Source organism: Salvelinus alpinus, chromosome 21, assembly GCF_045679555.1.
Source record: "Salvelinus alpinus chromosome 21, SLU_Salpinus.1, whole genome shotgun sequence".
Classification (NCBI taxonomy): domain Eukaryota; kingdom Metazoa; phylum Chordata; class Actinopteri; order Salmoniformes; family Salmonidae; genus Salvelinus; species Salvelinus alpinus.
In genome coordinates this window covers 51,546,206-51,618,294 of record NC_092106.1, presented here as the reverse complement: position 1 = coordinate 51,618,294, position 72,089 = coordinate 51,546,206, and the positions used below count along the sequence as shown (strand labels likewise).

General features: G+C 43.0%; 4 protein-coding genes across 4 annotated transcripts in view; 1 reads left to right on the top strand and 3 right to left on the bottom strand.

Annotated features, from left to right (window-relative positions):
• prcp (prolylcarboxypeptidase (angiotensinase C)) overlaps positions 1 to 15,501 on the bottom strand; it is a 24,499-nt gene extending 8,998 nt beyond the window's left edge. Inside the window, exons 1-6 of the mRNA XM_071358158.1 lie at positions 15,201 to 15,501; positions 4,107 to 4,247; positions 2,259 to 2,360; positions 1,742 to 1,923; positions 996 to 1,153; positions 542 to 711 (exon numbers count right to left, since the gene is read on the bottom strand). Of these exons, the coding sequence (XP_071214259.1) occupies positions 542 to 711; positions 996 to 1,153; positions 1,742 to 1,923; positions 2,259 to 2,360; positions 4,107 to 4,247; positions 15,201 to 15,386 (939 nt within the window). The 5' untranslated portion in view covers positions 15,387 to 15,501. The remainder of the gene's footprint in view (positions 1 to 541; positions 712 to 995; positions 1,154 to 1,741; positions 1,924 to 2,258; positions 2,361 to 4,106; positions 4,248 to 15,200) is intronic.
• A 25,013-nt stretch (positions 15,502 to 40,514) lies between these two features.
• Positions 40,515 to 58,389, bottom strand: rab30 (RAB30, member RAS oncogene family). Its single transcript, XM_071358157.1, has 5 exons — positions 58,255 to 58,389; positions 56,421 to 56,519; positions 44,594 to 44,677; positions 42,659 to 42,842; positions 40,515 to 40,852 (listed from the first exon to the last, which is right to left on the bottom strand). The coding sequence occupies exons 2-5, from the start codon at positions 56,511 to 56,513 to the stop codon at positions 40,599 to 40,601; spliced, it is 615 nt and encodes a 204-aa protein (XP_071214258.1). The 5' UTR covers positions 56,514 to 56,519; positions 58,255 to 58,389; the 3' UTR covers positions 40,515 to 40,598.
• Positions 58,390 to 60,874: 2,485 nt separating this feature from the next.
• Positions 60,875 to 63,271, top strand: ndufc2 (NADH:ubiquinone oxidoreductase subunit C2). Its single transcript, XM_071358156.1, has 3 exons — positions 60,875 to 61,187; positions 62,563 to 62,706; positions 63,082 to 63,271. Exons 1-3 carry the CDS (start codon positions 61,052 to 61,054, stop codon positions 63,129 to 63,131), a joined length of 330 nt encoding a protein of 109 aa, XP_071214257.1. The 5' UTR covers positions 60,875 to 61,051; the 3' UTR covers positions 63,132 to 63,271.
• A 477-nt stretch (positions 63,272 to 63,748) lies between these two features.
• On the bottom strand, positions 63,749 to 64,444 carry thrsp (thyroid hormone responsive). Its single transcript, XM_071358155.1, has one exon. It carries the CDS (start codon positions 64,347 to 64,349, stop codon positions 63,903 to 63,905), a length of 447 nt encoding a protein of 148 aa, XP_071214256.1. The 5' UTR covers positions 64,350 to 64,444; the 3' UTR covers positions 63,749 to 63,902.
• Between the last annotated feature and the right edge of the window lie 7,645 nt (positions 64,445 to 72,089).

Here is a 72,089-nt window from a genome sequence, read left to right as displayed (position 1 = left end):
TGTGGCAGGACAGCTAGAGGAAGCAGAGCCAGAGAGGATGTGGCAGGGCAGCTAGAGGAAGCAGATCCAGAGAGGATGTGGCAGGGCAGCTAGAGGAAGCAGAGCCAGAGAGGATGTGGCAGGGCAGCTAGAGGAAGCAGAGCCAGAGAGGCTGTGGCAGGGCAGCTAGAGGAAGCAGGGCCAGAGAGGATGTGGCAGGGCAGCTAGAGGAAGCAGAGCCAGAGAGGCTGTGGCAGGGCAGCTAGAGGAAGCAGAGCCAGAGAGGTTGTGGCAGGGCAGCTAGAGGAAGCAGAGCCAGCTAATTGTAAACAGTACATTCATTGGGTAGTACAGGTTGAATGGATTCAGTGAGGTAGAAAGACAATAATTGTTGCTAATGTAATTTTTCACTTCCCTTGTTTTAAAGTAAAACGAAATATGAACTATTCAATTATTAACAATTGGGTTACTATGTAAAATACTAGGAGATTTCTTATTCTACTCGTGTCATACAATTGAATAAATTATTATGAAAGATATACAAAATGTGATATATATGTACCTGTATTGGCCAGCGTGGGAGAGGTTGGAGGAAGTTAGCTTCGTAAGGATAGTCAACCATGGCCAGATTCACCCAGGTTTCTTGGAGCCAGGCCTTAAAACCATCCAAGTCCGTCTTCTTGAGCGGGGAACATAAACTGAACTCACCGGACAGCCACCGGAGACCGTCATCTGAGATTTAGGAAAATAGTCCTCGTGAGTTAACTATGCTTTAAACTAGCTTTGTGTGTGTGTGTGTGTGTGTGTGTGTGTGTGTGTGTGTGTGTGTGTCTGTCCTACCAGTTGCTATGATGTTGTCATTCAGACAGGCTAATTCATCCTACCAGTTGCTATGATGTTGTCATTCAGACAGGCTAATTCATCCTACCAGTTGCTATGATGTTGTCATTCAGACAGGCTAATTCATCCTACCAGTTGCTATGATGTTGTCATTCAGACAGGCTAATTCATCCTACCAGTTGCTGTGACGTTGTCGATGGCCTTCCAGGACCTCCTGATGTTAACGTCACAGTTCAGTCCACTCCTGGCGAAGTCCTGGGTGACTATCTTATAGAAGTCTCCACATGGAACCATGTCAGGGAACTGCCATATAGGAGCAGAGGCAGCCAGCGCTCTGGAATACACAGAGAGAGACAGTCAGAACCCATTATTAACCACACAGAGACAGTCAGAGCTCTGGAATACACAGAGAGACAGTCAGAACCCATTATTAACCACACAGAGACAGTCAGAGCTCTGGAATACACAGAGAGACAGTCAGAACCCATTATTAACCACACAGAGACAGCCAGAGCTCTGGAATACACAGAGAGACAGTCAGAACCCATTATTAACCACACAGAGAGACAGTCAGAACCCATTATTAACCACACAGAGAGACAGTCAGAACCCATTATTAACCACACAGAGAGACAGTCAGAACCCATTATTAACCACACAGACGCTAAAATACATATCTGCACTTTACAGCAACATTTAGGGGGTATATTTAGGCCTGAACACTTTAAAACTCCTTATAGCACCTTCTTAAAATAGTGACATTTCAGTCTGAGTCTGAGGTTTTCATCAGGTCAAATAGCACCCTATTCCCTATAAAGCACACTACTTTTGACCACAGCCCTATGAGCCCTGGTCAAAAGTAGTTCACTATATTAAAAATAAAATAGGGCCCCCATGAAGACCTGCACACAGTCTCTCTTACCCAACAACAACATTAGGGTATTTCATTCTCAACCAGGCGGAGAGCATCCCTCCGTAGGACCCTCCGACGGCGATCACAGGACTTTCCTGAGCTCCAAGCACCGTCCTCTTCAGTTCTCTGATCAGCACAGAGAAGTCAGCCAGCGCCTGCTCTGACGTCAGGTAGTTCAGGTGCTTTGTGTCCTGTTTGGGAAGACAATGTTGTTTTCTAAACGTGGAATAAACCAACACCTCATTTTTAAAACCTTATATACCGCGCGTGTGTGTGAACAGTGTGTGTGTGAACAGTGTGTGTGTGTGTGTGTGCGCGTGTCTGTGTGTCTGTGTGTGTGTGTGTGTGTGTGTGTGTGTGTGTGTGTGTGTGTGTCTATGTGTCTGTGTGTGTGTCTATGTGTGTGTGTGTGTGTGTGTGTGTGTGTGTGTGTGTGTGTGTGTGTGTGTGTGTGTGTGTGTGTGTGTGTGTGTGTGTGTGTGTGTGTGTGTGTGTGTGTGTGTGCGCGCGCGTGCGGTTCATTTACACTGTAAGAGTCGTGTCCAAACGGCAGGGATTCTCCATAGTAACGATGTTCTCCAAACACCAACATGGCTCCCAGGTCCTCTGCAACGTCCCACATGAAACCCTACAGACAAAAGTACAAGTCAGGAAAAATATTCTAACAAATGACGCAAGGCATGCTGTGTAGATGAATACATTACAGAACAGAGAAGATCAATACATTACAGAACAGAGAAGACGAAAACATTACAGAACAGATCAATACATTACAGAACAGAGAAGATCAATACATTACAGAACAGAGAAGATCAATACATTACAGAACAGAGAAGACGAAAACATTACAGAGCAGATCAATACATTACAGAACAGATAAGATCAATACATTACAGAACAGAGAAGATCAATACATTACAGAACAGAGAAGATCAATACATTACAGAACAGAGAAAATCAATACATTACAGAACAGAGAAGATCAATACATTACAGAACAGAGAAGATCCATACATTACAGAACAGAGAAGATCCATACATTACAGAACAGAGAAGATCCATACATTACAGAACAGAGAAGATCAATACATTACAGAACGGAGAAGATCAATACATTACAGAGAAGATCAATACATTACGGAACAGAGAAGATCAATACATTACAGAACAGAGAAGACGAAAACATTACAGAACAGATCAATACATTACAGAACAGAGAAGATCAATACATTACAGAACAGAGAAGATCAATACATTACAGAACAGAGAAGATCAATACATTACAGAACAGAGAAGATCAATACATTACAGAACAGAGAAGATCAATACATTACGGAACAGAGAAAATCAATACATTACAGAACAGAGAAGACGAAAACATTACAGAACAGATCAATACATTACAGAACAGATAAGATCAATACATTACAGAACAGAGAAGATCAATACATTACAGAACAGAGAAGACGAAAACATTACAGAACAGATCAATACATTACAGAACAGATAAGATCAATACATTACAGAACAGAGAAGATCAATACATTACAGAACAGAGAAGACGAATACATTACAGAACAGAGAAGACGAATACATTACAGAACAGAGAAGACGAATACATTACAGAACAGAGAAGATCAATACATTACAGAACAGAGAAGACGAATACATTACAGAACAGAGAAGATCAATACATTACAGAACAGAGAAGATCAATACATTACAGAACAGAGAAGACGAAAACATTACAGAACAGAGAAGACGAATACATTACAGAACAGAGAGGATCAATACATTACAGAACAGAGAGGATCAATACATTACGGAACAGAGAAGATCAATACATTACAGAACAGAGAAGATCAATACATTACAGAACAGAGAAGATCAATACATTACAGAACAGAGAAGATCAATACATAACAGAACAGAGAAGATCAATACATTACAGAACAGAGAAGACGAAAACATTACAGAACAGAGAAAATCAATACATTACAGAACAGAGAATATCAATACATTACAGAACAGAGAAGATCAATACATAACAGAACAGAGAAGACTAAAACATTACAGAACAGAGAAGACGAATACATAACAGAACAGAGAAGATCAATGCATTACAGAACAGAGAAGATCAATACATTACAGAACAGATAAAATCAATACATTACAGAACAGATAAGATCAATACATAACAGAACAGAGAAGACTAAAACATTACAGAACAGAGAAGATCAATACATTACAGAACAGATAAGATCAATACATTACAGAACAGATAAGATCAATACATAACAGAACAGAGAAGACTAAAACATTACAGAACAGAGAAGACGAATACAGAACAGAACAGAGAAGGGATAATTATTACAGTGTTATTGCAGAACCAGGTAATGTCTCCTTCATTGCCGGTGTAGAACAGGATAGGCCCTCCCTTCTGATCCCAGTGTTCCTTATTAACCAGGTATCTCTGCTTAAAGGTGCCATCCTCCAGGAAACCAAAGTGATCAATCTGTAAGGACAGAGAAATACATCAGGAAAAAAAACATGACCGACGCCAAAAAACATGAAGAAATCAGGAGGATGGCTAAAATATGACATGCTGCTACTTTAAACCCAACCTAGTGTCACGTATCCCTCCGGAACGTTCATCACGCACACCTGGCACCTATTGCGCAGATGATTACGGGTCTCGTCCCGTGTGTTCACCATCGTGCGCTTGTGTATTTATTCGAGGTACTCCTCGCTCTTTTGTTTGGGTCTCTACCCTGTGGTTTTGTTACGTGTTTGTTGGGTCTTCGTCCCAGTGCCTTTTTTGGGCGCAATAAAAAATCCTATTACGCATTCCTGTCTCTCGAATCATTTATACCGACGTGACAGAATAATCGACCATTGAGGGAGACAGCGGGAATGGCCTATCCGACGCCGCCACAACCGGTCCATCCGACGCCACCACAACCGGTCCGTCCGACAACGCTGCAACTTTGGCAGCTGCATCGGGTCCTGATCGACCCGCACTGCGATCCTGTGATCGTCCTCGAGACCTGCCAGTGCAGCGCGTCGGGGGGTGAACTGTCACGGATCCCTCCGGAACGTTCATCACGCACACCTGTCCCCTATTCCCATTGATTAGTACTTGTATAAGCGTGCCCTTTGGTGTCCATTGGGCTGTCCATTATTGTTACAATGTCCGGTGGTAAGTGTGAGTACCTGTGCTGTGTGTTTTGGGCTTTCGTGCCCTTGTGGATTGCGCAGGTTATTACAGGTCTCGTCCCGTGTGTTCACCATCGTGCGCTTGTGTATTTATTCGAGGTACTACTCGCTCTTTTGTTTGGGTTTCTACCCTGTGGTTTTGTTACGTGTTTGTTTGGTCTTCGTCCCCGTGCCTTTACACGGCACACCGTCATTTGGGTAAATTAAAATCCCTATTACCCATTCCTGCGCCTGTCTCTCTCCGAATAATTTATACCAGCATGACACCTAGTCTTTAAGAACATTCATATTTAGCTTGAGATGAGATGAAGGCTCAAGAGAAGAAATCGAATCAATGTGTTACGAATCCATTTCAAAGTCTCTGGAATTAACTCTAAATCGAGCCAGTTAAAATGTGGCCCTGACTTCCAGTGGAATGGAACTGCGATTCAGCAGGCTGTCAAGCCTAGAACCAACGGTTTTCCTCTGACAGACACCTTGTAAAGGTTCCAGTTCCCCTCTGACAGACACCTTGTAAAGGTTCCAGTTCCCCTCTGACAGACACCTTGTAAAGGTTCCAGTTCCCCTCTGACAGACACCTTGTAAAGGTTCCAGTTCCCCTCTGACAGACACCTTGTAAAGGTACCAGTTCCCCTCTGACAGACACCTTGTAAAGGTACCAGTTCCCCTCTGACAGACACCTTGTAAAGGTACCAGTTCCCCTCTGACAGACACCTTGTAAAGGTTCCAGTTCCCCTCTGACAGACACCTTGTAAAGGTTCCAATTCCCCTCTGACAGACACCTTGTAAAGGTTCCAGTTCCCCTCTGACAGACACCTTGTAAAGGTTCCAGTTCCCCTCTGACAGACACCTTGTAAAGGTACCAGTTCCCCTCTGACAGACACCTTGTAAAGGTTCCAGTTCCCCTCTGACAGACACCTTGTAAAGGTTCCAGTTCCCCTCTGACAGACACCTTGTAAAGGTTCCAGTTCCCCTCTGACAGACACCTTGTAAAGGTTCCAGTTCCCCTCTGACAGACACCTTGTAAAGGTTCCAGTTCCCCTCTGACAGACACCTTGTAAAGGTACCAGTTCCCCTCTGACAGACACCTTGTAAAGGTTCCAGTTCCCCTCTGATAGACACCTTGTAAAGGTTCCAGTTCCCCTCTGACAGACACCTTGTAAAGGTTCCAGTTCCTCTCTGACAGACACCTTGTAAAGGTTCCAGTTCCCCTCTGACAGACACCTTGTAAAGGTTCCAGTTCCTCTCTGACAGACACCTTGTAAAGGTTCCAGTTCCCCTCTGACAGACACCTTGTAAAGGTTCCAGTTCCCCTCTGACAGACACCTTGTAAAGGTTCCAGTTCCCCTCTGACAGACACCTTGTAAAGGTTCCAGTTCCCCTCTGACAGACACCTTGTAAAGGTTCCAGTTCCTCTCTGACAGACACCTTGTAAAGGTTCCAGTTCCCCTCTGACAGACACCTTGTAAAGGTTCCAGTTCCCCTCTGACAGACACCAGTGTAAAGGTTCCAGTTCCCCTCTGACAGACACCTTGTAAAGGTTCCAGTTCCTCTCTGACAGACACCTTGTAAAGGTTCCAGTTCCTCTCTGACAGACACCTTGTAAAGGTTCCAGTTCCTCTCTGACAGACACCTTGTAAAGGTTCCAGTTCCCCTCTGACAGACACCGTGTAAAGGTTCCAGTTCCCCTCTGACAGACACCTTGTAAAGGTTCCAGTTCCCCTCTGACAGACACCTTGTAAAGGTTCCAGTTCCCCTCTGACAGACACCTTGTAAAGGTACCAGTTCCCCTCTGACAGACACCTTGTAAAGGTACCAGTTCCCCTCTGACAGACACCTTGTAAAGGTTCCAGTTCCCCTCAGACAGACACCTTGTAAAGGTTCCAGTTCCCCTCTGACAGACACCTTGTAAAGGTTCCAGTTCCCCTCTGACAAACACCTTGTAAAGGTTCCAGTTCCTCTCTGACAGACACCTTGTAAAGGTACCAGTTCCCCTCTGACAGACACCTTGTAAAGGTACCAGTTCCCCTCTGACAGACACCTTGTAAAGGTTCCAGTTCCCCTCTGACAGACACCTTGTAAAGGTACCAGTTCCCCTCTGACAGACACCTTGTAAAGGTACCAGTTCCCCTCTGACAGACACCTTGTAAAGGTACCAGTTCCCCTCTGACAGACACCTTGTAAAGGTACCAGTTCCCCTCTGACAGACACCTTGTAAAGGTACCAGTTCCCCTCTGACAGACACCTTGTAAAGGTACCAGTTCCCCTCTGACAGACACCTTGTAAAGGTTCCAGTTCCCCTCTGACAGACACCTTGTAAAGGTTCCAGTTCCCCTCTGACAGACACCTTGTAAAGGTTCCAGTTCCCCTCTGACAGACACCTTGTAAAGGTTCCAGTTCCCCTCTGACAGACACCTTGTAAAGGTTCCAGTTCCCCTCTGACAGACACCTTGTAAAGGTTCCAGTTCCCCTCTGACAGACACCTTGTAAAGGTACCAGTTCCCCTCTGACAGACACCTTGTAAAGGTTCCAGTTCCCCTCTGACAGACACCTTGTAAAGGTTCCAGTTCCCCTCTGACAGACACCTTGTAAAGGTTCCAGTTCCCCTCTGACAGACACCTTGTAAAGGTACCAGTTCCCCTCTGACAGACACCTTGTAAAGGTTCCAGTTCCCCTCTGACAGACACCTTGTAAAGGTTCCAGTTCCCCTCTGACAGACACCTTGTAAAGGTTCCAGTTCCCCTCAGACAGACACCTTGTAAAGGTACCAGTTCCCCTCTGACAGACACCTTGTAAAGGTTCCAGTTCCCCTCTGACAGACACCTTGTAAAGGTTCCAGTTCCCCTCTGACAGACACCTTGTAAAGGTTCCAGTTCCCCTCTGACAGACACCTTGTAAAGTTTCCAGTTCCCCTCTGACAGACACCTTGTAAAGGTTCCAGTTCCCCTCTGACAGACACCTTGTAAAGGTTCCAGTTCCCCTCTGACAGACACCTTGTAAAGGTTCCAGTTCCCCTCTGACAGACACCTTGTAAAGGTTCCAGTTCCCCTCTGACAGACACCTTGTAAAGGTTCCAGTTCCCCTCTGACAGACACCTTGTAAAGGTTCCAGTTCCCCTCAGACAGACACCTTGTAAAGGTACCAGTTCCCCTCTGACAGACACCTTGTAAAGGTTCCAGTTCCCCTCTGACAGACACCTTGTAAAGGTTCCAGTTCCCCTCTGACAGACACCTTGTAAAGGTTCCAGTTCCCCTCTGACAGACACCTTGTAAAGGTTCCAGTTCCCCTCTGACAGACACCTTGTAAAGGTTCCAGTTCCCCTCTGACAGACACCTTGTAAAGGTTCCAGTTCCCCTCTGACAGACACCTTGTAAAGGTTCCAGTTCCCCTCTGACAGACACCTTGTAAAGGTTCCAATTCCCCTCTGACAGACACCTTGTAAAGGTACCAGTTCCCCTCTGACAGACACCTTGTAAAGGTTCCAGTTCCCCTCTGACAGACACCTTGTAAAGGTTCCAGTTCCCCTCTGACAGACACCTTGTAAAGGTACCAGTTCCCCTCTGACAGACACCTTGTAAAGGTACCAGTTCCCCTCTGACAGACACCTTGTAAAGGTACCAGTTCCCCTCTGACAGACACCTTGTAAAGGTACCAGTTCCCCTCTGACAGACACCTTGTAAAGGTTCCAGTTCCCCTCTGACAGACACCAGTGTAAAGGTTCCAGTTCCCCTCTGACAGACAACTTGTAAAGGTTCCAGTTCCCCTCTGACAGACACCTTGTAAGGGTTCCAGTTCCCCTCTGACAGACACCTTGTAAAGGTTCCAGTTCCCCTCTGACAGACACCAGTGTAAATGTTCCAGTTCCCCTCTGACAGACACCAGTGTAAAGGTTCCAGTTCCCCTCTGACAGACACCAGTGTAAAGGTTCCAGTTCCCCTCTGACAGACACCAGTGTAAAGGTTCCAGTTCCCCTCTGACAGATACCTTGTAAAGGTTCCAGTTCCCCTCTGACAGACACCAGTGTAAAGGTTCCAGTTCCCCTCTGACAGACAACTTGTAAAGGTTCCAGTTCCCCTCTGACAGACACCTTGTAAGGGTTCCAGTTCCCCTCTGACAGACACCTTGTAAAGGTTCCAGTTCCCCTCTGACAGACACCAGTGTAAAGGTTCCAGTTCCCCTCTGACAGACACCGTGTAAAGGTTCCAGTGTGAGAGACAGTACAGTAGCACCTTCTCCAAGAGGGTGACCTCTCTGTCCCTCCAACGTGCCCCTGCGGTAGGGTGTGATCTTTGTGGCCCTGGCCTTCTGCCACACACTACTTTGTACTGTGCAGTGAGTCGGTGACAACCCCAATGCAGGACGCTAGGATAATTAGCCTCAATTTGTATTAAAACCCAGAGAGAGACAGTTCCAGGGATGCCACGTTAGTTCCACTAGCACATCTGCCTCCCAAATTGAACCCTATACAGTGCACTACAATATTTGGGACACATCCCTCTCTCCAGTCTAATGCCACCGCTGTGTGGCTACAGACGAGTTGTCCCCTACTTGAAACCCACCCAACACTTGATAAAGAATGTTTTTGTTGTGTTTGCACCCTCTCTCTCTCTCCCTCTCTCTCTCTTTCTCCCTTCCCAGCGCCTACAAAAGGAGCCACCAATTTTATGAGCCAATGACAGGGAAAAGATTTCAGGCCTGAATGTGTCCATTCATCCACTCCCGGAGCTTCTCTACAGCTTGGCACCGGACTAGTGTGTGAGGAAAACCACATTGAAATCCAGACTGAAATTGTTATGTCAATTTCATCTGCAAATAGTATATTCTCTGTAATAAGTCAATTACATATTAATTCCCATTCTGTTAGATGATCCCAAAATATGTTTTACATCACTCAAGAAGGTACTCTGGGAAATAGATTCAAAATCTATAACCTGATCTTCTAGCCGAGTGGTTATAACTCAGTGTTAAGCCAATCCGGGCTGGAGACTTTCCCTATGTTTGTGCTTATGGTGTCATAATGTAGCTATTGTTTCATAATATGGTTTCATAATATGGTTTCATAATATGGTTTCATAATATGGTTTCATAATATGGTTTCATAGGGGAACTAGAACCTTCATAGCGTCGATGTCCATGTCTTACTACCAAACCTAATACTGACACCTTGTGGTTGATGCTGGTAGCGTTTAGTTACAGAAAACTCATGAGGCTATTATCTGCGGAAACAACATTTTATGTCAAGTCAAACGCTGAAAAAAAATCTGTAGCTTCTGAAAAGCAGTGAGGTAAACATTACTTACAACTAAATGTTATAGTATGGAGAAAGAAAATGGCTAAAATAAATAAATAAATGACTCAAAGCCAATGTAGGAAACGAGTGATGGATGGGCTCGTGGTAATGGCTGGAGCGGACTAGGTGGAATGGTATCAAACACATCAAACACAATGGTTTTCGATGCCAATCCATTCACTCCGTTCCAGACGTTATCATGAGCAGTCACTCCCCTGAGCAGCTGCTGTACTCAGAGTAAAGGACACTAGTTAACGTACAGTTCACAAGTGATGCTACAAACAGGACTCCTTGTTCCAGGAGAAGAGAGAAGCCAAGAGGATTTCCTGGACGACTGCTAGATCACTTGATTCAGACCAGCCATCCCATCCTCCTTTTGTGTAAATGTTTTGTCATTGTTCGTAACGCACTGCCTGTAAGTCGTTGTGATATTGTCAAGTTTGCTACCCCCCCCCCCCCCCCGCCCGTTGGTTGCGCCTACCCCACCCCCCACCCCGCCCGTTGGTTGCGCCTACCCCACCCCAACCTGTACGGAGTCTGCGTGCACCTGTGTGTGTGTGCGTGCGTGTATTTGTGTGAGAGTCGGTGTGTGTGTGTGTGTGTGTGCGTGCGTGTATTTGTGTGAGAGTCGGTGTGTGTGTGTGTGTATTTGTGTGAGAGTCTGTGTGTGTGTGTGTGTGCGTGTGTGTATTTGTGTGAGAGTCGGTGTGTGTGTGTGTGTGTGTATTTGTGTGAGAGTCGGTGTGTGTTTGTGTAGCGTGGGTGTGTTTGTGTGAGAGTCGGTGTGTGTGTGTGTGTGTGTGTGTGTGTGTGTGTGTGTGTGTGTGTGTGTGTGTGTGTGTGTGTGTGTGTGTGTGTGTGCGTGTGTGTATTTGTGTGAGTCGGTGTGTGTGTGTGTAGCGTGGGTGTTGATGAGGCAGAACCATTGCCTGTGTTCCCAAATGGCACCCTACTCCCTATATATTGCACTACTTTTGACCAGAGCACTATGGGTAGTTCACTATTGTAGGGAATATCGTGCTATAAGGGATACATCCACTAGTTATGGAACAATCATTTTTTTTCTTAAAGGGTCTCTGCACTGGCTGTCAGTGAGTTTTAGAATACATTTTAAGATTCTTCTATTGGTTTTTAAATCAATCCACAATTGTTCACCACAATACATGTCAGACATATATCCAGTAGGTCCCTCAGGTCCTCTGGCGCTGGCCTTTTAACTATCCCAAAGCCTAGGACCAAGAGGCATGGAGAGACAGCCTTTTAACTATCCCAAAGCCAAGGACCAAGAGGCATGGAGAGACAGCCTTTTAACTATCCCAAAGCCTAGGACCAAGAGGCATGGAGAGACAGCCTTTTAACTATCCCAAAGCCTAGGACCAAGAGGCATGGAGAGACAGCCTTATAACGATCCCAAAGCCTAGGACCAAGAGGCATGGAGAGACAGCCTTATAACTATCCCAAAGCCCAGGACCAAGAGGCATGGAGAAACAGCCTTTTAACTATCCCAAAGCCTAGGACCAAGAGGCATGGAGAGACAGCCTTTTAACTATCCCAAAGCCTAGGACCAAGAGGCATGGAGAGACAGCCTTTTAACTATCCCAAAGCCTAGGACCAAGAGGCATGGAAAGACAGCCTTTTAACTATCCCAAAGCCCAGGACCAAGAGGCACGGAGAGGCAGCCTTCTAACTATCCCAAAGCCTAGGACCAAGAGGCACGAAGAGGCAGCCTTCTAACTATCCCAAAGCCTAGGACCAAGAGGCATGGAGAGACAGCCTTTTAACTATCCCAAAGCCCAGGACCAAGAGGCATGGAGAGACAGCCTTATAACTATCCCAAAGCCTAGGACCAAGAGGCATGGAGAGACAGCCTTTTAACTATCCCAAAGCCCAGGACCAAGAGGCATGGAGAGACAGCCTTTTAACTATCCCAAAGCCCAGGACCAAGAGACATGGAGAGACAGCCTTTTAACTATCCCAAAGCCCAGGACCAAGAGGCACGGAGAGGCAGCCTTCTAACTATCCCAAAGCCTAGGACCAAGAGGCATGGAGAGACAGCCTTTTAACTATCCCAAAGCCTAGGACCAAGAGGCATGGAGAGACAGCCTTTTAACTATCCCAAAGCCTAGGACCAAGAGGCATGGAGAGACAGCCTTTTAACTATCCCAAAGCCCAGGACCAAGAGGCACGGAGAGGCAGCCTTCTAACTATCCCAAAGCCTAGGACCAAGAGGCATGGAGAGACAGCCTTTTAACTATCCCAAAGCCTAGGACCAAGAGGCATGGAGAGACAGCCTTTTAACTATCCCAAAGCCCAGGACCAAGAGGCACGGAGAGGCAGCCTTCTAACTATCCCAAAGCCTAGGACCAAGAGGCATGGAGAGACATCCTTTAGTTACTATGCCCCCAGCCTCTGGAATAGCCTGCCAGGGAACCTGATGGGGGACGAAACTATGGACATATTTAAAAGAGATCTTTGCTTTTCCTTGGGGGCTTTTTAGTTGTTCAGTTATTATTGTTATTCTTTTGTTTTTTTATCTTATGTTTGTTGTGTAGTAAAAACTTCAGCTTTTATTGTCATTGTTTTTATTCGTTTTTTCCCTGCGAAGCACATTCCGCTGCATTCCATGTCTGAAATGTGCTGTATAAATAAAGCTTGATTTGATTTGTAATGCATCATGACATGTTTGTTGCCAATCTGAGATCACGAGTTACAAGAGAGCATTTCAACTCACATGAACCACAATTATCTACAAAGCAGTTGAAAATGCTATCTAGCCATAGCTATACTAGACAACCTAACAACATGGATATGAAGTGTTCAAATCATTTTTATTTTATTTTACCTTTATTTAACTAGGCAAGTCAGTTAAGAACAAATTCTTATTTATAATGACGGCCTATGAACAGTGGGTTAACTGTTCGAAAGACAGACTTTTACCTTGTCAGCTCGGGGATTCGATCTTGCAACCTTCCGGTCACTAGTCTAACACTCTAACCACTAGGCTACCTGCCTCCTCTAACCGCTAGGCTACCTGCCTCCTCTAACCGCTAGGCTACCTGCCTCCTCTAACCACTAGGCTAGCCTGCCTCCTCTAACCACTAGGCCAGCCTGCCTCCTCTAACCACTAGGCCAGCCTGCCTCCTCTAACCACTAGGCCAGCCTGCCTCCTCTAACCGCTAGGCCAGCCGCCTCCTCTAACCGCTAGGCTACCCGCCTCCTCTAACCACTAGGCTACCCGCCTCCTCTAACCACTAGGCTACCCGCCTCCTCTAACCACTAGGCTACCCGCCTCCTCTAACCACTAGGCTACCCGCCTCCTCTAACCACTAGGCTACCCGCCTCCTCTAACCACTAGGCTACCCGCCTCCTCTAACCACTAGGCTACCCGCCTCCTCTAACCACTAGGCTACCCGCCTCCTCTAACCACTAGGCTACCCGCCTCCTCTAACCACTAGGCCAGCCTGCCTCCTCTAACCACTAGGCCAGCCTGCCTCCTCTAACCACTAGGCCAGCCTGCCTCCTCTAACCACTAGGCTACCCGCCTCCTCTAACCACTAGGCTACCCGCCTCCTCTAACCACTAGGCTACCCGCCTCCTCTAACCACTAGGCTACCCGCCTCCTCTAACCACTAGGCTACCCGCCTCCTCTAACCACTAGGCTACCCGCCTCCTCTAACCACTAGGCTACCCGCCTCCTCTAACCACTAGGCTACCCGCCTCCTCTAACCACTAGGCTACCCGCCTCCTCTAACCACTAGGCTACCCGCCTCCTCTAACCACTAGGCTACCCGCCTCCTCTAACCACTAGGCTACCCGCCTCCTCTAACCACTAGGCTACCCGCCTCCTCTAACCACTAGGCTACCCGCCTCCTCTAACCACTAGGCTACCCGCCTCCTCTAACCACTAGGCTACCCGCCTCCTCTAACCACTAGGCTACCCGCCTCCTCTAACCACTAGGCTACCCGCCTCCTCTAACCACTAGGCTACCTGCCTCCTCTAACCACTAGGCTACCTGCCTCCTCTAACCACTAGGCTACCTGCCTCCTCTAACCACTAGGCTACCTGCCTCCTCTAACCACTAGGCTACCTGCCTCCTCTAACCACTAGGCTACCTGCCTCCTCTAACCACTAGGCTACCTGCCTCCTCTAACCACTAGGCTACCTATACCTATAGCGCATGCATTTTTGGGGGGGAAAGCTGTAACCTCCAGGATCTTTAATGTTCTTTAGTCTATAGTAGCCTACTTTAAATTCACTTTTATGGCAGTACACTGCAGTTCCTCTGGGCAGGATGCCAGCAGGGATTGAGTTGTGTTGGCAGGAAAACAGCCCAGTGTATGGATGGCTTTCCCGTCCTGCCAGGAAGCAGAGCGGATACGCTGATTGTCTGCAGACACAATACCCAGACAGTTTAGAAGTGATTTAAAGTACACAGAGAATTAAGGAAATCCTCCAAGGAAAGCCAGCGGTGCAGTTATAAATTCACCACAAACAAATAAAAACTACGGTCAATAGTAAATTAGGCAACAAGCATCAATATAAACAATGCTCATTTAATTTCAATGACTTGGTGGCCAATGGCCATAGAGGAAGGAGATAATATATTCCCTAAAAATAACTATAAAATCTAGACATTTTAGTTTGGGCTAAATAATCATTACATAAAACATAGCTACATAACTGTGAACAAATTGGTGCACAGGTAAATAAATGCATCAACTCAACCGTTATAACATTATTATTATTATATTAGCACAAACTTTTTAAAAGTTTTAAAGCTCTTTAACATATCTGTCAGACAGCCTAATCATGCAGTGTGTGGTTGGTGAGACTATAGCTTGAATGTCCTGCTAATCTACAAAGCTGATTAGTCTAGTTCCTTGTCTAGACAGTGACTGTTGACAGACATAATGACAGCCGTCAATAACTTTATTATATTATTAAACCAAAAAGAAACGTACCTTCTGGTCAAAATAGCATGTTTCATAGTTGATGACGGTGTCCTGAGCATTGAGATCTGTAACCCCGCCATGCCTCGTCAAAAGTTGCGACTTGAGTGCCAACACATGACAACAATAGAGCGTTAAAATGAGAACGATGGACGTTATGGCCTGTCTGGATACCGAAACGAATCCTCCAGACCTCATATCTGCAGTGGCCAGGACTATACTAGAGAAAAACCTATAAGGACAGTCTATTTAAAGTGATCTGTGTGGGCTGCAGTCGCATGATGCAGCGGTAAGTAGGAAGGAGGAACCTAGTTAAGATTTGTTGATGTCTCACTAAGAGGAAGTCAAGTTGCCTGTCAGCAAATCAAAAGTGCATGCAAAGACAGTACAGTATGACGAGAGGCTAAAACTGCTTCTCCAATAGAAATCCCTTATAAGGCTTTTAGGCGACGTCAGGCCGACGTTTGTTAGCTACGCTCATGTGTAAAAACACGTCATCGCGTCTAACGTTCGTGTCGCGATGAACTGCGCATGTGCAAGCCGTCAAATCAAAGGCACTCCTTCGATAATGAAGTTGTTTTTGATGAAAATGAAAACGTGTCAGTTTATCACTTTTACGACGTTGGAGTAATAACATGTTCAACGACTTAAGAAATTGTCTCGAATGTAAATTGTGCCTTTAGATTTGGAGAAAATGAACAACTAAGGACGAATGTGTCACTTCTCAAACCCCAAACACCAGCATGGTCTGTTTCACAAGCGTTCTCATAAATCTCGCGATGTTACGCTTCTGGGTTTAGAAACTCTGTGATGCGTGCTAGTCGCAAATTGATGAACAATGAAGCTATCATGTAACATTGATAAGATTCCTGCAAAATGATCTGCTTTTCATAGACAACTATTCATTGCGTGGTCGTTGTTATTTAAACATATTTTTCCTCCGCTTTAATTTGTAAGAACTGGTTCAATAATAATTTCCTGCTGGTGAGTCAACTGTTTACATTTACATTTAAGTCATTTAGCAGACGCTCTTATCCAGAGCGACTTACAAATTGGAAAGTTCATACATATTCATCCTGGTCCCCCCGTGGGGAATGAACCCACAACCCTGGCGTTGCAAGCGCCATGCTCTACCAACTGAGCTACACGGGACCATCCTTCTACATGTTTAAATGTAGAAGGATTGTTACTCAATAAGGAGGAATTTTTAACTTGTTACAATATCCCTGTAACACCTAGAGAGTTGGCCATAGTCTTTGATGCTATTCCATCTGGAAATCTCATGTTGTATAGAGGTGTAGCCAGACCTCACCTTCTTGACCTGCCCTCTCTTAATCCAGTTGACTCTCCAACAGGGAAAATATGTTTCTCCTTGCTCCCTCAGAACAACAGATCTATACGTGCTTTATTTCAAAGGGATATTGTCTCCATTCCTTATGTCACAAGTTACTGGAATACATTGGTCACTAATATCTGTTGGGGGAAAAGTCTGGTTATTACCACACAAATACCCTTGCTTGTTAACAAGGTCAGAGGTCTCTTTCAGAATGATCCATAAGTATTACCCTGCCAATCATTACCTGAAGTAACTCAAAAAAGACATTAACATTGATTGTACTTTTTGTGTTGATCATCCAGAAACAGTTTAGCATATATTTACATGGAAAGAAATTATGGAAAGATATTCATAGTTTTATAATTGTTAATATTCTTGATGACTTTTGTTTTGTTATGAGAGAATGTGCTGCTTGGTTTCCTTAACCATAATAAAGATAAAGAAAAACAATTTTACCTCATAAATCTAATTGTGATAATGGAAAAATAAATGTAAATTCACTAATAAAAAAACACTCTTCCGTGTTTTCTAGAAGGAATTCGAGGAGTACATTAAGACCGTTCAACATTCTTCTAATAAGAAAGCTGTTAGAACAATCAATATGTGTGTTTCTTTTAAGGTCTTTGTATAATCTGTCATTTGTTCTACCCCCTAGCATATGTTATCAGTGTCTATTTATGTACATTTTCAAGAACTTTGAAAGTTTCTTCAAGTGCAGTTGCAAAAACCATCAAGTCCTCTGATGAAACTGGCTCTCATGAGGACCGCCACAGGAAAGGACAGACCCAGAGTTACCTCTGCTGCAGAAGATAAGTTCATTAGAGTTACCAGCCTCAGAAATTGCAGCACAAATAAATGCTTCACAGAGTTCAAATTACAGACACATCTTAACATCAACTGTTCAGAGGGGACTGTGTGAATCAGGCCTTTATGGTCAAATTGCTGCAAAGAAACCACTACTAAAGGACACATATAATAAGAAGAGACTTGCTTGGGCCAAGAAACACAAGCAATGGACATTAGACTGGTGGAAATCTGTCATTTGGTTTGATCAGTCCAAATTTGAGATTTTTGGTGCCAACCGCCATGTGAGACGGAGAGTAGGTGAACGGATGATCTCTGCAAGTGTGGTTCCCACCGTGAAGCATGGAGGAGGAGAAGATGTGATGGTGCTTTGCTGGTGACACTGTCATTAATTTATTTAGAATTCAAGACACACTTAACCAGCAATGCTACCACAGCATTCTGCAGCGATACGCCATCCCATCTGGTTTGCACTTAGTGGGACTATCATTTGTTTTTCAACAGGACAATGACCCAACACACCTTCAGGCTGTGTAAGGGCTATTTGACCAAGAAGGAGAGTGATGGAGTGCTGCATCAGATGACCTGGCCTCCACAGTCACCCGACCTCAACCCAATTGAGATGGTTTGGGATGAGTTGGACTGCAGAGTGACAGAAAAGCAGCCAACAAGTGCTCAGCATATGTGGGAACTCCTTCAAGACTGTTGGAAAAGCATTCCAGGTGAAGCTGGTGGAGAGAATGCCAATAGTGTGCAAAGCTGTTATCAAGGCAAAGGGTGGCTACCTTGAAGAATCTAAAATAAAAAATATATTTTGATATGTTTAACACTTTTTTGGTTACTACATGATTCCATACGTGTTATTTCATAGTTTTGATGACTTCACTATTATTCTACAATGTAGAATACGTGTCAGCAAGCTCTGTACTGGTGGTGTCCTGATCCCGCAGCTGAATCAATTTTAGGAGACGGTCCTGGCGCTTGCTGGACTTTCTTGGGCGCCCTGAAGCCATCTTCACAACAATTGAACCGCTCTCCTTGAAGTTCTTGATGATCCGATAAATGGTTGATTTAGGTGCAATCTTACTGGCAGCAATATTCTTGCCTGTGAAACCCTTTTTGTGCAAAGCAATGATGACGGCACGTGTTTCCTTGCAGGTAACCATGGTTGACAGAGAAAGAACAATTATTCCAAGCACCACCCTCCTTTTGAAGCTTCCAGTCTGTTATTCGAACTCAATCAGCATGACAGAGTGATCTCCAGCCTTGTCCTCGTCAACACTGACACCTGTGTTAACGAGAGAATCACTGACATGATGTCAGCGGGTCCTTTTGTGGCAGGGCTGAAATGCAGTGGAAATGTTTTTTGGGGATTCAGTTCATTTGCATGGCAAAGAGGGACTTAATTGCAATTCATTGCAATTCATCTGATCACTCTTCATAACATTCTGGAGTATATGCAAATTGCCATCATACAAACTGAGGCAGCAGACTTTGTGAAAATTAATATTTGTGTCATTCTCAGAACTTTTGGCCACGACTGTACAGGTGAAACAACTCCAGATCACCTCTACTCCACACAGAGACTCATATAAAGCTCTCCCTCCTCCATTTGGCAAATCTGACCATAACTCTATCCTCCTGATTCCTGCTTACAAGTAAAACTCAAACAGGAAGTACCTGTGACGCGCTCAATACGGAAGTGGTCCGATGAAGCGGATGCTAAGCTACAGGACTGTTTTGCTAGCACAAACTGGAATATGTCCCGGGATTCATTCGATGGCATTGAGGACCACATCAGTCACCGGCTTAATTAGTAAGTGCATCGATGACATCATCCCCACAGTGACTGTACGTACATACCCCAACCAGAAACCATGGATTACAGGAAACATCCGCATCGAGCTAAAGGCTAGAACTGCCGCTTTCAACGAGCGGAACTCTAATACGGAAGCTTATAAGAAATCCCGCTATTCCCTCCAACCAACAATCGAACAGGCAAAGCATCAATACAAGACCAAGGCTGAATCCTACTACACCGGCTCTGACACTTGTCGGTTGTGGCATGGCTTGCAAACTATCATGGATTACATAGGGAAACCCAGCTAGGAGCTATCCAGTGACGCGAGCCTACCAGACAAGCTAAATACCTTCTATACTCGGCTTTGAGACTAGACACACTGAACCATGCATGAGAGCACCAGCTGTTCTGGACAACTGTGTGATCACCGTCTCCGTAGCCAATGTGAGTAAGACCTTTAAACAGGTTAACATTCACAAGGCCACAGGTTGGATTACCACGATGCGTACTCAGAACATGGGCTGACCAGCTGGCAAGTGTCTTTACTGACATTTTCCATTTCTCCCTGACACAGTCTGTAATACCAACATGTCTCAACATGTCTCAAGCAGACACACGAGTGCCTGTGCCCAAGAACACTATGGTAACCTGTCTAAATGAAAATCGCCCTGTAGCACTCACATCTGTAGCCATGAAATGCTTTGAAAGGCTGGTCATGGCTTACATCAACACCATAATCACAGACATCCTGGACCCACTTCAATTTGCATACTGCCCAAACAGATCCACAGATGACGCAATCTCTATTGCACTCCACACTGCCCTTTCCCACCTGGACAAAAGGAACACCTGCGTGCTGTTCATTGACTACAGCTCTGCGTTCAACACCATAGTGCTCTCGAAGCTCATCATTAAGCTAAGGACCCTGGGATTAAACACCTCCTTCTGCAACTGGTGAGGGTAGGCAACAACACATCCGTCACGCTGACCCTCAACACGGGTGCGCGCTTAGTCCCCTCCTGTACTACTCTGCAGAGTTGCAAAGAAAAAGCCATACTCAGACTGGACAATAAAAATAAAAGATTAAGATGGGCAAAAGAACACAGACACTGGACAGATGATCTCTGCCTAGAAGGCCAGCATCTTCACTGTCGCATCTACACTGTTGACGTTGAGACTGGTGTTTTGAAGGGTACTATTTAATAAAGCTGCCAGTTGAGGACTTGTGAGGCGTCTGTTTTTCAAACTAGACACTCTAATGTACTTGTCCTCTTGCTCAGTTGTGCACCAGGGCCTCCCACTCCTCTTTCTATTCTGGTTAGAGCCAGTTTGCGCTGTTTTGTGAAGGGAGTGGTACACAGCGTTGTACGAGATCTTCATTTTCTTGGCAATTTCTCGCATGGAATAGCCTTAATTTCTCAGAACAAGAATAGACTAACGAGTTTCAGAAGAAAGTTATTTGTTTCTGGCCGTTTTGAGCCTGTAATCGAACCCACAAATGCTGATGCTCCAGATACTCAACTAGTCTAAAGAAGGCCAGTTTTATTGCTTCTTATTGCTTCTTTATTGCTTCTTTAATCAGTCACAACAGTTTTCAGCTGTGCTAAAATAATTGCAAAAGGGTTTTCTAATGATCAATTAGCCTTTTAAAATGATCAACTTGGATTAGCTAACACAATTTCCCATTGGAACACAGGAGTGATGGTTGCTGATAATGGGCCTCTACGCCTATGTAGATATTCCATTAAAAATCTGCCGTTTCCACCTACAATAGTTATTTACAACATTAACAATGTCTACACTGTATTTCTGATCAATTTGATGTTATTTTAATGGACAAAAAATGTAATTTTCTTTCAAAAACAAAGACATTTCTAAGTGACCCCAAACTTTTGAACAGAAATCTATATCTTTATTAACCGCCCAACACAGAACACTCCCTCAAATAATTTGGAGAAAATATCCTCTCTATTTTATTCAGCTTTGTTCAATTCTCTTCATGCTGTAAGATAATATAAAATAATGCTGTTGAATTCTAAGCAAATCTTATCTGCTAAATGAACTAGTGTCGCCCACTGCCAAATGGCATAGCCAGATCAGGACAAAAGGGTAACTCAGAGTATGCTATTCTGTTCTTCTGAAATAGGCTACATTTTCTTCATTTCATGCTTCTTTAGACCTGTCTAAAATAAATAATGGATTTATTGTGAAATTCTAGGCTATATTAAATGGATTTATTGTGAAAGTCTAGGCTATATTAAATGGATTTATGGTGAAAGTCTAGGCTATATTAAATGGATTTATTGTGAAAGTCTAGGCTATATTAAATGGATTTATTGTGAAAGTCTAGGCTATATTAAATGGATTTATTGTGAAAGTCTAGCCTATATTAAATGGATTTATTGTGAAAGTCTAGGCTATATTAAATTGATTTATTAGACTTAATACATGTCCCAAAGGTCAGTAGATGTTCCAAAGGTCAGTAGATGTTCCACAGGTCAGTAGATGTTCCAAAGGTCAGCAGATGTTCCAAAGGTCAGCAGATGTCCCAAAGGTCAGCAGATGTCCCAAAGGTCAGCAGATGTCCCAAAGGTCAGTAGATGTTCCAAAGGTCAGTAGATGTTCCAAAGGTCAGTAGATGTTCCAAAGGTCAGCAGATGTTCCAAAGGTCAGCAGATGTCCCAAAGGTCAGTAGATGTTCCAAAGGTCAGTAGATGTTCCAAAGGTCAGTAGATGTTCCAAAGGTCAGCAGATGTTCCACAGGTCAGTAGATGTCCCAAAGGTCAGTAGATGTTCCACAGGTCAGCAGATGTTCCAAAGGTCAGTAGATGTTCCAAAGGTCAGCAGATGTTCCAAAGGTCAGCAGATGTCCCAAAGGTCAGCAGATGTTCCAAAGGTCAGTAGATGTTCCAAAGGTCAGTAGATGTTCCAAAGGTCAGCAGATGTTCCAAAGGTCAGTAGATGTTCCAAATGTCAGCATCAGTGGCTTATGGAAGCCAGGAGATGAGAAATGTGTTAATTAATGGTCAATTACAGTGAGACAGACAGTTATTTGCTTGACAATCAAGGCTGATGAAATTTTTGGACCGCCACAGCCCTAAGCCAGATCACCAACAATGATGAGACAGCCTACAGGGAGGTAAGAGATCTGGCAGGCCCTACAGAGAGTACATCACCTGGGCAGAGCTCCCTGCCATCCAGGACCTCTATACCAGGCGGTGTCAGAGGAAGGCCCTAACAATGGTCAAAGACTCCAGGCACCCAAGTCATAGACTGTTCTCTCTGCTACCACACGGCAAGCAGTACCAATGCAACATGTCTGGAACCAACAGGACCCTGAACAGCCTCTACCCCCCAAGCCATAAGACTGCTAAATAGTTAACCAATAGCTACCCGGACAATCTCCATTGACCCTTTTTGCGCTAACTCTTTTGACTGATGTTACTGTTTATTATCTATCCTGTTGCCTATTTACGTTATCCCTACCCATACAGCGCCTTCGGAAAGTATTCAGACCCCTTGACTTTTTCCACATTTTGTTACTTTACAGACTTATTCTAAAATGTTTTTAAAATTAAAAAAATCCTCATCAATCTACACACAATACCCCTTAATAACAAAGTGAAAACAGGTTTTTAGAAATGTTTGCAAATGTATTTGCAAAATATCTCATTTACATAACTATTCCGGCTCTTTGCTATGAGACTCAAAATTGAGTTCAGGTGCATCCTGTTTCCCTTGATCATCCTTGAGATGTTTCTACAACTTGATTGGAGTCCACCTGTGGTAAATTCAATTGATTGGGTCTGATTTGAAAAGGCACACACCTGTCTATATAAGGTCCCACCATTGACAGTGCATGTCAGAGCAAAAAACAAGCCATGAGGTCGAAGGAATTGTCCATAGAGCTCTGAGACAGGATTATGTCGAGGCACAGATCTGGGGAAGGGTACCAACCATTTCTGCACCATTGAAGGTCCCCAAGAAAACAGTGGCCTCCATCATTCTTAAATGGAAGAAGTTCGGAAACACCAAACTGAGCAATCGTGACCAAGAACCTGATGGTCACTCTGACAGAGCTCCAGAGTTCATCTGTGGAGATTGGAGAAAATTACAGAAGGACAACCGTCTCTGCAGCACTCCACCAATCAGGCCTTTATGGTAGAGTGGCCAGACGGAAGCCACTCCTCAGTAAAAGGCACATGACAACCTGCTTGGAGTTTGCCAAAAGGCACCTAAAGGACTCTGAGACCATGAGAAACAAGATTCTCTGGTCTGATGAAACCAAGATTGAACTCTTTGGCCTGAATGCCAAGCGTCACGTCATGAGGAAACCTGGCACCATCCCTACGGTGAAGCATGGTGGTGGCAGCATTATGTTGTGGGGATGTTTTTCAGCGACAGGGACTGGGAGACTAGTCAGGATCGAGGGAAAGATGGACGGAGCAAAGTACTGAGAGATCCTTGATGAAAACCTGCTCCAGAACTCTCAGGACCTCAGACTGGGGGGAAGGTTCACCTTCCAACAGCACAACGATCCTAAGCACACAGCCAAGACAGCGCAAGAGTGGCTTCGGGACAAGTCTCTGAATGTTCTTGAGTGGCCCAGCCAGAGTCCAGACTTGAACCCGATCTAACATCTCTGGAGAGACCTGAATATGGCTGTGCAGTGATGCTCCCCATCCAACCTGACAGAGCTTGGGAGAATCTGCAGAGAAGAATGGGAGAAGCTCCCCAAATACAGGTGTGCCAAGCTTGTAGCGTCTTACCCAAGAAAACTTGAGGTTGTAATCTCTGCCAGAGGTGCTAAAACAAAGTACTGAGGAAAGGGTCTGAATACTTATGTGATATTTCAGTTTGAAAGGTTTTATAAATTTGCTAAAATTTCTAAAAACCTGTTTTTGCTTTGTCATTATTTACATTTACATTTAAGTCATTTAGCAGATGCTCTTATCCAGAGCGACTTACAAATTGGAACGTTCATACATATTCATCCTGGTCCCCCCGTGGGGAATGAACCCACAACCCTGGCGTTGCAAGCGCCATGCTCTACCAACTGAGCCACACGGGATTGTGGGGTATTGTGTGTAGATTGATGAGGAAAAACAACAATTTAATCAATTTTAGAATAAGGCTGTAACGTAACAAAATGTCTGAACATATCTATCTACCTCAATTACCTCATCGACTCAGTACTGGTACCCCGTGTATATAGCCAAGTTATCGGTACTCATTGTGATTTTTATTTTACATTTTAGTCAACAGAACGACTTACAGTCGTTCTGTTGACTAAAATGTAAAATAAAAATCACAATGAGTACCGAGTGCCTTGCTCAAGGGCACAACTACACATTTTTTCACCAAGTCAGCTCTGGGATTCGAACCAGTGACCTTTTGGTTATCAGTCAAATTCTCTGAACCGCTGCCTGCTCCTCTTGTTATTATTTTTATATTATTTCTATTTATTATCTCTCTACATTGTTGGGAAGGACCCGTTAGTAAGCATGTCACTGTATGGATGTCTAGCCCATATTTTCCATACTTCACGCACATTTGCTTCGCTTTTCAACGAGCTAAAAAGATAGCTAGTAGAACTGTGTGTGTGTGTGTGTGTGCGTGCGTGCGTGCGTGCGTGCGTGCGTGTGTGTGTGTGTGTGTGTGTGTCTGTCTGTAGGTGTGTGTGTGTGTGTGTGTGTGTGTGTGCGTGTGTGTGTGTGTGTGTGTAGGATAGGACATCTACACCACCCGATGTCACAGGAAGGCCAAAAAGATCATCAAGGACATCATCCACCCGAGCCACTGCCTGTTCACCCCACTACCATCCAGAAGGTGAGGTCAGTACAGGTGCATCAAAGCTAGTCAGTCACTGTCACTCAGTGGCTCCTCGGGCAAACAAATAAAACTAAATTGCACAAATCCTATATCCCACAAATACACAAATAGAATAACACACTTATAAAGAAGAGAACCTGATTATTACAGTATTGGTCTTCAAACAGGAAACACACAAACTAAATTGCACAACTGCCATCTAACCCCTGACCTTTCTTGCCTTCCTTGATGCAAAGTCATCTATTACATCATCATAAGAAATCTGCCCAGCAATTACATGGTTAATACTGATGACAGCAAGGCCACGAAGGCGTTCCTGTGACATGGTGGACCTCAGGTAGGATTTGATGAGCTTCAGCATTTTAAAAGCTCCTCTCTGCTTCGGCTACAGGTCACTGGAAGAGGAGGACACATTCTGAGAGCAGTCCACACATTTGGGATACATTTCTGAGAGCTCCCTTTTACGTGTATAAATATCAGCAGCTCAAGCAGGGTCATGGTCTTCGAATGTGCAAGTCAGGTAAGTTCTTCAGTTCCTGTGCAAGCTCTCTGCCATCCAAGACTGAGTGTTCTTTATAGTGCAGTGTCATAGTAAGGGCCTCCATTGTTCTGTCATCCAAGACTGAGTGGTCTTTATAGTGCAGTGTCATAGTAAGGGCCTCCATTGTTCTGCCATCCCCTGTCTGAGTGTTCTTTATAGTGCAGTGTCATAGTAAGGGCCTCCATTGTTCTGCCATCCCCTGTCTGAGTGTTCTTTATAGTGCAGTGTCATACTAAGGGGCCTCACATTGTTCTGTCAGCTCCTCATACGAGAGACTTTGGCAGGTTGACAGCACTCCAAACTTCTCTCCCACAGTTTCCAATGTGGAAAATCTTTCCTGAAGGGCTGAGGTTGCAACGTCAACAACGACGTTGAGAAATGTCGCCTCCAGTTTCTTCAGGGCATCGCTCAAAGGCTCATCAAACGATTTGTATGAAAAAGTGCCGCTTTGTGGACCTCAGCCTTTTTGTGTTGTAGAACGGCCTCTACGTTCATACCCTCGCAAATATCCTTGGCTGACGTTTGTGTTTTAGCAAATATCCTTGGCTGACGTTTGTGTTTTAGCAAATATCCTTGGCTGACGTTTGTGTTTTAGCAAATATCCTTGGCTGACGTTTGTGTTTTAGCAAATATCCTTGGCTGACGTTTGTGTTTTAGCAAATATCCTTGGCTGACGTTTGTGTTTCAGCAAATATCCTTGGCTGACGTTTGTGTTTCAGCAAATATCCTTGGCTGACGTTTGTGTTTCAGCAAATATCCTTGGCTGACATTTGTGTTTCAGCAAATATCCTTGGCTGACGTTTGTGTTTCAGCAAATATCCTTGGCTGACGTTTGTGTTTCAGCAAATATCCTTGGCTGACGTTTGTGTAGTCATAAAGCATGTTGCCCTGTAGTTGCTGAGACCTCTCTCTGTCTTTCTGAGAAGACTGACTGCAACATCCACGTGCATTCTGGGAGACGGCATCAGCTTGATCACATGTTGGATCTGGCTCAAGATGTCACGTGACGTGCAAATGAGCGAGGAGAAAACGATTGCGCAAATGTCACCGTTACAATTTTTTGGGTGCGGGCGCCCCCGTGCCACCCCCGACAAGATACCGCCCTGGGCTGCTGCCCATGTCGCCTATGCCTAAATCCGCCACTGCTGTGTTACTAGACGGCTACCACCCTGTTACTCAACCCTGGACATGAGAGGCTGCTGCCCTATATACATACATATAACACCGGTCACTTTAATAATGTTTACATACTGTTTTACTCATTTCATATGTATATATGTAACGGATGTGAAATGGCTAGCTAGTTAGCGGTGGTGCGCGCTAATAGCCTTTCAATCGGTGACGTCACTTGCTCTGAGACCTTGAAGTAGTGGTTCCCCTTGCTCTGCAAGGGCCGCGGCTTTTGTGGAGTGATGGGTAACGATGCTCCGTGGGTGACTGTTGTTGATGTGTGCAGAGGGTTCTTGGTTCGCGCCCGGGTCGGGGCGAGGGGACGGACTAAAGTTAAACTGTTACATATACTATATTCTATTCTACTGTATTTTAGTCAATGTCACTCCGACATTGCTGGTCCTAATATTTATATATTTCTTAACTCCATTATTTTACTTTAGATTTGTGTGTATTGTTGTGAATTGTTAGATATTACTGCACTGTTGGACCTAGGAACACAAGCATTTCGCTAGACCCGCATTAACATCTGCTAAACATGTCTATGTGACCAATAACATTTGATTTGATTTGTTGTTCCCGTTTGTACCACCGCACGGTAAAGCAACGCAAGGGTTGAAAATATTGAACGCATGAGGTACACAGAACGCACCGCCAACAGTAGAGTGTTGGACTGCTCATTTGAAAACGAATTACTTCCGCCGGGAACGCAAAGAGTTTGATACATTTGGTGGACATGAGGCGTTAGTCTATACCTGTTGTTTCCCGAAGCATGTGACAAAAAACATGTTTTATTTGATTTCAAGTGATTTGGGCATTATCTTTTTAATATAGTCAAAATCATGTTTGTCATGAAATGTGATTATATTTCATGCTCACATTTCCCCATCACTTCCATAGATTTGTAGCTAGTGGTGGCTAAAGTTAGCGGAAGTTTGTTATGGCTGTTTGAAAAACAACGTAACCATGGATTACATATCCTCCTTGGCCCATAGACTATTTTCAGGGTGAAAAAATTAAATTGTAAAATAGTGAACGACATTTTAGTTTGGGCTAATCATTGCAAAAAAAACATACATAACTGTGCACAAATTGGTGCACAGGTAAATAAATGCATCAACTCAACCGTTATAACATTATTATTACTATATTAGCACAAAGTTTTTAAAAGTTTTAAAGCTCTTTAACATATCTGTCAGACAGCCTAATCATGCAGTGTGTGGTTGGTGAGACTATAGCTTGAATGTCCTGCTAATCTACAAAGCTGATTAGTCTAGTTCCTTGTCTAGACAGTGATTGTTGACAGACATAATGACAGCCGTCAATAACTTTATTATATTATTAAACCAAAAAGAAACGTACCTTCTGGTCAAAATAGCATGTTTCATAGTTGATGACGGTGTCCTGAGCATTGAGATCTGTAACCCCGCCATGCCTCGTCAAAAGTTGCGACTTGAGCGCCAACACATGACAACAATAGAGCGTTAAAATGAGAACGATGGACGTTATGGCCTGTCTGGATACCGAAACGAATCCTCCAGACCTCATATCTGCAGTGGCCAGGACGATACTACAGAAAAACCTGTAAGGACAGTCTATTTAAAGTGATCTGTGTGGGCTGCAGTCGCATGATGCAGCGGTGAGTAGGAAGGAGGAACCTAGTTAAGATTTGTTGATGTCTCACTAAGAGGAAGTCAAGTTGCCTGTCAGCAAATCAGAGTGCATGCAAGTCACAAGTTGATGAACAATTAAGCTATCATGTGAGAAGACTTCGTGCCATGATGCAAGTTAATCTATGGACAGACTGGGCAAAGATGACAAAGTTGGTATATAGTTGGTATATGGTGTAAAGGTTTTCAGTTACAATGTAGCCATTGATCACGAGTTGCGAAAAGATAGATGCAAATGTGTTGACGCCTGGGGCATATTCATTACGCAGATTCCGTTGCAAAACGTTTCTTAAACGGAAAGAAACAGAGAGAGACCTACCTGAATGTTTCCAATAGAAACTCTCGGTTTTGTTGCAATTGCAACTATCTGAACTAATGATTAAACCCCAGGTTGACACTTCACTTTCTGATTGTCTTAAATTATAAAAACATTCGGTTTCCCTCAGTGCATTAGGTAGGCATGACGTTCTCAAACGCTCCAGTGCATTCGGAAAGCAGTCAGACCCCTTCCCTTTTCCCACATTTAGTTAAATATTTTTCCCCTCATCAATCTACACACGATACCACATAATGACAAAGCGAAAACAGGTTTTTAGATTTTTTTCTTCAAATGTAAATATTTTTTTTAATAGAAATTCCTTATGTTACATAAGTATTCAGACCCTTTGCTATGAGACTCGAAATTGAGCTCATGTGCATCCTGTTTCCATTGATCATCAAATCAAATTGTATTAGTCACATGCGCCGAATACAACAGGTGTAGACCTTAGAGTGAAATGCTTACTTACGACCCCTAACCGACAATGTAGTTTAAGAATAATAGAGGGTGATCGAAGAGCGTGATCACACAGTCTTCCGGAACTGCTGGTGCTCTCATGCATGTTTCAGTGTTTTTTGCCTCGAAGCGAGCATAGACCTAGTTTAGCTCGTCTGGTAGGCTCGTGTCACTGGGCAGCTCTCGGCTGTGCTTCCCTTTGTAGTCTGTAATGGTTTGCAAGCCCTGCCACATCCGACGAGCGTCAGAGCCAGTGTAGTACGATTCGATCTCAGTCCTGTATCGACGCTTTGCCTTTTTGATGGTTCGTCGGAGGGCATAGCTGGATCTTATAAGCTTCCTGCTCCTTGAAAGCGGCAGCTCTGAGCCTTTTAGCTCAGTGTGGATGTTGCCTGTAATCCATGGCTTCTGGTTGGAGTATGTATGTACGGTCACTGAGTTGGGGACGTCATCGATGCACTTATTGATGAAGCCAATGACTGATGTGGTGTACTCCTCAATGCCATGGGATGAATCCCAGAACATAATCCAGTCTGTGATAGCAAAACAGTCCTGTAATTGAGCATCTGCTTTATCTGACCACTCTTTTTATTGATCGAGTCACTGGTGCTTCCTGCTTTAATTTTTTGCTTGTCAGCAGGAATCAGGAGGATAGAATTGTGGTCAGATTTGCCAAATGGAGGGCGAGGGAGAGCTTTGTACGTGTCTCTGTGTGTGGAGTAAAGGTGGTCTAGAGTATTTTTCCCTGGTTGCACCTTTAACATGCTGATAGAAATTTGGTAAAACGGATTTAAGTTTCCCAGCATTAAAGTCCCCGGCTACTGGGAGCGCCGCCTCTGGGTGAGCGTTTTCTTGTTTGCTTATGGCGGAATACAGCTCATTCAATGTTGTCTTAGTGCCAGCCTCTGACTGTGGTGGTATGAAAACAGCTATAAAAATACAGATGAAAACTCTCTCGGTAGATAGTTTGGTAGTAACGGCTGTCATCCTCTTCTTCCTCTGAAGAGGTGTAGCAAGGATCGGACCAATACGCAGCGTGGTAGGTGTCCATGTTTTAATAGGGAAAACTGAACATGAACACAAATACAAAAACAATAAACGTGAACAAACCGAAACAGTCCCGCGTGGCACAAACACTGACACAGGAAACAATCACCCACAAAATACCCAAAGAACATGGCTGCCTAAATATGGTTCCCAATCAGAGACAACGATAAACACCTGCCTCTAATTGAGAACCAATCTAGGCAACCATAGACTTACATAAACACCTAGAATGAACACAACCCCATTATTCTACAAAAAAACCCTAGACAGTACAAACACCCTAGACGAGACAAAAACACACAAACCACCCTCGTCACACCCTGACCTAACCAAAATAATAAAGAGAACAAAGATAACTAAGGCCAGGGTGTGACAGCCAGGGTCTACAGCTTATCATGAGATACTTTACCTCAGGCGAGCAATAGCTCGAGACTTCCTTAGATATCGTGCACCAGCTGTTATTTACAAAAATACATAGTCCGCCGCCCCTTGTCTTACCAAACGCTGTTGTTCTATCCTGCCGATACATCGTATAACCAGCCAACTATGTTGATAGTGTCGTCAGTCAGCCACAACTCCGTGAAGCATAAGATATTACAGTTTTGAATGTCCCGTTGGTAGTTTAATCTTCCGCATAGGTCATCGATTTTATTCTCCAAAGATTGCACGTTTGCTAGCAGAATGGAAGGAAATGGAGGTTTATTTATTAAATCGTCTACGAATTCTCCGAAGGCAGCCCGCCCTCTGGCCCCTTTTTTCCGCCTTCTCTTCACGCAAATCACGGGGATCTGGGCCTGTTCCCGGGAAAGCAGTATATCATTTGCGTCGGGCTCGTCAGAGTCGTGAAAGGAAAAGAAGGATACTGCTAGTCCGTGGTGAGTAAATCGCAGTCCTGATGTCTAGAAGTTATTTTCGGTCATAAGAGACGGATGCAACATTATGTACAAAATAAGTAAAAGAATAAGTTACAAATAACGCAAATAAACAAACAAAAAAACTAAATCGGTTGGGGAAACGTAAAATGTCAGCCTTCTTTTCCGACGTCATTGATCCTCCTTGAGATGTTTCTACAACTTGATTGGAGTCCACCTGTGGTAAATTCAATTGATTGGACATGACTTGGAAAGGCTCACATCTGTCTATATAAGGTCCCACAGTTGACAGTGCCAGTCAGAGCAAAAACCAAACCATGAGGTCGAAGGAATTGTTTGTAGAGCTCCGAGACAGGATTATGTCGAGGCACAGATCTGGTGAATGGTACCAAAAAATGTCTGCAGCATTGAAGGTCCCCAAGAACACAGTGGCCTCCATCATTCTTAAATGGGAGAAGTTTGGAACCACCAAGACTCTTCCTAGAGCTGGCCGTCCGGCCAAACTGAGCAATCGGGGCAGAAGGGCCTTGGTCAGGGAGGTGACCAAGAACCTGATGGTCACTCTGACAGAGCTCCAGAGTACCTCTGTGAAGATTGGAGAACCTTACAGAAGGACAACCGTCTCTGCAGCATTCCACCAATCAGGCCTTTATGGTAGTGTCCAGATGGAAGCCACTCCTCAGTAAAAGGCACCTGACAGCCCGTTTGGAGTTTGCCAAAAGGCACCTAAAGGGCTCTCAGACCATAAGAAACAAGATTCTCTGGTCTGATGAAACCAAGATTGAACTCTTTAACCTGAATGCCAAGCATCACGTCTGGAAGAAACCTTGCAACATCCATACGGTGAAGTATGATGGTGGCAGCATCATGCTGTAAGGATGTTTTTCAGCAACAGGGACTGGGAAACTAGTCAAGATCGAGGGAAAGATGAATGGAGCAAAGTACTGAGAGATCCTTAATGTAAACCCGCTCCAGATCGCTCAGGACCTCAGACTGGGGGCGAAGGTTCACCTTCCAACAAGACAACGACTCTAAGCACACAGCCAAGACAACGCAGGAGTGGCTTCGGGACAAGTCTCTGAATGTCCTTTAGTAGCCCAGCCAGAGCCCGGACTTGAACCCGATCGAACATCTCTGGAGAGATCTGAAAATAGCTGTGCAGCAACCCTCACATCCAACCTGACAGAGCTTGAGAGGATCTGCAGAGAAGAATGTGAAAAACTCCCCAAATACAGGTGTGCCAAGCTTGTAGTGTCATATCCAAGAAGACTCGATGATGTAATCGCTGCCAAAGGTGCTTCAACAAAGTACTGAGTAACGGGTCTGAATAGTTATGTAAATGTAATATTTCAGGTTTTTATTTTTAATACATTTGCTAAAACTTCTAAAAACCTGTTTTTGCATTGTCATTATGGGGTATTGATATAATCCATTTTGGAATAAGACTGTAACGTAACAAAATTTGGAAAAAGTCAAGGGGTCTGAATACTTTCCGAATGCACCGTATACAAGGAAAGGGGATACCTAGTCAGTTGTACAACTGAATGCATTCAACACGAAATGTGTCTTCCTCATTTAACCCAACCCCTCTGAATCAGAGAGGTGTGTCTTCCACATTTAACCCAACCCCTCTGAATCAGAGAGGTGTGTCTTCCTCATTTAACCCAACCCCTCTGAATCAGAGAGGTGTGTCTTCCTCATTTAACCCAACCCCTCTGAATCAGAGAGGTGTGTCTTCCACATTTAACCCAACCCCTCTGAATCAGAGAGGTGTGTCTTCCTCATTTAACCCAACCCCTCTGAATCAGAGAGATGTGTCTTCCACATTTAACCCAACCCCTCTGAATCAGAGAGATGTCTTCCTCATTTAACCCCTCTGAATCAGAGAGATGTCTTCCTCATTTAACCCAACCCCTCTGAATCAGAGAGGTGTGTCTTCCTCATTTAACCCAACCCCTCTGAATCAGAGAGGTGTGTCTTCCTCATTTAACCCAACCCCTCTGAATCAGAGAGATGTGTCTTCCACATTTAACCCAACCCCTCTGAATCAGAGAGATGTCTTCCTCATTTAACCCCTCTGAATCAGAGAGATGTGTCTTCCTCATTTAACCCCTCTGAATCAGAGAGGTGTGTCTTCCTCATTTAACCCAACCCCTCTGAATCAGAGAGATGTCTTCCTCATTTAACCCCTCTGAATCAGAGAGATGTGTCTTCCTCATTTACCCAACCCCTCTGAATCAGAGAGGTGTGTCTTCCTCATTTAACCCCCCTGAATCAGAGAGATGTGTCTTCCTCATTTAACCCAACCCCTCTGAATCAGAGAGGTGTGTCTTCCACATTTAACCCAACCCCTCTGAATCAGAGAGGTGTGTCTTCCTCATTTAACCCCTCTGAATCAGAGAGGTGTGTCTTCCACATTTAACCCAACCCCTCTGAATCAGAGAGGTGTGTCTTCCACATTTAACCCAACCCCTCTGAATCAGAGAGGTGTGTCTTCCTCATTTAACCCAACCCCTCTGAATCAGAGAGGTGTGTCTTCCACATTTAACCCAACCCCTCTGAATCAGAGAGGTGTGTCTTTCACATTTAACCCAACCCCTCTGAATCAGAGAGGTGTGTCTTCCTCATTTAACCCAACCCCTCTGAATCAGAGAGGTGTGTCTTCCTCATTTAACCCAACCCCTCTGAATCAGAGAGGTGTGTCTTCCACATTTAACCCCTCTGAATCAGAGAGGTGTGTCTTTCACATTTAACCCAACCCCTCTGAATCAAAGAGGTGTGTCTTCCTCATTTAACCCAACCCCTCTGAATCAGAGAGAGGTGTCTTCCACATTTAACCCAACCCCTCTGAATCAGAGAGGTGTGTCTTCCTCATTTAACCCAACCCCTCTGAATCAGAGAGGTGTGTCTTCCACATTTAACCCAACCCCTCTGAATCAGAGAGGTGTGTCTTCCTGCATTTAACCCAACCCCTCTGAATCAGAGAGGTGTGTCTTCCACATTTAACCCAACCCCCCTGAATCAGAGAGGTGCAGGGGGGCTGCCTTAATTGATGTCCATGTCATCATTGGTAGGGAGAAACTGTAATCTCTGGTTCAGTTTTCTTTAAACAGCCATTACTGTCAAGCCTGCTCCCCTTCCCAGGTGCTCGATGGCGCCAGGCTACCCATCATTATACGCAGCTGTTACCTTCATTACGCGCATCTGTTACCTTCATTACGCGTATCTGTTACCTTCATTACGCACATCTGTTACCTTCATTACACGCATCTGTTACCTTCATTACACGCAGCTGTTACCTTCATTAGGCGCATCTGTTACCTTCATTAGGCGCATCTGTTACCTTCATTAGGCGCATCTGTTACCTTCATTACACGCATCTGTTACCTTCATTAGACGCAGCTGTTACCTTCATTACGCGCATCTGTTACCTTCATTACGCGCATCTGTTACCTTCATTAGGCGCATCTGTTACCTTCATTACACGCATCTGTTACCTTCATTAGACGCAGCTGTTACCTTCATTAGGCGCAGCTGTTACCTTCATTACGCGCATCTGTTACCTTCATTACGCGCAGCTGCGCTCATTGGACTCACCTGGACTCCCTCACTGTTGATTGCCCCTGTATATATATATATGTCTGTTCCTCTGTGTTGTTCCCTGTATGTCTGTGTTGTTCCCTGTATGTCTCCTCCTCTGTGTTGTTCCCTGTATGTATGTTCCTCTGTGTTGTTCCCTGTATGTATGTTCCTCTGTGTTGTTCCCTGTATGTCTGTTCCTCTGTGTTGTTCCCTGTATGTCTCCTCCTCTGTGTTGTTCCCTGTATGTTTGTGTTGTTCCCTGTATGTCTGTGTTGTTCCCTGTATGTCTCCTCCTCTGTGTTGTTCCCTGTATGTCTGTTCCTCTGTGTTGTTCCCTGTATGTCTCCTCCTCTGTGTTGTTCCCTGTAGAAGTATTGTTTGTCGTGTTGTGTTTATGTCCAGATGCTGTTCCCGTCTGTATTAAATGGTTGATTCCCTTTACCTGCTTCTCATCTCCTGCGTTGGGCCGCACAATTACAAACTTCAGCTAACTTTAGCAACGCTAGCTAAAAATCTATGTCACGTTCTGACCTTAGTTCTTTTGTATTTATTTGTTTTAGTGTGGTCAGGGCGTGAGTTGGGTGGGTTATCTATGTTTTGTGTTTCTATGTTGGGTTTTTCATTTGGCCTGAAATGGTTCTCAAACAGAGGCAGGTGTTAGTCATTGTCTTCGATTGGGAACCATATTTAGGTAGCCTGTTTTCTGTTGTGTTTTGTGGGTGGTTGTCTCTGATTGGGAACTATATTTAGGTAGCCTGTTTTCTGTTGTGTTTTGTGGGTGGTTGTCTCTGATTGGGAACCATATTTAGGTATCCTGTTTTCTGTTGTGTTTTGTGGGTGGTTGTCTTCCGTGTTTGTGTGTTCCACACGGAACTGTTTCGGTTTTCTTATCTATTCACTTTGTTATTTTTGTATTGTTGTCGTGTTCAGTATTATTAAATATAATGGACACTTACCACGCTGTGCATTAGTCCGACCTTTCTTACTCCTCGTCAGATGAGGACGAATTCCGTTACACTATGTAAGTGATGGGGGGGGGGGGGGGCGCATGTGATCACGGTTTTTGTAAAAGGCTAAATCACCTTCAAGTAAAATCAAACCAAATATGAGTTGCTTTCAGGTGATCTGGACAGTATTCTTTTTTTTTATGGTCATGAACAGTCAAAATTGTGTTTTTCATAAAATGTAATATTTCATGCTCATATGCCCCCGTCACATCCATAGATGTTTAAGCTAGCGGTGGCTAAAGTTAGTTGGTGTTTGTAGTGTCTGTTTAAAGAAACCTGAACCTTGAATTACAGTTTCTCCTGCCCCCATTGACTAGAACCATCTAACATTAAGTTGTAAAATAGTGAACTACTCCTTTTTTAATTATCATTAAAATCACCATTTGCAATAATGGATGAGTCAGAAACACGAGTCATGTTTAGTGTGATTATTTAATGTAATACAGGATAACCTTAGGTATTATTTTGTACACATAAAAAGAAAAAGTCATATCCAAATTAAAAATGTAACATCCTGATGCTTCTCTTGTTCTCAACTGTTTTCTATTGAAGTATTTTACTGTGTTTCTCTCCCTCTAGAGTCTCTCGACCATAGAAGAAAAGGTACGAGAACATGAAACATGGGTAAACACCGTTTGACCAAGTTACTCAGTACTGTAGCAGTCAAAAGACAACAATACCAGCTAGATTAACATTAGTTTTATCAAATAATGTTCAGGAGGAGAAAAAAAAGAAAAAGTATATATATATATATACTGCCAGTAATATAAAGGCAAAGTGCTAAGTTAAAATACAGGCGTACAACATAAACAAGAAATATTAAAACTACACTATGAATATACAGCAGATTATGATGCTGTGTAACAACATCATGGCAATCAGGTCTATAAAATAGAGCTACAACACACTCAAATATATGGCAGGAGCTGTAGGATAAAAAACACCAAAAGCATATGGAATACAGTACAAATGATCCTGAAATCCAGACTTGTTTTATGCCAACATTACAACATTCCACAAGGAGTACAAGGAGTGGCGTGTTAGCACAAACAGACTGGAATCCAGGCTACAAATAATTCTGTGTACAAAACAAAAAAAATCGAAAATGTTTTGCTTTCAAAGAAAAATGTGGTAATATAGAATACATGACACTTTCAAAATCATGGCAAGCATTGGGCAATCCACTACAGATGTAGTCTCTTAATTTGATCACTCTTTTGTTGCTGAGAATTTTCCTGGCGATGCAGGAAATGCAAACGTGTAGTGTTTGCATTTAAAATGCTTCTAAAGTTTTTAATTTCCACTTTGAAATTTCAGACTCAAGTTGTACTAACGAAAAAGGTTAATTAATTATAATTCACATTTCCTGTTATAGTTAACATGACGGGATTGGTCACTCTAAAAATCACAATAGATCACATGAGATGTCATGGACTCATCTTAATATTAGAGTAATTTTGATGTCTGGAAACAGTTGACACTCATTTAAATCTAACAATGTATTTAGAAACAGCTGATTGCCCCTTTTTTTTTTAAATCAACCGCAAAGAAAACAAATACATTTTGAACTTAATGTTGAAGTGAACTAGTGTTTTAACACTTGAAAAGTTGAAATATATTTTCCGTGCAGCTAACTAGAGGCTATGGATTAACTGAGTACATTATTAAATGCATTATCAAGTAACAATGCAGTCGTCAAATAAAATAATACAATTGGCGATACAGAATTATGTTTAACTTAAGAATAAATATAATTTATTCTTGAGTACGGGTTTGATTTTCATATTAGACAACATGAACGTGTGAAAACAATGTAGCAGCAGGTGAAATGTTGAGAATCTATTTTAAACGAAAAATATAGATTCACAGTTCCGTTGTAATAACATGTGCAAACAATCAGACAAATACATTAAGGGGACTGTTACATTTAGTCATGAACACTGGTCCATTATCTGAAATGAACATCATCATTCATGAACACTGGTCCATTATCTGAAATGAACATCATCATTCATGAACACTGGTCCATTATCTGAAATGAACATCATCATTCATGAACACTGGTCCATTATCTGAAATGAACATCATCATTCATGAACACTGGTCCATTATCTGAAATGAACATCATCATTCATGAACACTGGTCCATTATCTGAAATGAACATCATCATTCATGAACACTGGTCCATTATCTGAAATGAACATCATCATTCATGAACACTGGTCCATTATCTGAAATGAACATCATCATTCATGAACACTGGTCCATTATCTGAAATGAACATCATCATTCATGAACACTGGTCCATTATCTGAAATGAACATCATCATTCATGAACACTGGTCCATTATCTGAAATGAACATCATCATTCATGAACACTGGTCCATTATCTGAAATGAACATCATCATTCATGAACACTGGTCCATTATCTGAAATGAACATCATCATTCATGAACACTGGTACATTATCTGAAATGAACATCATCATTCATGAACACTGGTCCATTATCTGAAATGAACATCATCATTCATGAACACTGGTCCATTATCTGAAATGAACAACATCATTCATGAACACTGGTCCATTATCTGAAATGAACATCATCATTCATGAACACTGGTCCATTATCTGAAATGAACAACATCATTCATGAACACTGGTACATTATCTGAAATGAACATCATCATTCATGAACACTGGTCCATTATCTGAAATGAACATCATCATTCATGAACACTGGTCCATTATCTGAAATGAACATCATCATTCATGAACACTGGTCCATTATCTGAAATGAACATCATCATTCATGAACACTGGTCCATTATCTGAAATGAACATCATCATTCATGAACACTGGTCCATTATCTGAAATGAACATCATCATTCATGAACACTGGTCCATTATCTGAAATGAACATCATCATTCATGAACACTGGTCCATTATCTGAAATGAACATCATCATTCATGAACACTGGTCCATTATCTGAAATGAACATCATCATTCATGAACACTGGTCCATTATCTGAAATGAACATCATCATTCATGAACACTGGTCCATTATCTGAAATGAACATCATCATTCATGAACACTGGTCCATTATCTGAAATGAACAACATCATTCATGAACACTGGTCCATTATCTGAAATGAACATCATCATTCATGAACACTGGTCCATTATCTGAAATGAACATCATCATTCATGAACACTGGTACATTATCTGAAATGAACAACATCATTCATGAACACTGGTCCATTATCTGAAATGAACATCATCATTCATGAACACTGGTCCATTATCTGAAATGAACAACATCATTCATGAACACTGGTACATTATCTGAAATGAACATCATCATTCATGAACACTGGTCCATTATCTGAAATGAACATCATCATTCATGAACACTGGTACATTATCTGAAATGAACATCCATCATTCATGAACAAAGCAGACAAAAACAATACTTCAGCATCGTCCCTAATCTCTATATAGTGCACTACTTTTGACCAGGGCCCATAGGGGTTCATAGGGGTTCATAGGGGCTCATAGGGGTTCATAGGGGTTCATAGGGGTTCATAGGGGCTCATAGGGGCTCATAGGGCTTCATAGGGGCTCTGGTCAAAGGTAGAGCACTGACTATATAGAGAATAACATGGGATACATACCGACTGCTTTCTTTACCATGCAACACTGCATTGCAATCAGACGTGTCAAACTACATTCACCAATAGACACTTGAGTAAATTGAGCCGAGAGACAAAATTACATGTGCAATCAATTTTATAATAATGATAAGGTTTTAAATGAGTTAAACCCGCACTGGGTGTATGCTACCAGAAGGAATTTGAACTTTTACTACGAGCTCTCGGACATGAAGTGTACTGATGACGAATAAACGCAAAATCCATATTGATCACTTCTGGTAAATTGGGCTTTTCATTTCTATCAATACTGTAAAAAAAAAAAAATGGCACCAATCAATTACTCAATAACCAATAGCTCAACTGAGGAAGCCTAAATCGAAAGGTTATATAATATCTATATATTAAAGTTGTGCATTGTATAGGTAGGCTACAATAGCTAACTAACAAACAATTTCATGTAGCATGCGTCAAAATTTAAATGCCAAAGTGTTTGAATTGTATTTTTTAATATAAATGGTTGGTTGGGTGGTTTCCCATTCACACACATTTATCTATTCAATCTTATTCAGATCATTTGTTGACGAATTAAAAAACTTGAGTTGGGCTGTACATGTCCTGTTTGTCAGGAAATAATTGTGGTGCTTTGAAAATCAGGTAACACTGCTGGTGACTTCTCCCGGATTATCAATTTAATCTACCCACAAACCCACAGGACAGGAGGCACAACCATCTTCCCCCTTCCCCCCCCTGTTGAAGGAATTTAACCCCTTGAACCTTCCTCGGATTTCCGTTGAAAAACTCCCAATACATCACATCAGCTTGGAGCAAGGCCTATAGTAAAGTATGCTCAATCCCGCTGCACCAGGGATATAAAGTTATGTACTCCCGTCTAGTGGCAGCAACTTGTATTACATCCTCTGAACATTTCTATTCCCATGAGGATAAAACAACAACAAGGTGATTGGACAGATCGTACTCTTGTTCTGTCTGTTGAAGGTAAAAAGGCGGGACTCAAAAGAGCGACTGACGAGTGGCACCGTGGAGTCTGGACTGGGACAAACAGGACAGAGGCATCCGTCCATCTCCATCCCACTGTGTTAGGGTCTACGTCGTAGTGTACTCAGCACAGCTGCATGGCCATCGTACAGCTCGGGGTCGTGTTCAATAGGCATTCAACCGGGGAAGAAAACGTCCCAAAACAGAGGGGAAGCGGAAGGTACTGAGCTAAATCTGTCCAATAAGAACCCCCTCCCCCGTTGGTGTTGCGCCCTTATGAACAGGAATGAACACGACCCAGCGCTCTAGAAACGGAACTAGTTAGTGCTGCAGCAGCCCAGGTAGCTGATGGTCTTCCCCTCTCCTGGCATAGCGTTAGCCGTGTCATTGTTGTCCAGCGTGTTCTGTTTGGCGTCGCGGATCAGCTCGCACGCCAGATCCAGAAAGAGCTTCTCCACATTATCAGACTCCTTAGCTGATGTCTCCAGATAAAGCATGCTCTGGGAGTTTGCAAACTCTTCAGCTCTCTGCCTCAGGACTTCTCTCTTCTCCGCTAGGTCGATCTTATTGCCTGGGAGGTGAAGAAAAGAAAAAAAAGGGAAAATATGTTTGACTGTAAACTTCAATGACATTGAATGAAATAGACTGGAAGAGAATGGACGTGTTTCCCTTTAATATTGACCGTCAGCCATAGTGTCTAGTGTCTAGGCTGATTCTTAGTGTGACTTTAACCGTCAGCCATAGTGTCAAGTGTCTAGGCTGATTCTTACAGTGTGACTTTAACCATCAGCCATAGTGTCTAGTGTCTAGGCTGATTCTTAGTGTGACTTTAACCGTCAGCCATATTGTCTAGTGTCTAGGCTGATTCTTAGTGTGACTTTAACCGTCAGCCATATTGTCTAGTGTCTAGGCTGATTCTTACAGTGTGACTTTAACCATCAGCCATCGTGTCTAGTGTCTAGGCTGATTCTTACAGTGTGACTTTAACCATCAGCCATAGTGTCTAGTGTCTAGGCTGATTCTTAGTGTGACTTTAACCGTCAGCCATAGTGTCTAGTGTCTAGGCTGATTCTTAGTGTGACTTTAACCGTCAGCCATAGTGTCTAGTGTCTAGGCTGATTCTTACAGTGTGACTTTAACCGTCAGCCATAGTGTCTAGGCTGATTCTTAGTGTGACTTTAACCGTCAGCCATATTGTCTAGTGTCTAGGCTGATTCTTACAGTGTGACTTTAACCATCAGCCATAGTGTCTAGTGTCTAGGCTGATTCTTAGTGTGACTTTAACCGTCAGCCATATTGTCTAGTGTCTAGGCTGATTCTTACAGTGTGACTTTAACCATCAGCCATAGTGTCTAGTGTCTAGGCTGATTCTTACAGTGTGACTTTAACCATCAGCCATCGTGTCTAGTGTCTAGGCTGATTCTTACAGTGTGACTTTAACCATCAGCCATAGTGTCTAGGCTGATTCTTAGTGTGACTTTAACCGTCAGCCATAGTGTCTAGTGTCTAGGCTGATTCTTAGTGTGACTCTAACCATCAGCCATAGTGTCTAGTGTCTAGGCTGATTCTTAGTGTGACTTTAACCTCTCATCACTGACATTAAGCATCAACGACACCGTTGATCTTTTTCACAAGTTCTGTTCTTTGCCCCCCCAAAAAATAACAAACCAACGTTCCAAAAAGGGAGTTATCTAATCTAAATATTTTCAATAGCAGATAGGATGGAAAGCGTAACATTTGTATATATTTATTTATTTAACCTTTATTTAACTAGGCAAGTCAGTTAAGAACAAATTCTTATTTTACAATCACGGCCTATCCCGGCTAAACCCTCCCCAAACCCGGACGACGCTGGACAAATTGTGCGCCGCCCAATGGGACTCCCGATCACGGCCGGTCGTGATACAGCCCGGGGTCCAATAACAACATACATATTATAAATGTTCTATGAAGCTTTTTAACTCTGATAAAATGCCTTCCCAAATTCTAGAGTGGAGGCATGGTAACCTAACCCCGTGGAACAATTGCCATCTAATATTAGCTTGTTATCCATTGTCTGATAAAACTACAGAAATTAGTTACCGGTAAGTACATCTTTAGGACATCTGACCCTACCCTGATAAGCCAATAGCACATTTCAAGATGCCATCTCCTTTTAATACCGAATAACTTTTTGATTTCCTACGTTGTCCTTGGACTGATGACCATAGCTGTTGTATGGGCTTGACCTTGGCTTGACCTTTAACCAGAGGGATATTGACATCAATGTGACGCACTGCTTTTGGTCCACAATGAGCTCTGGTCAAACATAGTGCACTTTCCTAAGCAAACAGGATGTAATTTACTACATTACTACAGTATGCGAATGCTATCTCACCGACTAAAATAGTGACCACGGTGGTGTTGGCATACTGCTCAATCTCCCTCAGCCATTCTGGAAGGCACCGGAAGGAGTCCTCGCACGTGATGTCATAGGTGAGGATGAGGGCGTTGGCACTCCGGTAGTAACTCTGGGTGATGGAGCGAAAACGCTCCTGGCCCGCTGTGTCCCAGATCTGCAGCTGGAGGAAAATATATGTGTGTTAAAATCACATTATCACAGCTCTTTATCCAGAGCTCTTTAGTCCGGGCATTCATTTACCTGCCGTTGTGTCGGGACAATCACACGGCACAGACAACGCTGAGGTAAAGGTTTTGTCCTTTGATTCTCGTGATGCGAGCCAAAATCTGGTGTTGAAAGATAATATGGTCCCACATTAAAACTAATGATAAAGAAGTTACAACGGATTTATAGAGCGTTTACTAAGCCTTTATAGACACTACATAGATGCTTGATAAACCCTTTACAGCAGGGATCATCAACTAGATTCCTTTACAGCAGGGATCATCAACTAGATTCCTTTATAGCAGGGATCATCAACTAGATTCCTTTACAGCAGGGATCATCAACTAGATTCCTTTACAGCAGGGATCATCAACTAGATTCCTTTACAGCAGGGATCATCAACTAGATTCCTTTACAGCAGGGATCATCAACTAGATTCCTTTACAGCAGGGATCATCAACTAGATTCCCTTACAGCAGGGATCATCAACTAGATTCCTTTACAGCAGGGATCATATAACTAGATTCCTTTACAGCAGGGATCATCAACTAGATTCCTTTACAGCAGGGATCATATAAGTAGATTCCTTTACAGCAGGGATCATCAACTAGATTCCTTTACAGCAGGGATCATCAACTAGATTCCTTTACAGCAGGGATCATCAACTAGATTCCTTTATTGCAGGGATCATATAACTAGATTCCTTTACAGCAGGGATCATATAACTAGATTCCTTTACAGCAGGGATCATCAACTAGCTCCTTTACAGCAGGGATCATCAACTAGATTCCTTTACAGCAGGGATCATCAACTAGATTCCTTTATAGCAGGGATCATCAACTAGATTCCTTTACAGCAGGGATCATCAACTAGATTCCTTTACAGCAGGGATCATCAACTAGATTCCTTTATAGCAGGAATCATCAACTAGATTCCTTTATAGCAGGGATCATCAACTAGATTCCTTTACAGCAGGGATCATCAACTAGATTCCTTTACAGCAGGGATCATCAACTAGATTCCTTTATAGCAGGGATCATCAACTAGATTCCTTTACAGCAGGGATCATCAACTAGATTCCTTTACAGCAGGGATCATCAACTAGATTCCTTTACAGCAGGGATCATATCAACTAGATTCCTTTACTGCAGGGATCATATAACTAGATTCCTTTACAGCAGGGATCATCAACTAGATTCCTTTACAGCAGGGATCAACTAGATTCCTTTACAGCAGGGATCATCAACTAGATTCCTTTATAGCAGGGATCATCAACTAGATTCCTTTACAGCAGGAATCATCAACTAGATTCCTTTATAGCAGGGATCATCAACTAGATTCCTTTATAGCAGGGCGATTTCTTCTTGAGTGGATGGTCAGGGGGTCATAACATAATTTACAAATAATGTGTAGACTGCAAATTGACCGCAAGAAGCCAGAAACAGATATAATATTTGACTAAAACATGATAATACATTTGTATACGATCACACATCTCTCTATTCTGCATGAGAATAGTTTGAAACAGTTTTCCAAAATGAAAATCACTTTGGAGCCGAGTTGCTGGTGTTTTTACAGTCTCAGAAAACTTGGGGGGAGGCCAAATAAAATCACCCGCGGGTCAAAATTCGGCCCGTGGGACGTTAGTTGGGAAACCCTGCTTTATAGAACTCTAAAGTAATTGTACATAAAGTGTGATTGACAGACCTTTACTTTTTCCCCTTTGATCTCCACAGTCTTGATCATGAAGTCAACTCCAATGGTAGCCCCTTGTCCAGGCGGGAAAAGGCCCTGGGAAATGGACCGAAAAATTACAGAATTTAAAATAATTGTTTTTTCGCAACTCATTGATGAGACTGATGTACGATAACGACACACTAACCTGAATGAACCATCTGACCAGACAAATTTGATGTACGATTACGACACTAACCTGAGTGAAGCATCGGACCAGACAGGTTTGATGTATGATACTAACCTGAGTGAAGCATCGGACCAGACAGGTTTGATGTATGATTATGATACTAACCTGAGTGAAGCGTCGGACCAGACAGGTTTGATGTATGATACTAACCTGAGTGAAGCATCGGACCAGACAGGTTTGATGTATGATACTAACCTGAGTGAAGCATCGGACCAGACAGGTTTGATGTATGATTATGATACTAACCTGAGTGAAGCATCTGACCAGACAGGTTTGATGTGTGATTATGATACTAACCTGAGTGAAGCATCGGACCAGACAGGTTTGATGTATGATTATGATACTAACCTGAGTGAAGCATCGGACCAGACAGGTTTGATGTGTGATTATGATACTAACCTGAGTGAAGCATCGGACCAGACAGGTTTGATGTATGATTATGATACTAACCTGAGTGAAGCATCGGACCAGACAGGTTTGATGTATGATACTAACCTGAGTGAAGCATCGGACCAGACAGGTTTGATGTATGATACTAACCTGAGTGAAGCATCGGACCAGACAGGTTTGATGTATGATTATGATACTAACCTGAGTGAAGCATCGGACCAGACAGGTTTGATGTATGATACTAACCTGAGTGAAGCATCGGACCAGACAGGTTTGAGGTATGATTATGATACTAACCTGAGTGAAGCATCGGACCAGACAGGTCTGATGTATGATTATGATACTAACCTGAGTGAAGCATCGGACCAGACAGGTTTGATGTATGATACTAACCTGAGTGAAGCATCGGACCAGACAGGTTTGATGTATGATACTAACCTGAGTGAAGCATCGGACCAGACAGGTTTGATGTATGATTATGATACTAACCTGAGTGAAGCATCGAACCAGACAGGTTTGATGTATGATACTAACCTGAGTGAAGCGTCGGACCAGACAGGTTTGATGTATGATACTAACCTGAGTGAAGCATCGGACCAGACAGGTTTGATGTATGATACTAACCTGAGTGAAGCATCGGACCAGACAGGTTTGATGCGTGATACTAACCTGAGTGAAGCATCGGACCAGACAGGTTTGATGTATGATTATGATACTAACCTGAGTGAAGCGTCGGACCAGACAGGTTTGATGTATGATACTAACCTGAGTGAAGCATCGGACCAGACAGGTTTGATGTATGATACTAACCTGAGTGAAGCATCGGACCAGACAGGTTTGATGTATGATTATGATACTAACCTGAGTGAAGCATCTGACCAGACAGGTTTGATGTGTGATTATGATACTAACCTGAGTGAAGCATCGGACCAGACAGGTTTGATGTATGATTATGATACTAACCTGAGTGAAGCATCGGACCAGACAGGTTTGATGTGTGATTATGACACTAACCTGAGTGAAGCATCGGACCAGACAGGTTTGATGTATGATACTAACCTGAGTGAAGCATCGGACCAGACAGGTTTGATGTATGATACTAACCTGAGTGAAGCATCGGACCAGACAGGTTTGATGTATGATACTAACCTGAGTGAAGCATCGGACCAGACAGGTTTGATGTATGATACTAACCTGAGTGAAGCATCGGACCAGACAGGTTTGATGTATGATACTAACCTGAGTGAAGCATCGGACCAGACAGGTTTGATGTATGATACTAACCTGAGTGAAGCATCGGACCAGACAGGTTTGAGGTATGATTATGATACTAACCTGAGTGAAGCATCGGACCAGACAGGTCTGATGTATGATTATGATACTAACCTGAGTGAAGCATCGGACCAGACAGGTTTGATGTATGATACTAACCTGAGTGAAGCATCGGACCAGACAGGTTTGATGTATGATACTAACCTGAGTGAAGCATCGGACCAGACAGGTTTGATGTATGATTATGATACTAACCTGAGTGAAGCATCGAACCAGACAGGTTTGATGTATGATACTAACCTGAGTGAAGCGTCGGACCAGACAGGTTTGATGTATGATACTAACCTGAGTGAAGCATCGGACCAGACAGGTTTGATGTATGATACTAACCTGAGTGAAGCATCGGACCAGACAGGTTTGATGCGTGATACTAACCTGAGTGAAGCATCGGACCAGACAGGTTTGATGTATGATTATGATACTAACCTGAGTGAAGCATCGGACCAGACAGGTTTGATGTATGATTATGATACTAACCTGAGTGAAGCGTCGGACCAGACAGGTTTGATGTATGATACTAACCTGAGTGAAGCATCGGACCAGACAGGTTTGATACTAACCTGAGTGAAGCATCGGACCAGACAGGTTTGATGTATGATTATGATACTAACCTGAGTGAAGCATCGGACCAGACAGGTTTGACGTATGATACTAACCTGAGTGAAGCATCGGACCAGACAGGTTTGATGTATGATTATGATACTAACCTGAGTGAAGCATCGGACCAGACAGGTTTGATGTATGATTATGATACTAACCTGAGTGAAGCATCGGACCAGACAGGTTTGATGTATGATACTAACCTGAGTGAAGCATCTGACCAGACAGATTTGATGTATGATTATGATACTAACCTGAGTGAAGCATCGGACCAGACAGGTTTGATTATGATACTAACCTGAGTGAAGCATCGGACCAGACAGGTTTGATGTATGATTATGATACTAACCTGAGTGAAGCATCGGACCAGACAGGTTTGATGTATGATACTAACCTGAGTGAAGCATCGGACCAGACAGGTTTGATTATGATACTAACCTGAGTGAAGCGTCGGACCAGACAGGTTTGATGTATGATACTAACCTGAGTGAAGCATCTGACCAGACAGATTTGATGTATGATTATGATACTAACCTGAGTGAAGCATCGGACCAGACAGGTTTGATTATGATACTAACCTGAGTGAAGCATCGGACCAGACAGGTTTGATGTATGATTATGATACTAACCTGAGTGAAGCATCGGACCAGACAGGTTTGATTATGATACTAACCTGAGTGAAGCATCGGACCAGACAGGTTTGATTATGATACTAACCTGAGTGAAGCGTCGGACCAGACAGATTTGATGTATGATACTAACCTGAGTGAAGCATCGGACCAGACAGGTTTGATGTGTGATTATGATACTAACCTGAGTGAAGCATCGGACCAGACAGGTTTGATGTATGATTATGATACTAACCTGAGTGAAGCATCGGACCAGACAGGTTTGATGTGTGATCATGATACTAACCTGAGTGAAGCATCGGACCAGACAGGTTTGATGTATGATTATGATACTAACCTGAGTGAAGCATCGGACCAGACAGGTTTGATGTATGATACTAACCTGAGTGAAGCATCGGACCAGACAGGTTTGATGTATGATACTAACCTGAGTGAAGCATCGGACCAGACAGGTTTGATGTATGATTATGATACTAACCTGAGTGAAGCATCGGACCAGACAGGTTTGATGTATGATACTAACCTGAGTGAAGCATCGGACCAGACAGGTTTGAGGTATGATTATGATACTAACCTGAGTGAAGCATCGGACCAGACAGGTCTGATGTATGATTATGATACTAACCTGAGTGAAGCATCGGACCAGACAGGTTTGATGTATGATACTAACCTGAGTGAAGCATCGGACCAGACAGGTTTGATGTGTGATTATGATACTAACCTGAGTGAAGCATCGGACCAGACAGGTTTGATGTATGATTATGATACTAACCTGAGTGAAGCATCGGACCAGACAGGTTTGATGTATGATTATGATACTAACCTGAGTGAAGCGTCGGACCAGACAGGTTTGATGTATGACACTAACCTGAGTGAAGCATCGGACCAGACAGGTTTGATGTATGATTATGATACTAACCTGAGTGAAGCATCGGACCAGACAGGTCTGATGTGTGATACTAACCTGAGTGAAGCATCGGACCAGACAGGTTTGATGTATGATTATGATACTAACCTGAGTGAAGCATCGGACCAGACAGGTCTGATGTGTGATACTAACCTGAGTGAAGCATCTGACCAGACAGGTTTGATGTATGATACTAACCTGAGTGAAGCATCGGACCAGACAGGTCTGATGTGTGATTATGATACTAACCTGAGTGAAGCATCGGACCAGACAGGTTTGATGTATGATTATGATACTAACCTGAGTGAAGCATCTGACCAGACAGGTTTGATGTGTGATTATGATACTAACCTGAGTGAAGCATCGGACCAGACAGGTCTGATGTATGATACTAACCTGAGTGAAGCATCGGACCAGACAGGTTTGATGCGTGATACTAACCTGAGTGAAGCATCGGACCAAACAGGTTTGATGTATGATTATGATACTAACCTGAGTGAAGCATCTGACCAGACAGGTTTGAGGTATGATTATGATACTAACCTGAGTGAAGCATCGGACCAGACAGGTTTGATGTATGATTATGATACTAACCTGAGTGAAGCATCGGACCAGACAGGTCTGATGTATGATACTAACCTGAGTGAAGCATCGGACCAGACAGGTTTGATGTGTGATTATGATACTAACCTGAGTGAAGCATCGGACCAGACAGGTCTGATGTATGATACTAACCTGAGTGAAGCATCGGACCAGACAGGTTTGATGTGTGATTATGATACTAACCTGAGTGAAGCATCGGACCAGACAGGTCTGATGTATGATACTAACCTGAGTGAAGCATCGGACCAGACAGGTTTGATGTATGATACTAACCTGAGTGAAGCATCGGACCAGACAGGTTTGATGTGTGATACTAACCTGAGTGAAGCATCGGACCAGACAGGTTTGATGTATGATTATGATACTAACCTGAGTGAAGCATCGGACCAGACAGGTTTGATGTATGATTATGATACTAACCTGAGTGAAGCATCGAACCAGACAGGTTTGATGTATGATTATGATACTAACCTGAGTGAAGCGTCGGACCAGACAGGTTTGATGTATGATACTAACCTGAGTGAAGCATCGGACCAGACAGGTTTGATGTATGATACTAACCTGAGTGAAGCGTCGGACCAGACAGGTTTGATGTATGATTATGATACTAACCTGAGTGAAGCATCGGACCAGACAGGTCTGATGTATGATACTAACCTGAGTGAAGCATCGGACCAGACAGGTTTGATGTGTGATTATGATACTAACCTGAGTGAAGCATCGGACCAGACAGGTCTGATGTATGATACTAACCTGAGTGAAGCATCGGACCAGACAGGTTTGATGTGTGATTATGATACTAACCTGAGTGAAGCATCGGACCAGACAGGTTTGATGTATGATTATGATACTAACCTGAGTGAAGCATCGGACCAGACAGGTTTGATGTATGATTATGATACTAACCTGAGTGAAGCATCGGACCAGACAGGTTTGATGTATGATTATGATACTAACCTGAGTGAAGCGTCGGACCAGACAGGTTTGATGTATGACACTAACCTGAGTGAAGCATCGGACCAGACAGGTTTGATGTATGATTATGATACTAACCTGAGTGAAGCATCGGACCAGACAGGTCTGATGTGTGATACTAACCTGAGTGAAGCATCTGACCAGACAGGTTTGATGTATGATACTAACCTGAGTGAAGCATCGGACCAGACAGGTCTGATGTGTGATTATGATACTAACCTGAGTGAAGCATCGGACCAGACAGGTTTGATGTATGATTATGATACTAACCTGAGTGAAGCATCTGACCAGACAGGTTTGATGTGTGATTATGATACTAACCTGAGTGAAGCATCGGACCAGACAGGTCTGATGTATGATTATGATACTAACCTGAGTGAAGCATCGGACCAGACAGGTTTGATGTATGATACTAACCTGAGTGAAGCATCGGACCAGACAGGTTTGATGCGTGATACTAACCTGAGTGAAGCATCGGACCAAACAGGTTTGATGTATGATTATGATACTAACCTGAGTGAAGCATCTGACCAGACAGGTTTGAGGTATGATTATGATACTAACCTGAGTGAAGCATCGGACCAGACAGGTTTGATGTATGATTATGATACTAACCTGAGTGAAGCATCGGACCAGACAGGTTTGATGTATGAAACTAACCTGAGTGAAGCGTCGGACCAGACAGGTTTGATGTATGATTATGATACTAACCTGAGTGAAGCATCGGACCAGACAGGTCTGATGTATGATACTAACCTGAGTGAAGCATCGGACCAGACAGGTTTGATGTGTGATTATGATACTAACCTGAGTGAAGCATCGGACCAGACAGGTCTGATGTATGATACTAACCTGAGTGAAGCATCGGACCAGACAGGTTTGATGTGTGATTATGATACTAACCTGAGTGAAGCATCGGACCAGACAGGTCTGATGTATGATACTAACCTGAGTGAAGCATCGGACCAGACAGGTTTGATGTATGATACTAACCTGAGTGAAGCATCGGACCAGACAGGTTTGATGTGTGATACTAACCTGAGTGAAGCATCGGACCAGACAGGTTTGATGTATGATTATGATACTAACCTGAGTGAAGCATCGGACCAGACAGGTTTGATGTATGATACTAACCTGAGTGAAGCGTCGGACCAGACAGGTTTGATGTATGATACTAACCTGAGTGAAGCATCGGACCAGACAGGTTTGATGTATGATACTAACCTGAGTGAAGCATCGGACCAGACAGGTTTGATGTGTGATTATGATACTAACCTGAGTGAAGCATCGGACCAGACAGGTCTGATGTATGATACTAACCTGAGTGAAGCATCGGACCAGACAGGTTTGATGTGTGATTATGATACTAACCTGAGTGAAGCATCGGACCAGACAGGTCTGATGTATGATACTAACCTGAGTGAAGCATCGGACCAGACAGGTTTGATGTGTGATTATGATACTAACCTGAGTGAAGCATCGGACCAGACAGGTTTGATGTATGATTATGATACTAACCTGAGTGAAGCATCGGACCAGACAGGTTTGATGTATGATACTAACCTGAGTGAAGCATCGGACCAGACAGGTTTGATGTATGATACTAACCTGAGTGAAGCATCGGACCAGACAGGTTTGATGTATGATACTAACCTGAGTGAAGCATCGGACCAGACAGGTCTGATGTATGATACTAACCTGAGTGAAGCATCGGACCAGACAGGTTTGAGGTATGATACTAACCTGAGTGAAGCGTCGGACCAGACAGGTTTGATGTATGATACTAACCTGAGTGAAGCATCGGACCAGACAGGTTTGATACTAACCTGAGTGAAGCATCGGACCAGACAGGTCTGATGTATGATTATGATACTAACCTGAGTGAAGCATCGGACCAGACAGGTTTGATGTATGATTATGATACTAACCTGAGTGAAGCATCGGACCAGACAGGTTTGACGTATGATACTAACCTGAGTGAAGCATCGGACCAGACAGGTCTGATGTATGATACTAACCTGAGTGAAGCATCGGACCAGACAGGTTTGATGTGTGATTATTATACTAACCTGAGTGAAGCATCGGACCAGACAGGTCTGATGTATGATACTAACCTGAGTGAAGCATCGGACCAGACAGGTTTGATGTGTGATACTAACCTGAGTGAAGCATCGGACCAGACAGGTTTGATGTATGATTATGATACTAACCTGAGTGAAGCATCGGACCAGACAGGTTTGATGTATGATACTAACCTGAGTGAAGCATCGGACCAGACAGGTTTGATGTATGATTATGATACTAACCTGAGTGAAGCATCGGACCAGACAGGTCTGATGTATGATACTAACCTGAGTGAAGCATCGGACCAGACAGGTTTGATGTGTGATTATGATACTAACCTGAGTGAAGCATCGGACCAGACAGGTCTGATGTATGATACTAACCTGAGTGAAGCATCGGACCAGACAGGTTTGATGTGTGATTATGATACTAACCTGAGTGAAGCATCGGACCAGACAGGTCTGATGTATGATACTAACCTGAGTGAAGCATCGGACCAGACAGGTTTGATGTATGATACTAACCTGAGTGAAGCATCGGACCAGACAGGTTTGATGTGTGATACTAACCTGAGTGAAGCATCGGACCAGACAGGTTTGATGTATGATTATGATACTAACCTGAGTGAAGCATCGGACCAGACAGGTTTGATGTATGATTATGATACTAACCTGAGTGAAGCATCGGACCAGACAGGTTTGATGTATGATTATGATACTAACCTGAGTGAAGCGTCGGACCAGACAGGTTTGATGTATGATACTAACCTGAGTGAAGCATCGGACCAGACAGGTTTGATGTATGATACTAACCTGAGTGAAGCGTCGGACCAGACAGGTTTGATGTATGATTATGATACTAACCTGAGTGAAGCATCGGACCAGACAGGTCTGATGTATGATACTAACCTGAGTGAAGCATCGGACCAGACAGGTTTGATGTGTGATTATGATACTAACCTGAGTGAAGCATCGGACCAGACAGGTCTGATGTATGATACTAACCTGAGTGAAGCATCGGACCAGACAGGTTTGATGTGTGATTATGATACTAACCTGAGTGAAGCATCGGACCAGACAGGTTTGATGTATGATTATGATACTAACCTGAGTGAAGCATCGGACCAGACAGGTTTGATGTATGATACTACCCTGAGTGAAGCATCGGACCAGACAGGTTTGATGTATGATATTAACCTGAGTGAAGCATCGGACCAGACAGGTTTGATGTATGATACTAACCTGAGTGAAGCATCGGACCAGACAGGTCTGATGTATGATACTAACCTGAGTGAAGCATCGGACCAGACAGGTTTGAGGTATGATACTAACCTGAGTGAAGCGTCGGACCAGACAGGTTTGATGTATGATACTAACCTGAGTGAAGCATCGGACCAGACAGGTTTGATGTATGATACTAACCTGAGTGAAGCGTCGGACCAGACAGGTTTGATGTATGATACTAACCTAAGTGAAGCATCGGACCAGACAGGTTTGATACTAACCTGAGTGAAGCATCGGACCAGACAGGTCTGATGTATGATTATGATACTAACCTGAGTGAAGCATCGGACCAGACAGGTTTGATGTATGATTATGATACTAACCTGAGTGAAGCATCGGACCAGACAGGTTTGACGTATGATACTAACCTGAGTGAAGCATCGGACCAGACAGGTCTGATGTATGATACTAACCTGAGTGAAGCATCGGACCAGACAGGTTTGATGTGTGATTATGATACTAACCTGAGTGAAGCATCGGACCAGACAGGTCTGATGTATGATACTAACCTGAGTGAAGCATCGGACCAGACAGGTTTGATGTGTGATACTAACCTGAGTGAAGCATCGGACCAGACAGGTCTGATGTATGATACTAACCTGAGTGAAGCATCGGACCAGACAGGTTTGATGTGTGATACTAACCTGAGTGAAGCATCGGACCAGACAGGTTTGATGTATGATTATGATACTAACCTGAGTGAAGCATCGGACCAGACAGGTTTGATGTATGATACTAACCTGAGTGAAGCATCGGACCAGACAGGTTTGATGTATGATACTAACCTGAGTGAAGCATCGGACCAGACAGGTTTGATGTATGATTATGATACTAACCTGAGTGAAGCATCGGACCAGACAGGTCTGATGTATGATACTAACCTGAGTGAAGCATCGAACCAGACAGGTTTGATGTGTGATTATGATACTAACCTGAGTGAAGCATCGGACCAGACAGGTCTGATGTATGATACTAACCTGAGTGAAGCATCGGACCAGACAGGTTTGATGTATGATTATGATACTAACTTGAGTGAAGCATCGGACCAGACAGGTTTGATGTATGATTATGATACTAACTTGAGTGAAGCGTCGGACCAGACAGGTTTGATGTATGATACTAACCTGAGTGAAGCATCGGACCAGACAGGTTTGATGTATGATACTAACCTGAGTGAAGCGTCGGACCAGACAGGTTTGATGTATGATTATGATACTAACCTGAGTGAAGCATCGGACCAGACAGGTCTGATGTATGATACTAACCTGAGTGAAGCATCGGACCAGACAGGTTTGATGTGTGATTATGATACTAACCTGAGTGAAGCATCGGACCAGACAGGTCTGATGTATGATACTAACCTGAGTGAAGCATCGGACCAGACAGGTTTGATGTATGATACTAACCTGAGTGAAGCATCGGACCAGACAGGTTTGATGTATGATACTAACCTGAGTGAAGCATCGGACCAGACAGGTTTGATGTATGATACTAACCTGAGTGAAGCATCGGACCAGACAGGTCTGATGTATGATACTAACCTGAGTGAAGCATCGGACCAGACAGGTTTGAGGTATGATACTAACCTGAGTGAAGCATCGGACCAGACAGGTTTGATGTATGATACTAACCTGAGTGAAGCGTCGGACCAGACAGGTTTGATGTATGATACTAACCTGAGTGAAGCATCGGACCAGACAGGTTTGATACTAACCTGAGTGAAGCATCGGACCAGACAGGTCTGATGTATGATTATGATACTAACCTGAGTGAAGCATCGGACCAGACAGGTTTGATGTATGATTATGATACTAACCTGAGTGAAGCATCGGACCAGACAGGTCTGATGTATGATACTAACCTGAGTGAAGCATCGGACCAGACAGGTTTGATGTGTGATTATGATACTAACCTGAGTGAAGCATCGGACCAGACAGGTCTGATGTATGATACTAACCTGAGTGAAGCATCGGACCAGACAGGTTTGATGTGTGATACTAACCTGAGTGAAGCATCGGACCAGACAGGTTTGATGTATGATTATGATACTAACCTGAGTGAAGCATCGGACCAGACAGGTTTGATGTATGATACTAACCTGAGTGAAGCATCGGACCAGACAGGTTTGATGTATGATTATGATACTAACCTGAGTGAAGCATCGGACCAGACAGGTCTGATGTATGATACTAACCTGAGTGAAGCATCGGACCAGACAGGTTTGATGTGTGATTATGATACTAACCTGAGTGAAGCATCGGACCAGACAGGTCTGATGTATGATACTAACCTGAGTGAAGCATCGGACCAGACAGGTTTGATGTGTGATTATGATACTAACCTGAGTGAAGCATCGGACCAGACAGGTCTGATGTATGATACTAACCTGAGTGAAGCATCGGACCAGACAGGTTTGATGTGTGATTATGATACTAACCTGAGTGAAGCATCGGACCAGACAGGTTTGATGTGTGATTATGATACTAACCTGAGTGAAGCGTCGGACCAGACAGGTTTGATGTATGATTATGATACTAACCTGAGTGAAGCATCGGACCGGACAGGTTTGATGTATGATTATGATACTAACCTGAGTGAAGCATCTGACCCGACAGGTTTGATGTGTGATACTAACCTGAGTGAAGCATCTGACCAGACAGGTTTGATGCGTGATACTAACCTGAGTGAAGCATCTGACCAGACAGGTTTGATGTGTGATTATGATACTAACCTGAGTGAAGCATCTGACCAGACAGGTTTGGTGCGTGATACTAACCTGAGTGAAGCATCTGACCAGACAGGTTTGACGTGTGATTATGATACTAACCTGAGTGAAGCGTCGGACCAGGCAGGTTTTCCCAACACCAGCATTTCCTATTAGTACAATTTTGAACAGGTAGTCATAATCTTCCATGCTCATCCTAAACTGTTGATGAAAAGAGAGAAAGAGAGAAAGAAAGGGTGGGGGAGAGAGAGAGGGAGAGAGAGAGAGAGAGAGAGAGAGAGAGAGAGAGAGAGAGAGAGAGAGGGAGAGAGAGGGTGGGGGAGAGAGAGAGAGAGAGGGTGGGGGAGAGAGAGAGAGAAAGGGTGGGGGAGAGAGAGAGGGTGGGGGAGAGAAAGGGTGGGGGAGAGAGAGAAAGGGTGGGGGAGAGAGAAATCAATGGATTGAATAACAGAATATTCTAGGTCATTCTGCAGAGGTAAACAACAACATGTGTGGACGACCAAATACAAAATACTGACCATGCATAAAAAAATGATTCTTTATAAACCTCGTGTATAACGCACTGTTTGGCTAAACTGCCTCTTCCTAACATTCCCTTGAGCATAGTTAAGATAACGCCACCAATATTTTGCATAGCATAAGTGCACAATACGGAATTTAAGTTAAGGTCTATTCCCCCCAAAAAAGAGGTGTTGAATAGTTCTGCATTTCATCAACAGCGGCAATAGCTGCTCTTGAAGCTTTTGGAGATTCTACAAGTGAACGAAAACAACTGTTGACATTTAACCAGCATCTGACAGTAAGTGTTTAGTTCTAAATGCTGCCTTTTATGCATCACATCAAAAGAGCCATTGTGTTTCCCTGAAGCACATTCAGTGTTTTTTTCCCTCTTGAAGGATCCAAGATGTTGCTATGGCAGGGCCTAGTGTGCATGTGTTTTTATGGACTGGTTGCCAGGGGCTAATGGTGTGATGCTGGGAAGACTGCAAGGAGAAGTCTGCACACACAGAGAGAGAGAGGGAGAGAGAAAGAGAGAGAGAGAGAGAGAGAACAATCCAAGCTAACACTAGTTACTAGTTAGCCACTAGTTACTATCAAATTACAGCCTCGTGACATATGCATTGGAAATAGTACGCTATATTTGATCATAATACTGTAATAGCTAGCTATGTATTAAATATCATACAGTGGTTTCTGCTTTGCAGTAGGCCTATCATGTGGCATGCAAACCTGGAAAGGAAAAGAGAAATTGCATGATGCGGCTAGATTTAAGTGATGGCCTATCTACTTTCACGGGTTTCAACTGCAATCTCACTAACGTTAGCAAGTTACTGATACCAAACAAAATGTATTGGCCGTCCATGACCGAAAGAGCCCTGGCGAAGGCCCCCAGTCCCCCACCCAATTCACAATTACATGAAAAAATAATTCCTATTTTCATTGTTCTATTCTACCGCGTATAACATATTACTAACATTTGATTACAAAAACAATCCAATCAGTATTCGGTAAAACAAAGGCTAACGGCTATTATTTCTCTTAGAATAACAAGACTATAATATTTTGCAGGGAGGGTATGCATCAGTGGCTAGCTGCAGCATATGTTAACTGGCTGGGTGCATTGATTTAGCTACCTAGCTAGCTGGTCAGCAACCTCTCTTGTTTAGCTTATCAACATATCGCTCACCTAAACGAAAAAAAAGAAATCAGCTTTTGTAGTTGTTATCTAGTAGCTACAAACTAAGATCTCATCTCAAAAAGCAAACAAGCTAGCTAATTACGTAGCAAGCGATGGTTTCCCCTCCCAGAAAACAGCTAACGTACGTCAGCTAGCTTTTAGCTAGGTACCTAGTTAGCTCGGTCGCTAGCAAAGATGCTTATTATGGCAATTGGCTAGCTAAATAATCGTGCCATTTAAAATACTAACTACACTTACCAAAAACGTGGGGATAATCCCCGACTTCAAAGTATTTCAATATGCATTCAGTCTGCTCAGCAAAATCGGCGACAGGGCTTCTTCACCAACAGTGTTGATCACTCAGCCTCAGCAACAGCAGCAGGGTTTCCAGTAGTTACCACAGCCACAAATTCAAAATGGGTAATATCATAAAAATTTATGAAAACAAAAATGTGCTTAATTTAAGGTTAGGGTTAAGCATAAGGTTATCATGGTGGTTAAGGTTAGGGTTAAGCATAAGGTTAGATTTAAAATCACATTTTATGAAGACATTTTTTTTTTAAATATTGTATGAACAGTAGTCTCTCTTGGCTACTATGGTGTGGTATTGGGTCGTTACAGTATGCACTGTTTATTGCGTATTTGTTTCCTGACCCGCCATTGAACTAATACACAAAGTACAGTAGGGATATGATGATGATGATGATGATGTAGTGGTAGAGAGTCATCAACCAGTGTTATTCCTACAATATTACAGAATGAACACTGCTGTTCATTGATTATTTATTTTTCCATTAGTATCTATCGATTTATCCTGCTACTGGTCACCATTACTCCCCCACACTCACCTTCCTACTGTTTATTATCTATCCTGTTGCCTAGTGAATTTACCCCTACCTTTATGCACATATCTACCTCAATGACATTTACATTTTTAGTAATTTCGAAAACACTCTTATCCAGAGCGACTTACAGCATTCATCTTAAGACAGCTACTTACAGTAGGTGAGACAACCACATATCACAGGCATAGTAATTACATTTTTCCTTAATAAAGTAGCTATCAGCAAGGTCTGAGCTATTAAAGTCAAGTGAAATGTTAGTTCAGGAGGTGGGTGGGTGGGGGGGGGGGGGGGGGGTACTGTGGGATTATTTAAGATACCCCTTGAAGAGGTAGGATTTCAGATGTTTTCAAAAGATGGGCAAGGACTCTGCTGTCCTAGCTTCAGGGGGAAGCTCCATGGGAGTGCCAGGACAGAGAAGAGCTTGAACTGGGCTGAGCGAGAGCAGCCCCCCCCCTCCCCTAAGGGTGGGAAGGCCATGGGAAGGTTGAACAACAGGTGAGCTGCAGTGTTGCAGGGGTTTGATGGCACAAGCAGGGAGCCTAGCCAACAGCGAGTTGCAGTAGTCCAAACGGGAGATGACAAGCGCCACTTCCTGTGTGAGGTAGGGTCGTACTCTACGGATGTTGTAGAGCGTGAACCTGCAGGAGTGAGTCACTGCTTTGATGTTTATAGAGGACAACAGGGTGTTGAACATGGTCATGCCGATGTTCTTTGCACTTTGGGAGGGGGACACCATGGAGTTGTCAACCGTGATGGAGAGGTCTTGGAGCGGGCAGGCCACCTAGGTGTCAGAAGGGGGAAGGAGAAAAGTACAGTGCATTCAGAAAGTATTCAGACCACTTCACTTTTTCCAAATTTCTTTTACTTTACAGCCTCCTCGTCTACCACCACCATGCTTCACCGAAGGGATGCTGCCAGGTTTCCTCAAGACGTGACACTTGGCATTCAGGCCAAAGAGTTGATTTCATCAGACCAGGGAATCTTGTTTCTTATGGTCTGAGAGTCCTTTAGGTGCCTTTTGGAAATCTCCAAGCGTGCTGTCTTGTGCCTTTTACTGAGGAGTGGCTTCTGTCTGGCCACTCTACCTTGAAGGCCTGATTGGTGGAGTGCTGGAGAGATGGTTGTCCTTCTGGAAGGTTCTCCCATCTCCACAGAGGAACTCTGGAGCTCTGTCAGAGTGACTACTGGGTTCTTGGTCACCTCCCTGACCAAGGCCCTTCACCCCAGATTTCTCCATTTGGCCGGGCGACCAGCTCTAGGAAGAGTCTTGGTGGTGCCAAACTTCTTCCATTTAAGAATGATGGAGGCCACTGTGTATTTGGGGACCTTCAATTCTGCAGACATTTTTGGTACCCTTCCCCAGATCTGTGCCTCGACACAATCCTGTCTCCGCACTCTACAAACAACTCCTTTGACCTTGTGGCTTGGTTTTTACTCTGACATGCACTGTCAACTGTGGGACCTTATATAGACAGGTGTGTGCCTTTCCAAATCATGTCCAATCAATTGAATTTACCACAGGTGGACTCCAATCAAGTTGTAGAAACATCTCAAGGATGATCAATGGAAACAGGATGCACCTGAGCTCAATTTCGAGTCTCATAGCAAAGGGTCTGAATACTTATGTAAATAAGCTATTTCTGTTTTTTATTGAATTCATTTTAGAATAAGGCTGTAACGTAACAAAATGCGGAAAAAGGGGAAGGGGTCTGAATAGTTTCTGAATGCTCTGTATCTACCTCAGTGCTCAAAAAAATAATAATATTGCAAAATATTCCCAACCATCAACTAGTTCAAGTTTTATTTGTCCCATGCACAAGTACAAATGTTTAACTTGCAAGCGCTACCCAACAGTGCAGTCCTATAAGAAATAGGACAAGAAGCTATATACAGTGTCAGGGCCAATTGAAATGTAGTCAACTTTAGAGAGTTGGGGCAAAATTATTGAATTAATAAAATGTGTTTATCTTTGATGAAAATAAACCATGCAAATATGGTTGCCTATAATAAAAGGAATTTTGTGAACTGAAAAAGAGAAGAATCTGATTTTTGTGCGGAACCATCTGTTTGGTTCCTTGACGGAGTGGTTTCACGGTTACACTGAACGGCTAAATAATATGCCCTTGGTTTCCTCTGTGAGGTGAAGCGCTAACAGGCTAGTCAATAAAGTCAGTTTATAATAATTGTTTGGATCAGTGTATTTTCCCGACATGGGGCTCCCAGATGAGGCGAAGGCCCTTCCACCTCCAGGAATAATCAACCGAAACTCGGTCTGGCTCGGTGTTATCGGCTGGTGCTCTGCGATGCTACAGAATGCCATCAACCGCAGGCCGCCCATGAAATCAGGTAGGGATGGCTAGCTCACTTTAGCATGAGTCGCCTAGCGCTAGCCGCTAAACAAGAGTACCGTAACTAACTGTTAGCTAACTAGTTTGATCTCAACCGAGAGCCAGGTCAAATCATTTTAATGTCATAGGCTATATAATACCTAGCTGTTTTAATTATCAAACAAACGTAACGATTTAACGTTAGTCAGCTAGCTAACACCGCTGGCTACAAACACATACTGTGACTGGTAGTTAGCTTGACAGCTGATTACAAACATCAGAACACTGCTTGCCAGCTTATATTCTTAACAAAAATTTACTGTCTTCTGTAAATGTAATGTTCAAGAAGGTAACGTTACATTATAATACACTGAATGATGGAAAATATATTTTCTAGTCTGCAATAATAACTGGGATCGATTGGTCTATGAAATGTGGCCATTTCAGTTGACTGACAGCATATCAGTCATGGGGTTTGGTATAATTTTGTTAAAGGTTCCAAAAGGAATCTGTTATAAAAAAAACTTCACGTAAATAACAAGGTTACCAACAAACAACACATACAAAGTTGTATAACGGCAGAATAAGATACCGGGTAGGGAGTGGTCTATTTAAAAATGTTTCACTCCCCATGTTTATTCCCGAAAAATGTCCTCACTCTGGTAGCCTATCGACAAAACATTTAATAAAAAGCTACATGGTGAGTTGTTACACTGTTCTGCAGCTAGTTAGCTAGGTGAATTGATCATGTTATTTTTTTATGCGTTTTTTGTTGACAACCTTGTACTTTACCATGTTTTTGGAACAGATTTCTGTTGGAACGTTCCACAAATTATACCCATCCTCAGTCATGTCAGGATGTCTTATAGCGTCGATGTAACCATCAACAAATTAAAATAGGCTTTATAGGTATTTTAATCATATAGAAATGACACTTTACCAGGCTGATCTAGGCTAACACTAGCTACAGATTGTAACATTGTAACACCAGAATGGGATTTAACCCTCCCAAATTGATATCTATTACACTAGAAGTTACAGGTCTGCCAATAAAAAATAAATTTAAAAAACGTCAGGGATTTTTTTTTTTAACTACCCAGGAATTGGCAATACTATCTATGTTTTCGATTTGTGGGAACTGCAGTCTCATAAAATGACTGTGTACAGTTGCAGGGGGTCCAGTTTGAATTTAGAAAAATCTCTGTTATTAAAAAAAAAAATTGCGTCATGAATTAATCCAACAATGTGTACGCTGCTACTTTGTCTATTTCAAATATTCTCTCATTGATCGAGACCGGTGAGTGTCATCATGATATGCGGACAGGGTGGACCCACCTGTATCGATCAATGGCCTGTATCGATCAACCCACCTGTATTTGTCATTGTCTTTGCAGGTGTTCACCGGCAAGCCTTGCTGGCATCCATTGGTTGGTTCATTGGTTACCATGTCACCAAACACGAGAATTACACATACGCTAGACTGGACCGAGACATGAACGAATACGTACGACTCCACCCAGAGAACTTTTCAGACAAAGGTAAATGGATTGGACTGATGTTCACATGAATCCCTCTGTGTTCAAGTCAATCACTAGGCTAGATTCTAGCAACACCCCCATAGCTTCATAATGTTCTCATGGGACCATCAGATAAATTACACAGGCCTGTTTCTTCTAGTCACAAATCAGGCTCTAGCTGTGACCGCAAAGAAATACCATTCCTACCATCCTGCACCAAATGTTACGTCATTGGCACATTTTGATGTTATTGATTTCTTACATTTTATATGGCATTGACATACACAGAGCAATCAACCCAGCTTGTTTCACAAAACTCGGGCAACTAACTGATATGTACATATGTCAGTCATTTTTATTAAATATGTAATCAAGTGTTTTTGTTAATCTCCACAGAGAAGAAGACATTCGCTGAGATTGTGGAGCCTTTTCACCCAATTCGCTGAGTGTAGGAGGCTGAAGGAGAAGAGAGAACAGAATACCACCTGTCTCTGTAGTCCCTAGTTGGTGTTAATGCGATCACCCATTACATTATGTCAAATCCTAAAGAGTCTTGTATATAATAAAATAAATCCTACTCAAATAATGTGCTCTTGTTTACACAGAATATTATTCCTCTCCAATAAAGTGTTGTCATTATGTTTCAGATAATAGGTCGTATTATCGCCTGTTGTTCATGGATATAGAATAGCATAATTTAATGTGACAGTTGCCTTGGAAGCCCAGGCTTCGATCACCAAGTCGAGCTGAAAGCTTGTGACAGGTTGCAGGCCTGGGCAGTTCCAGTCCTCGGGGGGGCCTAATTGGTGTCACACTCCCCCCTCCATCCCTAATAAACATGTAGCTGATTTAAACTAATTGCATCTTTAACTGAAGATCATGAGGACACAATTCACACATAATTAGATGTATCTAATATTATCTGCTATGTTAGTCTTGATGAATACATAATGGGGAAGTAGATCAGCTGACACACATGTCATCCTGTAGCTGCTGTATGTGTTATTTTACTCTAATCACTAAGTGTCTTGGACATTTCAAAAACAACAAAGACATGCAGAAGTCAGTTTTGACAAAAGCACCTTTTTAATTCAATTTTACACACGACATGGTGTTATTGACAGTATATGTAAACAGCTTGACAGGTGTAAATCTTAGTTATGTTCAAGCCCCAAAAATGTTTTGCTTGTTTTGTCGATGGGGTTAACCTGAGTCTTCTAATTCATTATTCCGATGATGTCCATGTACTTGGTCGTGACGCCCTGGGACTTCTTGGTGAGGTTTCCCATGACAGAGAACAGTCCCCTGAGGTGGAAGTGGAACAAGGCCTCGGGGTCAGCCTCCAGCATGGGCTCCAGGGTCTTATTCTGGGCCAGGTAGGTCTGGGTCTTGGCCTTGCGGTCATCCAGCGTGACCAGACCACTCTCCACTGTGTTCCTGACAGCCTTCAGCATCAGATAGTAGTCATAGAGGTCTTTACAGGAGCTTCCGGCTGCAGAGTGACAGTCCTGGAAACAGTCTTCCTCTTCGTCTGACTCCACATCTCTGAGTAGGCTGGGGAGGAGGACAGTCTGTTCCATGTTGTGAACTGCAGCGCTGTAGCGCCTCAGAGCCAGGAGCAGGCAACCCCGGTTCAGCTTGGTGTTGGTCTCGGCAGACTGCATGGCAGAGGTTCCAGGTGGACGGACGGTTATGGCAGAGATGGCTTTTTCCTGGGTGGGGATGGGGCTGGAAGCCTGAATGCAGTGCAAGGAGCTGAGGGGGAGTATTGGGGCTTTATAGGCTACGATAAGCCTACCTGAGGTGGGCCGGGCTGGTAGACTGTAGTTATGCAATAGGATGGGGTAATCCTATGAGGGACATTGTAACTGTAATGTTGAACCATGACCAATAGGTCAACTGCAGTTATGCAATAGGATGGGGTGATCCCATGAGGGACATGGTTCAACATTACAGTTACAATGACCAATAAGTCATTGTTTGCTTTTCACAAGCTTTATTTTAGGGCTGACCCCATTTAGTTGACTGGTTGATGGGCTGTTAGTCGACAGATTTTTTTTTTTAATCGAGCAGTGGCAAATATATATGGTACACAGGACGCCTGTCTCAGTGGACTAATCCAATGTGGAGGCCTGTCTCAGTGGACTAATCCATTGTAGAGGCCTGTCTCAGTGGACTAATCCATTGTAGAGGCCTGTCTCAGTGGACTAATCCATTGTGGAGGCCTGTCTCAGTGGACTAATCCATTGTAGAGGTCTGTCTGAGTGGACTAATCCATTGCAGAGGCCTGTCTCAGTGGACTAATCCATTGTGGAGGCCTGTCTGTGTAACAGTATAACTTTCGTCCGTCCCCTCGCCCCTACCCGGGCTCGAACCAGGGACCCTCTGCACACATCGACAACAGTCACCCACGAAGCATCGTTACCCATCGCGCCACAAAAGCCGCGTCACTCGCTCTGAGACCTGAAGTAGTTGTTTTTATGGCGCGATGGGTAACGATGCTTCGTGGGTGTCAGTTGTCGATGTGTGCAGAGGGTCCCTGGTTCGAGCCCAGGTAGGGGCGAGGAGAGGGACGGAAGCAATACTGTTACACCTGGGTGGACTAATCCATTGTGGAGGCCTGTCTGGGTGGACTAATCCATTGTAGAGGCCACGGGGGTGGCACACCAGTATCACCAGTAGTACATTTACCATAATTTCTAATCAACAATGTTTGTTTGGTTACTTATTCTGTTAATGCATTCAATGTATTATTATTACAGTCTTACCGTTGTCATTGTAGATGTGGGCACGTTGTTTGCAGAGCGCACAACCTAGGCTACATTTGTGAGAAAACAAATTTTTGTTTTATTTCATTCCATTTACAAGTTGTTAATTTATTCATTGCACCTGATTACTCATAGAAGTACAGTTAGGTTCCTCAAAGGCGGTACCGAGTCAGTGTGCCAGGGAACAGGTTAGTCGAGGTCATTTGTACATGTTGGTTTACTTCTTATCCCTTGTGCAGCTACAGCTGTGTCTGTCTGTTGCGAGCTAACGAGTGGGAAACGATGAGGGGACAGAATATTTTATACACTGTTACAAGTTTGATAGCACAAGCAGGCTGGATCAAGTTAATAGTTGATACAATGTTTCAGGTTCCTTGCAGACAGACCGTGCGTAGCCAATGTGATTTATGGGATATACATCTTTATCAGGATATTTCTACCTGCGTGGGTTGCAATGTTTTTACTTGTTGGCTTTATGTAGGCTATATTTACATATTGGCAATGGCAATAGAAGTTACTTTTAGATTTGTATCATTTTAATTTAGACATCATTTTGAGGTATGAAGACTTTATTATAAATTAAATTACAGCTGTTCCACAAAAATGTGCACATGAAAATCATAACTGGCATACAGATCAGTAGAAATGGTACATTAACTTCTACTGGCAGCAGCGGGAGAAGGCTGGTCCAGAACAGGTTTTTGTTTCTTCTTCTGGTTAGGCTATATTGATCTCTGGCTCCCGCTTTAGTAATTTGTGAGCCTTCATTTTTAATGGCCGTGCTTAAAGCATCAGACAAGCTCAGTAACCCTACATCAAACATAGTGTGTCTATATATGGAAAAGTATACGTTTAAAAAAATGTAGACCAATTTTGACCAGGAAAAGATTACTCTTGGTCGACCAATATTTGTTTTGTTTTTGTCAGGGACAGCCCTACTTTCCTTTGTTTGGCAGTGGTCCATGGACAGTGCAACACGCTGACTGTGGATGAAGAAATCTTTTTGCCCGTTGCAGCACCGGTTATCTCAAGTTATGTGTGCATAATATCACCTTTGTTTTTCTTCGTTGAGGCTGTGGTTAAAACCATGTCTCAAATCAGCCCATATGCTCTGGCAGTTATGACTTTACTCTGTCATCCAACAGATATAGATTACTTTCTTTTTGTTTACATAGTTTATGAAAACCTGTTTAAGTAGGGGGGGAATGTTTCATTTGAACATATAGTCAAGTGTACTGTACAACCTTCAAAATTACAGTTTGATAAGAATGTGATACCAGTATTGCAGCATATTTCATACCAACGCCACCTTTGTTTGGATTCTCGGGGTACTAGCATACAGATGTACTCAGTCCTTGTCAGGTTAGCTGTCTCAGCACAAAATCCTAAAATTAGACAAGTGAAGAGTGGTAGAGTAGTACATGACCAAGGAACAGGAAGTACACTAGTCACCATGCCCCTATACTTACACTACAAAAGTATGTGGACACCTGCTTGTACAACATCTCATTCCAAAATCATGGGGAATAATATGGAGTTGGTCCCCCCCTTTGCTGCTGTAACAGCCTCCACTCTTCTGGGAAGGCTTTCCACTAGAGGAGGACTAGAGAGAGCTGTAGTGACTGAATATTTCTGCGGGGACTGAATATTTCTGCGGGGACTTGCTTCCATTCGCTGCAAGAGCATTAGTGAGGTCGGACACTGACGTTTGGCGATTAGGCCTGGCTCGCAGTCAGCATTCCAATTCAACCCAAAGGTATTCACGCTGAAACATGCTGAAACAGGAAAGGGCTTTCCCCAAATGGTTGCTACAAAATAAGAAGCACAGAATTGTCTAGAATGTCATTGTATGCTGTAGCATTAAGATTTCCCTTCACTGGAACTAAGGGGCCTAGCGCGAACCATGAAAAACAGCTCCAGACCATTATTCTCCTCCACCAAACTTTACAGTTGGCACTATACATTCGAGCAGGTAGCGTTCTCCTGGCATCCGCCAAACCATATTCGTTCATCAGACTGCCAATGACGGCAAGCTTTACACCAATCCAGCCGACATTTAGCATTTAGCAGATCTTAGGCTTGTGTGCATCTGCTCGTCGATGGAAACCCATTTCATGAAGCTCCCGACGAACAGTTCTTGTGCTGACGTTGCTTCCAGAGGCAGTTTGGAACTCGGCAGTGCTGCAACCGAGGACAGACAATTGTTTTTACACACTACACGCTTCATCACTCGGCGGTCCCGTTCTGTGAGCTTGTGTGGCCTACCACTTCGTGGCTGAGCCGTTGTTGCTCCTAGATGTTTCCACTTCACAATAACAGCACTTACAGTTGACTGGGCCAGCTCTAGTAGGGCAGACATTTGATGAACTGACTTGTTGGAAAGGTGGCATCCTATGACGGTGCCACATTAAAAGTCACTGAGCTCTTCAGTACGGGCCATTCTAATGCCAATGTTTGTCTATGGAGATTGCATGACTGTGTGTTCAATCTTATACACCTGTCAGCAACGGGTGTGGCTGAAATAGCAGAATCCACTAATTCGAAGGGGAATCCACTAAATAGCAGAATCCACTAATACTTTTGGCCATGTAGTGTATGTAATACCCTACTCAATCAATTGGATGCAGTCTATCACTTCATACTCGTCGCCAGACCCACTGGCTCCAGGTCATCTACAAGACCCTGCTAGGTAAAGTCCCCCCCTTATCTCTGCTCGCTGGTCACCATAGCAGCACCCACCTGTAGCACGCGCTCCAGCAGGTATATCTCTCTGGTCACCCCCAAAGCCAATTCCTCCTTTGGCCGCCTCTCCTTCCAGTTCTCTGCTGCCAATGACTGGAACGAACTACAAAAATCTCTGAAACTGGAAACACTTATCTCCCTCACTAGCTTTAAGCACCAGCTGTCAGAGCAGCTCACAGATTACTGCACCTGTACATAGCCCATCTATAATTTAGCCCAAACAACTACCCTCTTCCCCTACTGTATTTATTTATTTTGCTCCTTTGCACCCCATTATTTCTCTCTCTACTTTGCACATTCTTCCACTGCAAATCTACCATTCCAGTGTTTTACTTGCTATATTGTATTTACTTCGCCACCATGGCCTTTTTTTGCCTTTACCTCCCTTATCTCACCTCATTTGCTCACATTGTATATAGACTTATTTTTCTACTGTATTATTGACTGTATGTTTTGTTTATTCCATGTGTAACTCTGTGTTGTTGTATGTGTCGAACTGCTTTGCTTTATCTTGGCCAGGTCGCAGTTGCAAATGAGAATAAAAAAATAAAAATTTGGGGCGGCAGGGTAGCCTAGTGGTTAGAGCGTAGAGGCGGCAGGGTAGCCTAGTGGTTAGAGTATTGGACTAGTAACCGAAAGGTTGCAAGATCAAATCCCCGAGCAGACAATGTAAAAATCTGTCATTCTGCCGCCGAACAAGGCAGCTTTGAGTAAAGCCAGTGTGTCTATGTATGCGGATGACTCAACACTATACACGTCAGCTACTACAGCGACTGAAATGACTGCAACACTTAACAAAGAGCTGCAGTTAGTTTCAGAACGGGAGGCAAGGAATAAGTTACCCCTAAATATTTCTAAAACTAAAAGCATTGTATTTGGAACAAAACATTCACCCTAAACCTCAACTAAATCATGTAATGAATAATGTGGAAATTGAGCAAGTTGAGGTGACTAAACTGCTTGTAAACTGATTGTAAACTGTCATGGTCAAACATATTGATACAGCAGTAGCTAAGATGGGGAGAAGTCTGTCCATAATAAAGCGCTGCTCTACCTTCTTAACAGCACTATCAACAAGGCAGGTCCTACAGCCTCTAGTTTTGTCACGCCTGGACTACTGTTCAGTCGTGTGGTCAGGTGCCACAAAGAGGGACTTAGGAAAATTGCATTTGTCTCAGGGCAGCACGCCTGGCCCTTGGATGTACACAGAGAGCTAACATGTCAATCTCTCCTGGTTCAAAGTGGAGGAGAGATTGACTTCATCACTACTTTTTTTATTTATTATTATATATTTTTTTTATTGAATATTCGAAACATACAATATACTTGCAGTGAAGCTGCTCAATAACTACATCATACCAGTCATCCAACAGATTCCCACTCAGAGCGACACACAGAAGCATGCAGGGTCAATGCCCTGCTCAAGGGCATGTTGACCGATCTACCACGTGAACTCGAACCCTCCAAGATCTCCCCACAGTTCCCCAATAGCTGTCCCTCAACCATTCAAGACTCCTCCCACAGTCTAAAAGCACAGGAATAAAAAATAAAAAATCTCTCACACAGTAACTCCACTCCCACTTGTCTCCAATTCCACATACCAACCCTCAGCTTCCCTCAGCCCATCCCATCTATCTCTGCTGGCCACCCACTTCGGGTTTCTACGCAACACATATCTTTCAACTATGCTGTGATGTTTAATGTACAATTTCAATCTATCTAATCGAATAGAATCCACAGATTGAGAGTTGAAGACAAATACTTTTACTAAGAGTATTAGTATATTAGTAATTGACTGACCCGGTCTCTCCAGATCTCCTAACAGTACTATTTCTAGGGTAAGTTTTAGATCAATGCTATGCATTTTCAGCCATTCCTGAACCTGAGACCAGAAACAGGCTACCTGAGGGCAATACCAAAATAAATGGTCTATTGATTCTGTATCCTCACAACAAAATCTGCAGAGTTTCAATGATTTTATGCCCCAAATATTCAACATTTTGTTGGTGGCAAGAATTCTATTTAATTATTTTAGCTGAAAAGCACGAAGTCTTGAATCTTGCGTTGTTTTATATATCAACTCATACACCCTGTACCATGAAATCGGTACATCAAAAATCTCTTCCCAACTATTTTGCAATCTGTATGGCACAGTTGTCAACATCCTGGTCCTCAAATGAAACTGGTATACTTTCCTATTTATGCTATTTTTATTCCTCCGCCAGTTTTGATCCTTTATATTGGGCAGACAGACCAGTTCCCTACCTCCTCCCGCTGCCACCTGCCTCCTCCATTTTTGGGGTAATGCTGTAATCAATTGGTTGTACTCTTGGATTGAGCAGACCTTCCCGTACAATTCTGATAACTCCATGAAGGACATAACTCCATTTCAATTTAATTATAATATATAATATATAAATATAATTTAAGAACAAAATACCCTTTTCAAACATCTTTCCCATAAATACAGGTATTTTATCAGCCAGAACATTTGAGTTCAGCAATAATATTTGTTGTAATATTTGTTCTATCTTTTCAGGGGGATGAAATTGAAATTGTATTCAGCTCTGCAATGCTTGTTTGAAGAAGAGAGATACTTTGAAAAAAGTATTAATTTTCAATTAATCGAAAATGTGTCATGGCAATCTGCACAAAGGCAAAAAGGCAATTTTTAAACAACGGATGAGCTTTTCTTATTAATCTACTTGAGAACCATTTAGGGTTCAAATAAAACTGTTGAATGAGTGAAGCTTTCAGAGAGAGGTTTAGTGCTTTTATAATTAATAATCTCAACCCACACAATTCATATTCATTATGTAGATTTTGTCTGGTTTAGCGTCCCAGATAAAGCGAAATATTTTTTGCTCGTATGATTTGAAAAACGAATCATCAGGAGTAGGCAGCGCCATCAGTAAGTGAGTAAACTTCTGAGTGCTTTGCATTTTGCTAGTATTTTTGCATCACAACATTGAAGTGTAAAGGGCATCCAGCTTTTTTACATAGACTGGGTCTTTATATTTGCCATCTGGGTCTTGTTTTAATAATAGAGAAATCAGACCTTCCTGCTGAGTACCTGACAGACTACCATTTCTATAGGAGTAGTTAGAACAATCAAACAATGGAGCTTTTAGTATATCAAAAAATACTTGTTATACCTCTATGCCATCAAGCCCTGGGGTTTTTCCAGACTGAAAGGATTTAATAGCCTCAAAAAGTTCCTCCTCTGTAATTTGGCCTTTGCATTGGTCTTTCTGTGCATTTGTTAATTTTCAATTTTTTATATTATTTGGAAATAATTCCTTACAATAATCTTTATACAGTGGGAAAGGATGAGACGGAAAAGAGAACATCTACCTAAAATAATTAGCTTCCTCTTTTAAAATATCCTTCGGAGAATCCTAGATGACTCCGTCTTCAGTAACGAGTTTCTGTCAATTCTTTTTTGTTAGCGTTTCTGAATTGGAGATTCAGGAAGAATTTTTCTCCATATTCCATCCAGTTTGCTTCATTTTTGTAATAGATTACATTAGATCGTTCTGGAATAAGTTTCTCAAGTTCTTTTTGTTTTCCCTCTAACTTGTTTTGTATCTCTGTAGTATCGTTTTTATTGCCATCTACCTGTAGTATTAGTTAATGGATTTCCCTTGTTATTCTTGTTTCTTTAGCCAGAAACTGCTTTTTTATTATTGATGAATATTGAATTGAATGACCCCTGAAGGTACATTTAAAGGTATCCCAAACAATAAGGGGATTTGCTTCACCTATTATTATACTGGAAAAATTCCATTATAAATAATTTCGTCTTAGTTAAAAATAAGTTGTCCTCCAGTAAACTTTGATTAAATTTCCAAATCCCCGTCCACGTGGAAAATTTATAAGAGTTATGTGAATGCC

Bases quoted from the DNA above. Each gene is read 5' to 3' on its own strand.
- rab30 (XM_071358157.1), bottom strand. From the start codon at position 56,513: ATGAGCATGGAAGATTATGACTACCTGTTCAAAATTGTACTAATAGGA. The intron at 42,843-44,593 runs GTCTGTCAATCA...ATTTTCCTCCAG, and splicing joins TCAAAGGGGAAAAAGTAAAG to CTGCAGATCTGGGACACAGC. The intron at 40,853-42,658 runs GTGAGATAGCAT...TTCACCTCCCAG, and splicing joins CGTGGTCACTATTTTAGTCG to GCAATAAGATCGACCTAGCG.
- ndufc2 (XM_071358156.1), top strand. From the start codon at position 61,052: ATGGGGCTCCCAGATGAGGCGAAGGCCCTTCCACCTCCAGGAATAATC. The intron at 61,188-62,562 runs GTAGGGATGGCT...TTGTCTTTGCAG, and splicing joins CAGGCCGCCCATGAAATCAG to GTGTTCACCGGCAAGCCTTG. The intron at 62,707-63,081 runs GTAAATGGATTG...TAATCTCCACAG, and splicing joins AGAGAACTTTTCAGACAAAG to AGAAGAAGACATTCGCTGAG.
- thrsp (XM_071358155.1), bottom strand. From the start codon at position 64,349: ATGCAGTCTGCCGAGACCAACACCAAGCTGAACCGGGGTTGCCTGCTC.